The sequence below is a fragment of the Ursus maritimus genome, unplaced genomic scaffold (assembly GCF_017311325.1).
Source record: "Ursus maritimus isolate PB19 unplaced genomic scaffold, ASM1731132v1 scaffold_12, whole genome shotgun sequence".
In the NCBI taxonomy this organism is placed as follows: domain Eukaryota; kingdom Metazoa; phylum Chordata; class Mammalia; order Carnivora; family Ursidae; genus Ursus; species Ursus maritimus.
The window spans coordinates 93,260-165,087 of NW_024423564.1; the positions used below are offsets into that span (position 1 = coordinate 93,260).

A 71,828-nucleotide genomic window follows, 5' to 3' on the forward strand; every position below is an offset into this window, starting at 1 on the left:
GGGTCAGGCAAGGAAAGGTGGGAGGTGTGTAATTTGACTTTAGGGTAAGGCAGCCACAGCTCACCTCCAGGAAAACAGTGTCATTGATGAGGTATGGGGAAGGCCAGGTTGCAGAGATGACAGCTGTCACTTTTTTCTTCCTAGGGGCAGCAGCAGTATGCTGGATGGGCTCACAAGAGTGGATTGTTGGAGAACCAGGACCTTTGTTAAATCACCAGTGGCTGAAAATCAGCCATGGTGGAAGTTTTACACAACAGAAATCAGTAAAGGCTATAAATTGGGCTTCCTGCCCTTCCCCCTTTCTGATGAGAGCTGGTTTATCAGCATGCTCCTGGCAAAGACTGTCTTTTTTGTAACTCAGTGCTTAGAATTTAATAGCTAATCAGTGTTTGCTGAGTAAAGGCATGAGTGATTGAATGAATGAGTGAATGAATAAATGAAACAATCCCAGATTGTCTGTCTGTCATGCTGATCTCCATCTCCCCTCATTGTCCTCTAGCTTCCTTGTGGGGCAGGATGGTGTCATTTATGAAGGAGTGGGCTGGAATGTCCAAGGCTCCCGTGTTCCTGGCTACAATGACATTGCCCTGGGCATTGCCTTTATGGGCACCTTCTTAGGTAAGTGGATGCTTTGGGCAGTAGCAGTCATTGTATGGTGTTTGAGGGAGAGTGTCTCAAATGGAAGACAAGAGCATCAAACTCAGGGATCACTTCAGTGCCTGCATATGCTGGACTTACCCAGCTTCAGATTTGTCATTTGACTAAGCTGAGTGTGACCAGGAGTGACTCCCCCCACCCAGACAGAATGCCCACCCTGAATCTATCTCCTTTGCACCCAACCAAATGTCTCTCTCTTCTGACATCCAAAACACATATCAGACAAGGGGAAAAATCTTTGTGCATATGCTTTGCTAAGTTTTTACCATGGTAATAATGTGGGGACCCTTACCTTATTTGCCACAGCCCTGGATTAGCCCTTGTCTCTGCATCCAGAGTGTACACTGAGAATTGTCAGTACTCAGACCTCTTGACTAGAGTTTGTTTAGACTCAGGGAACTTTTGCTGCTCCTCTGGACAGAGAAGCCCATGTCATTGGGTCTGGTTCAAGGTGATACTAAAACGGATGTTGGGTGCCTAGGGGATGGGGCTGGACATGAGAAAGTACAGAGAGCACACCTTGTGGCCAAAGCAAGGTTTCTCAGACTCAACACTATTGACATCCTGGATCAAGTAACTCTTTGTAGAGGAGCTGACCTGTGCATTGTAGGACCCTTAGCTGCATCCCTGTCTTCTGCCACTGGTTGCCTGTAACACACTTTGCCTAGCTGTGACAAACAAAAATGTCTCCAGCCAGTGCCCAATATCCCCTTGGAGGCTACATTCCCCCAGTTGGGAACTACCAGATTAAATATTTGCAATGGAACAAACTGAGGGCTTCAGAGGGGAGGAGGGTGGGGGAATGGGATAGGCTGGTGATGGGTAGTAAGGAGGGCATGTATTGCATGGTGCACTGGGTGTTATATGCAACTAATGAATCATCGAACTTTACGTCAAAAACCAGGGATGTACTGTACGGTGACTAACATAATATAATAAAAAATATTATAATAATAAAAAATAATAATAAAAAAAATAAATAAATCAATCAATATTTGCAATAGATAAAGGCTCTGTGCATCCCCCAAACAATTGTATGTTTTATCCCAGGCTCTGCTCTTTTCATTCAGGAAGAACTTTAATGCTGAGGAATCTGAGTCCTGACTTGGTTTTCTGTCTATAGGGTGGCTGGTAGTAGCAGAATATATTAGCATGGTGGTAGGGGTGGGTTAGAGAGGATTCAGGAGTGGATCCTGCTCTAGGCAGGGTGCCCTGGAAACCTGTAGCAGACAAAATAACTGTTTTGCAGGTACTCCGCCCAATGCTGCAGCCTTGGAGGCAGCCCAGAACCTGATCCAGTGTGCAGAGGACAAGGGATATTTAATTCCCAACTACCTGCTGGTGGGGCACAGTGACATTGTCAACACCCTGTCTCCTGGGCAAGCTTTGTACAACATCATTAAGGCTTGGCCTCATTTCAAACACTGAGGGAGCCCCTGTTCCTTCTGAAACGATTCCATGTGCCTGCCTAGCTGCCGGGCTTCCTGTCCCCACCCTCCATCCTGACTCAACACTTGGTGTGTCCTCCCCGTGAGCCCTGTCCTGTCCGTCCTCTCTCAGGTTAGGGTGATCCTCTACTGCTAGCACCATCCTCCAAGCAGCTCCGAGACCCCAGAGCTGCACATTCCTGGCCCTCTGAGGAGGCCCCACCTTCCTCTCTCCTCATCTTCCCCTCCCCTGGGCACCCAGCTCCTAAACCAGGTGGGAAGATGGGCTGATGCTTGTTTGACTTCTCTTTCCCTTTCTGGCTGCCCCTCTGCCCCATGTACCTTAGCCCTGCCATCTGCCCGGCAGCCCCCAAAACTCACGCAGGACCCAGGTTCAAGGCCTGAAGGCCTGAAGCCCTCTCTGCTCACACATGTAGATGTGGTCCTTATTTCAGGGCTCCATCACTTATAGGTGTGCTTCTCCTCTCCACTGGATTGTGAGGGTTTCCAGTTTTATTTGTCCCCATGTCCTCAGTTCCTCAGCAGCGTCTGGAGTCTAGTAGGTGTTACAGAAGTTTGTTGGAGAGGTGGATGAATAAAAGAATGAGTGGATCGAGTTCCTGCTCCCCTTTTCAGTCTGCTCCACCACCCCTTCTCTGGGGATGCCTTCTGGGGCAGTCCTCCATCCTGCCAGCTTTCTCTCTGTTCCTGCCCTTCCCAGTCTGAGGCTCAAAGCCAGCTCTGGTGGATTATGTGTAATGGTTACTGTGCCTCTGGGGTCCTGTGTCCTGTCCTTCCAGAGTTCCCTAAGGACAGAGACTGGGCTGTGTCCACACAAGCTGCCTGTGCCTGCAGCCCTAAAGAGATGCTTATGGATGAAAACTGTAAACTGATATCTCAAACCATGCTGAAAATATCAAGAAAATGATGATGTAAGATATGGAAGGACAATTAATTAGAAGTATGAAGGTATAAATCAAGTACTAGAACTCAGGAGAGAATAAGAACTACAATAAACCACTGTTTCAGAATGACCAGTTAAATGGCAAATGCTAAGGTGTATTAAAGTAATGGATTTTAAGGGGAAAATTTCCTTTGGGCATTCAGGAAAAAATAAAAGAACAAAAGAAGACACTAATAAGAGAAAGAAATGTGCCATCAGACTTTTGGACAACACTTTAGGCTAGAAGGTAATGGAATAACATTTTAAATATTAGGGGGAAGATGTGATCATATGATTGAAGAATTTTCTGTTCAACCAAACTGACTTTCAAGTATGAAGGTCACAGACAAACTCATCAATGTGTAAGAAATCTGGTGATTTGTCCCATGAGCCCATCCTTAGAAATTTGCAAGAGAATGCTAACTAACCAAAATAATATATTGGCGTAATGGCCAGAGCTGAGCATTTAATGTGTATTTATTTGTAAGTGGAGGACTAAATGCGGATTATTAGAGTGAGGAGAGTACATAATGGGTATGAGCTGCCATGGAAGTATGACAGAAGTGAAAGAAGTGGGGGAGAGAATGAGGAGATCATTTGTAAATTGGTGTCTAAGCTCCTTTAGAGATTACATCATTGGTGCTAATATTAGTATTATTGTAAGAAAGTTTACTGTGAGGACACCTGGGTGGCTCAGTTGGTTGGGCAACTGTCTTTGGCCCAGGTCATGATCCCAGGGTCCTGGGATTGAGTCCCACATCAGCCTCCCCCTGCTCTACAGGGAGCCCGCTTCTCCCTCTCCCTGCCACTCCCCCTGCTTGTGCTCTCTCTCTCTGCCAAATAAATAAATAAAATCTTAAAAGAAAAAAGAAAGTTTACTGTGAGATGTGGGATCATCATTACTTTTTACTCATCATCATAATTTTGATGAGTAATTATGTGATCTTATAATTCCATGACCCCCAATGTTTTGAAAGCAGGATATCAAGGTGGGGAAAGGAGGCACAGATTAACACAGAACAGGTTAAGTAATATACCATAGCCCCGGATTTGATTTGAAAACATCAGGGTGAACTCATGACATACTAATGAGCTCATGAGATGTTTCATCTTAATTTTTTTTACCATTGCCCACTGAAGAATCCTAGAAACTTTGATTAAGTAGCAGTATGTTAGCACCCAGACTATGAGCTTAAGATACAATTTTCCAATAAAATAAATCAAAGGTTCTTGGAGAAATGACTGGCTCCAGGTCTGGGATAGGAAATATACAAGAATAGTATGACATATTTTCTCATATCAGGTAGTGATGAAGCAATAAAATATTTCTCAGGTTGGGTCAAAAGATCTTGGGAGAATTCCAATATCTAATATCTACTCAATGGAACGTTTTGAAAATTGATAGCAAAAATGACTGCAAAAAGCCTAGACTTATGAAATTTAAATCCATAAATTTATTATGATACAAAAAGCGATAAATCAATAAATTCATTATGATATAGACAGGTGACAAAAGGTCACCTTCGAAAAATCCTAGAAGACCACATGAATTCACTTTTTCCTTTAACATTCCTTTAAGTGTGGTTGACATGAAATATCATATTAGTTTCAGTATTTAATATGTCAGTCAGTTAATTCTGTGTTATGCTGTGCTCATCTATCACTATACAGTGTTATTACAGTATCACTAACTATATTCCCTGTGCTGTACTTTGTGTCCGATGATTCATTTATTTTTTATTTATTTTTTAATTTTATTTATTTATTATTTATTTATTAAAATATTTATTTTTTATTTTTATTTTTTATAATAATATTTTTTATTATACTATGTTAGTCACCACACAGTACATCCATAGTTGTTGTTGTTGTTTTCCTAGTAATTCTTCAGATTTATTCTGGGGTTTAGTGCCACTCTTCTTCTTTTTTTTTAAATAATAATATTTTTTTTATTCTATTATGTTAGTCACCATACAGTACATCCCTGGTTTTTGATGTAAAGTTCCATTATTCATTAGTTGCATATAACACCCACTGCACCATGCAATACGTGCCCTCCTTAGTACCTATCACCAGCCTATCCCATTCTCCCACCCCCCTCCCCTCTGAAGCCCTCAGTTTGTTTCTCAGAGTCCATAGTCTCTCATGCTTCATTCCCCCTTCTGATTACCGCCCCTTTCTTTATCCCTTTCTTCCCCTACCGATCTTCCTAGTTCTTATGTTCCATAGATGATAAAGCAGGAAAAAAACATCCAGTGGAAAAAAGTCTCTTCAATAACTGGTGCTGGGAAAATTGGACAGCTACACGCAAAAGAATGAAACTTGACCACTCTCTCACACCATACACAAAGATAAACTCCAAATGGATGAAAGACCTCGACGTGAGACAGGAATCCATCAAAATCCTAGAGGAGAGCATAAGCAGCAACCTCTACGACATCGGCCACAGCAACCTTTTTCATGACACATCTCCAAAGGCAAGAGAAACAAAAGATAAAATGAACTTGTGGGACTTCATCAAGATAAAAAGCTTCTGTACAGCCAAGAAACAGTCAAAAATATAAAAGCCACTGGATAGGGAGAAGATATTTGCAAATGACACTACGATAAAAGACTGGTCTCTGAAGGCTTTTAGCACCAATGTGAGGGAGATGAAAATGGCAGCTCCCCTATCTGTACCTCTGGAGCTGAAAGTCTGCACCCACCCACCCCCAGTCTTCAGTGAGCTCTCATAGAAAAGCAGTCAATCACTCTTGTCTCCCTGGTTTCTGACCAAACTCTGTGTTCACCCAGCCTGTGACCAAGCGTTTTTATCTCAGGCATGTGACACAGATTTGAGTCACCAAATTTTATGGACCCCTGTGGCACGGACCCACACCCTTCCTCTTGGGGAAAGAGTGGGGGGGGGGGCTCTCACCTTTTGCTAGGCTCCTGCCCAGAGAGTGGTCGTGTGGCTGTGCAGTGGTTCAAGGTTTATGACAACATCGGGCAGAAAGCCGGAGCCTAAACTCGCTGTTTTCAGCCAGCTTCACTGCTCTGATGCCTGGAAACTCTGCCACACTCAGGTACCCCCATTCTTCTTGTGACCCTGGGGATCCTGAGGCCACACTCTCCCACCTGGGATTGTGCCCCGCTTTGCCACCTGAGCACCTTTAAGCCAGGGATGTCCCCCACTGTAGCAGACTTCTAAATGTTCTGATTTTGAACTCTGCTGTTTATAATACTTTGCAGTAGCCTCCTTAAGCAAGCTCCCTGCCCTCTGCAGTTTATCTTCTGATATATCATCCTGGATTCACATCTCCACACCTCCTACCTTCCAAAAAGTGGTTGCTTTTCTATTTGCAGAATTGCAGCAATACTTTTCTCAGCTCTCCCATTGAGTTTGCAGGTGTTCAGAATGATTTGATAACTATCCAGCTGAATTCCAGGGACCGGATGAAATTAGGGTCCCCTACTCCTCTGCGTCTTAACTCCTCCTTCTCATTGTAATTTTAACTTACATTTTTCTGATGAAAAATAAAGTTAAGCATATTTATATATATTTATTAGATATCTAAGCACCCTCTTTTGTGATTTGTTTCTTCTTCACTTTTGCTCATTCCATTGTTGAGTGGTCTTTTTCTTATTGATTTGTCAGAATTTTTCAACTTAATTTAACATAAAAAAGCAATGTTATTTTTTTTATTCCATGTCTGACAATTCTAATTGGTTTTTTTCCCATCTATTCTGATACTCTATGTCTTTTATTGGAGCATTTAGCGTTAGTACTCATTCAGAGTTTTCTTGAGAGATTTGAATTTAATGCCATTTCATTACCTGTAAAGTCACTGTTCTTGTAGATTGTCTCTGTTCCTCCTAGTCTTGCTTTTGGACTCTCTTTCTTGCTCAAATGTCCCCTTTAATATTTCTTGTGGAGGTATTTAGTGTTCACAAATTCCTCTAGTTTTTGGTTGTCCTGGAAACTGTATCTCTCCTTCTTTTCTAAATGCCAGCCTTGCTGGATAAAGTATTCTTGGCTGCAAATTTTTCCCATTCAGCACTTTGAATATATGATGCCAGTCCTTTCTGGCCTGACTAGCTTCTGTGGACAGGTCTGCTGCTAACCTTATATGTCTACCCTTGTAGGTTAAGGACCTTTTGTCCCTAGCTGCTTTCAGACTTCTCTTTTATCTTCGTTTTTTGGAAGTTTTAATATAATATCTGGAGGTGTTCACCTGTTTTTGTTGACTTTGAGGGGAGGTCTCTGTGTCTCTTGGACTTGAATGTCTGTTTCCTTCCCCATGTTAGGGAATTTCTCCAGCTATAATTTGTTCAAATAAATATTCTGCTCCTCTTTCCCACTCTTCTTCTTCTGTGACTCCTGTGATACAGATATTATTGTGCTTTGTGGAATCTATGAGTTCCCTAAGTCTGTATTCATATATAATAGTTTTCTTTCCATCTTCTTTTCACTTCGTTATTTTCCATAATTTTATCTTCTATATCATCTGTTCAATCCTCTGCTTCTTCCAACCTCATTGCGATTACATCCAGTCTGTTTTGCCTCTCAGTTATAACATTTTTTTAAAGTTTCAGCTTGACTAGTTTTTAGGTCTTTTATCTCTGCAGCCAGGATATCTCCATGTCTTCTATGCTTCTTACAAGCCCAGCTCATATTCTTACAACTGTTGTTCTAATTTCCTTTTTTTAAAAAAAGATTTTATTTATTTATTTATCAGAGAGAGAGGCCCCCAAGCAGGGGGAGCAGCAGGCAGAGGGAGAGGCAGACTCCCCGCTGAGTAAGGAACCTGATGTGGCACTTGATCCCAGGACCCTGGGATTATGACCTAAGGTGAAGCAGATGCTTAACTGACTGAGCCTCCCAGGCGTCCCTTTTGTTCTAATTTCGTATTCAAATATAATGCAAATCCCTGAATGATTTCTTCTTGATCTTTCTTTTGGTGAGAATGTCTCCATCTTGTCATTATGTCTAGGTTTCTGTCTTTTGCATATTATGAAAGCCTTTTATGATTCCTGCTTTTGAGAGTAATACTTTATTAAGAAGGGGTCTTACACTGTCCAGGGCCTGGTACTTCATTAAGTGTTTCTGGTGTATGCTGTGTGTACTCTGTTGTTGTGTTTTGGGTGGTCTTTCCCATAGGTCAGACCTCTGTACAGTTCCCCTTTGCTTGCTTGCTGTGATGAGTGTTTGGATCTTTAACTAGGTGTGCTTTGTGTGTTTTGATTTGTTTGTTAAGGTAAGCCTGATAGGAGAAGAAGAAGAAGAAGAAGAAGAAGAAGAAGAAGAAGAAGAAGAAGAAAAAGAAAAAGAAAAAGAAAAAAAGTTTGATCCAAGAAAAGAGAATAGGAAAAAGAACAAAAAAAGCAAAGAGAGAAACAATAACTATAAGTCTGATTCCAAAGGAAAAGAATGAAGAAAAAAAGAAATGGGGGGGGGGGAGAAGCCTGATCCAAAAAACAAGAAAAGGAAACAAACAAATCAAGAAATGAACAAAAACTATAAGCCAGATTCCAAAGAAAAAAGAAAAATTAAGAAAAAAAAAAAAAAAGCCTGGTCCTATTTTCACCAAAACTGAAGCTGAAGCCCTATGATCAGTAGACTTGGTACATGAAGGGGGCCTGTTTGGTCTTCTGAGGCAGAGGCCTGCTGGACTGGATCAGAGTCAGACCTGCCCTAGAAAAGATGCCCCTGTGGGGTGCAGGGGGGCAGGGTTTGGTGTAAGTGATTCCACCCTCCACTGGAGGTGCTATGTTTCTTTCTGAAGTCTGACTATACTAGTGGGTGGGGGGTTGAAGTTGGGAGCTGGGGGGTTGGGGGGTCTGGGAGGTAGGGGGTGGTGTGTGTGGAAGATGACGTTACCCACCTTCTCAACCCCCAGGAGGGGAATTCATGACCACTGCTGTTGAGGAGGCCTTTGTGGAAAACCAAACAGTCTCCCCTCCTGTGTCCCAGGCCTCCAAAATATCCCCACACTCAACATGTCTGTGCCCAGGCCACTGGCAGACCTGGTGTCACAGTTCTGTGTTTTATATCTGGCAGGTGGCTGGGATTCAAAACTCCAAATCCTAAAGGACCCAGCAAGGCATGGGCTGACTCCCCTTTCCTGGAGAAGAACCTCACAGTGCTGCACCTGACTCTGTTCAGTCTCAGAAAAGCAGTCGCATAGCTTCCCAGGTACCTGGAGTCTGTGGCAAGGCACAGCAAAAAACTGACCAGGTTATTTGCCTTCTGCACATCCCCTGCTATTGAATGAAGGCCTTTTGTCTTTAGAGAGGCAATATACTGTCTTCCAAATGTACTCCAGAAAGAGGAGTGTTCTTTCCCAGTGTGACCCAGGGGATCCCCAGACCTTGGGATCTTGTGCAAACCCTATGTGCTGTTTTCCCTCCAGCTCTTTCCCTGATTTTTCTCTGCAAAAAGGGCTCCCTCTCCTCTGCAGCACCGTGGCTTTTCTGTCGCCCAATTCACATCTCAGAACCTCGCATCTACCTTGCTCTCTCCCTCCAACTGTGCAGGTTTTTTTCTTAATCCTCAGATCTATTTCCTAGTTGTTCAAAATGATTTGATTTTGACCTAGTTGTGTTCAAGGGTTGAGGCAAGCTCAGAGTCTGCCTACTACTCCACCATCTTAACTTCTCCCCTAGTTTTCTTTTTCTTTTTTTTTTTAAAGTAAACTCTACCCCCAATTTGGAGCTCAAGCTCACAACCCCAAGTTCAAGAGTCACATCCTCTATCAACTGAGCCAGTCAGCCAGTCAAAACCAATAAGGTGTTTTTGATTTGAAGGTATGATATAGCCAGAATATGCTAATGCTGCAAATATGTATAGAACACTTAAAGTTCTCAAAAGATACATTTTTTCTAGAGAATTCTGTGATGATTTCTCTGAAACCTTTAATCTTGGCAATCATAAGGAAGCTGAAATCTCTTTTGATGTCCCTAATATTTTTTATATTGCTTCAGAATGTAACAGCTACCTTTCATTTTTTTTTAGATTTTATTTATTTATTTGACAGAGATAGAGACAGCCAGCGTGAGAGGGAACACAAGCAAGGGGAGTGGGAGAGGAAGAAGCAGGCTCCTAGCGGAGGAGCCTGATGTGGGGCTTGATCCCCGAACGCTGGGATCACGCCCTGAGCTGAAGGCAGACGCTTAACGACTGAGCCACCCAGGCGCCCCGCTACCTTTCATTTTGTACAAGTCCTTAGAGTTCCCTTCCTCTTGCTAGATGGGATATTGCCTGGTTCATGAAACATTTAACAAAGCCAGTTATATCTTCAAATTTACTCAGTTGAATTTTGTTTTTTTAACAGGACCCATCAGTGTGTAGAACACAGCAGCTATTCAAGTAGCATTTCAAGTGGGCAGTCTTTTTTTCAGGACCTCTGGTCTGAGTTCTCCCATTTCAGGGGCTGCAACAACCTAGGTACTCTTGGCAGAGCATGTCTGGAAAGTCTTACATATAGACCTCCTCAGAGAAGGTACAGGGATTCTGCGAGACCAGAACTGAAGACCGAGGTCACTGTCCAGAGTGAGTGAGCTTTGGTTTATAGAATACTTCCTTTTTTTTTTTTTTTAAGATTTTATTTATTTATTTGACAGAGGGAGAGAGCCAGCCAGCGAGAGAGGGAACACAAGCAGGGGGAGTGGAAGGAGGAAGCAGGAGGAAGAAGCAGGCTCCCAGCAGAGGAGCCCGACATGAGGCTCAATCCCAGAACCCTGGGATCATGCCCTGAGCCGAGGGCAAACGCTTAACGACTAAGCCACCCAGGCGCCCCTAGAATACTTCTTATGACATTTGTTTCAAACAGTTTAATGCTGAAGTAGGGTGGTTGATGTATTTGCCAGTGGTCACAAGGTCAGATAAGGACTAGTGATGACGACATATTGTGTGCTGCCTCCTGGAATGTACGTTTCTATTTATTTGCCCCCATCCTACCTCTGCTAGTTGATGTGTGAAACAAAGGCAGAAGAAAAATTACTAAATTTCCTTACTACCTATGGCCCATTGACAAGCCCTTGAAACGAGCAGAGTGACATTCCTCTAGGGACTCAACTGCCTCCATGTTGACACTTTGCTAAGAGCAAAAGGCAATCCTAGCCAGAACCACCCCCTGCCCCCAGGATCCTATAAGTCTACTTTAACATATAAATGCTCCTTTAGAAATTTCTTTTGTCTCTAACCCCCCCAAGATATGTGTTGGTAATCACCCCCCAAGAATATGTCCCACCAATATACATCTGAAGGGTCTCATGACTAAGGTTTTATTAGATGGTAATAAATGACTTTTTCCCAACAATAGCTAGCCCCCTCAAGGTCCTGGAAACTTTAATTCCAAAACGCCTTAGAGACTTATGCTATCTCTAACCCCCTCCCAAGCTGAAAGTATATAATGGGCCACTCCTCACGATCCCAGGACAGCTCTTTCTACCCACTGGTCCTGTCTCCATGCTTTAATAAAACCACTTTTTGCACCAAAGACATCTCAAGAATTCTTTCTTGGCCATCGACTTTGAACCATAATGTTCTTTCCTACATCACTGGTGACCCAGGTGTTCCAGGTGGAATGAGGTGGGGTGTTGATGAGTGACATCCATCCATAGCCTTGACACTCCTGGAGCAGATTTGCCTCCAAGGCCACGAAGTTCCTAGGTGTTGGGTTGGCCAGGCTTCCCAAGGACTGGGGATGAGGAAGCAGCTCAGGGAGCCTTGGGCAATCACACCATTTGCCAGGGAGGAGGTACCTGGGCTTATTCACAGGGTGAGGCCTTGTTCTCAGCTTGAGTCTGGTCTCCGTCAGTTCCTCTGGGTGCTCTGGATGGAGCCTACAGGAGCCTCAGAACTCTGCCCCCTCTCCACCTTCTCTTAGGGATCCACGTATTCCTCTTCTCTCTGGAAAGCCAGAGCCCAAGTGCTCCCTTCCCAGGGAAGGAGTGCCCTGTGGTGAGAGGGAGCCTGAAGACCTGGGAGGTGGCAGCTGGAGAAGGAGGGCAGGGCCAGAGGCCAAGTCTGAAGGGAGGAACTGCCAGCCAATGAAGGGAGAGCCACCTGCACCCTGACCAGTGGGGCTGGAACAGCGTGAGACTCACAGGTATTTCTGAGCATGGGTGTGAGTGTGTTTCTTGTTGAAGAGCCCCCTCCCTTGGAAGGGACTGGACTCTCTATCTGGTTAAAATATTCATATGGTAGAGAAAGTTTCCTTGATGTCCCCTCTTGAATTCTTTCTCCAAATAAGAAAACTTTCTCTATTCTGAATTCTACTAAATGAGTTTGGTTCTACCATGCCTGGATCTTTCTTGCCAAGGCTATGGGTCCTGGGGTTACTGCTACCCAATTTCTTTCCTTTCTGTCTAGCTCTGAATCCCTATTGCTTATGTCTCACTTGTCCCCTGTTCTGATAGTTCATCTTTATTTTAAGCATACAGAATGCATAACAATGTAAGCCAAGGCAGATGAACCCTGGTCATTCCACCAATTCAGTGTTTGTGATTGGAGGTGGGAGTGGGGGTTTCCATCAGTTCCTGACCTGGTATGATGAGGGGCTAAGCTCAATCCTTGCAATTTCAGCTGTGTGTTATGACAAGCTTGGGACAGCATTTGCCACCTTAACACTTCTGGTTGGGGAAGCACCATGAGCAAGTGACCAGGATCCAACCTTCCTATTGACCAGAATTGATTCCTGGTTTCAAACTAGGTTTGCAAAAATCCCTCATTTTCTGGGAGGCCAGCCTCCATGTTGGGCAAGTTAATCCTTGCCTCTCATTTGGCCAATGAGGAAGGCTGAAGACTTTTCCACATGTTTATTAAGTGCCTGCTCTCATCTGCGATGGGCTCATTTCGTCTTCAGCAACAGTTTTCCCAAGTGAATGGAACTGGGCGTTATGCACTAAGAGATTGTCCTGATCCAGAAATTTCCTATACGCTCAGATCTTAAAGTGTGGTTCTAAACATTTTCCAGCTGGGGGCGCCTTGGTGTCTCAGTCGGTTAAGCATCTACTTTAGGCTCAGGTCATGACCTCAGGGTTCTGGGATTGAACCCCATTTAGGGCTCCCTGCTCAGCGCAAGTTCTGCTTCTCCCTCTTCCCCTGCCCCTACCCCCAGTTCATGCATGAGCATTCTCTCTCTCTTTCTCGCTCTCTCTCTCAAATAAAATCTTTAAACATTTTCCATCTGGGGACTACTGATTATAATATAAAAACTCTGGAGAGCAATGATAGACCTCATTTTATCTGAAACCTCCTTCTATCATTTCTCAGTAGGATAACTGGGAGAAAAGTTGATGTTTTGGTAGACATCTTGGGGAGCTGATATTTCATTGTGCTTGAGCACAAACAAGCAATTCATTTCTGCCTGAGAGAACCAATAAGATTCCTGCAGTCAGAAAGGACTACAGAGATCTTGGGGTTTAACCTCTTGCAACAACATTGAGAATATCCAGCAACAGAAACTTGGACAAACTGTGGAGAAGTTCCAGGCAGAGGCTGTGGAGTCAGACAGACTTGGGTATGAATCCTGATCTGCCCCTATTGATTGGATAACTTTGGGCAAGAGCTGTTAGCACCCTCACCTTTATTGAGCACCTGCTAAAAGTCAGGCCTTGTGCTGGGGACCCAGAGAGGCCTAGCCAGGTGCTGGCTGTTAGTTTGGTGGGAGGCAGGCAGGGGTGCAGTGCAGTGAAGTGGGTGCCCCACTTGAGGAATGATCACATTTGGGTTAACTGTCAGCATCTCTTCCAGGGGCAACGTCCACACAATCCTTGTTGATGTCCTGGAATCACATGAGGATGCTGCTGTGGCTTCTAGTCTTCTGCTCTCTGGGTCTCAGGGTCTGGGGTGAGTTTTCTTTCATTGGGTCAGAAGTGCTTTTGGTGCTATTTGTAAGACATCATCTTCCTTGCTGATAGATTGCTCCTTCCGGCCAATCCTTGTTCCCCATCAAAGCCCAGCTCAGGTGTCCCTTCCCCTGCTGAGAGTGGTTCCAGTCCTCAGCAGTGTTCCCAGGCTTCACAGCATACCTTGGCCTCAGTGTTATGGTCATAACTTTACTCCTGATGATTTGACAGAAGGACAGAATCTCAGAAACATGGTGGAGACCCTCAGTGACCTTGACTTATAGACAAAGATACAGGCTGGACTCCACTGTGGAAGTGACTTGCCCAAGGTCATCCGACAGCTTTGGGGAGGCCACAGAGTGTAGTGGCACAGAACACAGTTTGGTCAGACATCCGACAGCTTTGGGGAGGCCATAGAGTGTAGTGGCACAGAACACAGTTTGGTCAGACAGCCTAGGTTGGAATCCAAATCCATGGCTTAAACCCATATCATGTTAGACAAGTAACTTAACCTCTCTGAGCCTCAGTTTCTTCTCTGTGTTGAAGGAGTGGTTAATTTTCTCTGCTTATCACGTAAGCTTGTTTTAAGCCACAAATCTGATAATGCTCTTGAAAGTGCTTTGCAAACTACAGAGCTGGCCTGTGGGAGGTGATGTTGGTGACACTGCTAGTTCTAGTGAGTTTTGCTCCCATGTCTTCTGGTACTGAACTGTTTGTGAGGGTAGTCAACAACAATCTGCAAATTTCTGTATTTCAAGAACCTTGTCTGGATCAATACATGCTTGATACATGTGTACATGTTAGCCCAAAATAATGGTGACCATCTTGGTATGTGACCCTCTGATCTGGACATAGGTATGCAGGTGAGCCAGGAAAGCTAGAGCTGCTCAGATGAGGGGGCAGGATAGATGGCAGTGTCCTTGGAATGGAGGGGACTTGGGGGAGCATGAAGGCCTCATTGGGGCAGATGTGAGAGGCAGAGGTGGGGTGAGGCCAGAAACAACACTCCTTTGTGTTGTTTCCTAGAGGATGTCAGGGGACTTGGGGGCTGAGAGGCTGTGAACTTCGGGGTGGGGATGTTAAGTCCATGCCTTTTCACTGGTCCGGGTGTTCTCGAAGGACCAGCACCAAGTGCAATGTTCCTTTGCAGGGGATTCCCCATTGTTCTCCTGGAATAAAACCCAAGTCAGAGGATTGTCAGAGGGGCTTCTGGACCTGTTTGTTGGCATCTCTCAGCTCATTCATAAGGGTCGAAATGGTGAGGCAGTTTGATTGGGGCTCCTCAGGTGGCCATAAGTGTTTCTTAGGACTTCATTTTGGCTGGGCTGGGTTGGTGGGTGGGGTAGAATCCCATAAAGGTCATCTGTCATTGACTGGCATGGATTATCCTGAGTCCTCAGGCAAAGGTGGGGTCCAGGAAGGAGGGAAAACCCAGGGAGCAAGAACAAGGCCTCCAGTCCCCAGCTATCAGTAGGAGGGTGGAGACACCCATCCTTTAGAGAGTTCTTGGGAACTCCCAAGATAACGATAATAAGGGAGTGGAGCCCTGGGGTCCTGTGTAGGGCTCTCAGCCCTGCCCAAAGTGCATTTTCACATGGAAGCGAGACACATACCAATGCTCAGGGAACTATCCTGTGGGCTCCAGTCCAAGGAGAGGGGCAGAGCTTTCCTCAGAGAGTCACCATTCTGAGGGGAGACCCAGATAAAAGACACCTCAGAGACCCAAGGCAAATGTGAAGACAAGGCATTCCAAGGCATCCATGCTAAGGTGCTTCAAGAGAAGGCAGCTCAGAGTCCCATGGCTGGTTGGGTTGTCACAGGGGCTGCATTTTGGAAGCAGACCAGAGAGGGGCTGATGGGGGGTTGTCCTCTAGGATATACAAGGAAGGAGTGTTTGAAGAACAAGACGGTTTCACTTCTGAGTCTGACGTAGTCTGCATAGAGAGAGCCAGAATGGACTATGGAGATGGAAAGGAAAGGCTGTGGGTGGTGAAGGCCTCCAGACCTCTCTCTGGCCTGCGGAAGAAATAATAGGGCCTGCTGTGTGCCATCCTGTGGTCCCCTTGCAGAAGTTACCACCATTGTCTCCCGCACGGAGTGGGGGGCGAGGTCACTGGCCTGCAGGGACCAGCTGAACCCACCTGTGGCCTATGTCATCATGGACCAGCTCAGAGGGATGGAGTGCCAGGAACAGAATATTTGCAGCCAGAGGCTTCGGAGCCTTCAGTCCCATTCTGTCTACACCAAAGGCTGGTGCGATGTGGCCTACAAGTAAGAGAATGGGTGGGTCCTGGAGCCACATTCAAGTCTGTCCCTGAGGAGGCCATCTACTTCCCCTTGTTTAGTTTTTGCATCTTTCCACTTATGTTGCTTTTATAGTGAATGAAAAATGTTCAAACAAACAAATAAAATGCAGAATCCTCAGAGGTGTTTAGGAGGAACAGCTCTGAGCCATTTATTCAGAGGTGGTCTTGGACACTGAGCCTCCTGGAACAAGCAAGGGAAGTCGTGTAATAACTACAGTCGCCCCTAGAGCCTGCAGAACATTATGTTTACAAGGATCTTCATGAGCATTACCCAGGTAGCTCCCCGTCTCCAGCCGCTCTGAGGAATGGGTAGGAGAAATATTACCACCCCCTGTGTCACAGGCGAGGATGCCATGGTCTGAGGAAGGCAGAGAATTTGCTCAGTCACATGGTTAGGGAGTGTGGACCCAGAGCTGCTCCCATATTGCCTGTTGCTCCAGCACCCAGTCCGCATCCACATACAGACAGTGAAGGGCATTGTCCCAGTGGGTCACCTGAAGGGCCACCCACACTAAGGCCTGATCTCACAGGAGGAGTGGTGGTAGGGATGAGTGAAGAGAGCCCATGTTAAAACAAGTGTGAGGCATGGAGATCCTTAGTCTGTTCATGGAGTGTTCACGCTGAGGATTATTGGTGGAGGCCCAGAACCTCTTCTTTCCCCCTTAAGAATGAGGATATACATGTACATACATACATATAGATAGATATAGATACGTAGATATAGATATATATAAATGTATGTGTAGCTATATATACGCACACACATACACGTGCTCAAAGTCCAGGCAGCAAAGCCAAGTATGTGGTGGGCATAGTGAGGTTCCATCTAGTCCCCAGGCTACATCACTGCAAGGCGGGAGGTAGACCCCCTCCATTCAGGGTCTTCAGGCAACCTCAGGAAAGTGTTCTTTCTGTGCTTAGTCTGCTGTAGAAACTCACAGTTTATTAAAAGCAGAATGTGGCAAGACCTGTGAAAACATCATTTCTGATGAGTGTGGTGGGAAAGTGGAGGACAAGAAAATTGTAGAGACAGAAAGGAGGGAGGAGGTGGGACAAAAGAATAGATATATTGTTTTTAAAAGAAAGTGAAAAAAAGAATGTTCTAAACAAATTTCTGTGGCAAAGAGCTTGCAAAAAAATATTCATGTGCTTGCTCCTATAATTTAAAATGGGATGGATGAATTCTCATTGCCCTGGAAAAATAAATGTTGAACTAATGTCCTCAGGTGTTTGAGAGTCATACGTTCGAATTCCACTTTGAACCGACTGTTTTTAAAGTGAGGTTCTGGGAAACACATGTAAGCTAAGTCACAGCATAATTCAAAGTGTATTCCCACATCTCTTGGAGATCTAAATGAGTTATCTATGTCCCACTGTTAGGTCATTAAAGCACAGCACTTGGGGCACATGGGTGATTCAGTTGGTTAAGCGTCTGACTTCCGCTCAGATCACGATGTCAGGGCCCTGAGATTGAACCCGTGTCAGGCTCCCTGCTCCGCAGAGAATCTGCTTGTCCCTCTCCCTCTCCCTCTGACACTCGCCCTGCTCCTATTCTGTCTCTTTCTAAATAAAGAAATAAAATCTTAAAAAAAAAAAAAGCATAGTACTTATTGATGAGCCTCTGGAAGGATTTTCCCCTCTGAGGATGGGTGAGAAGTCACTTGGTATAGGGATTTGTCATTAAATTCATGTTTCCTTTCCTGGCAGCTTCCTGATAGGGGACGACGGCAGGGTGTATGAAGGCGTTGGCTGGAATGTCCAAGGTGTGCACACCCAGGGCTACAACAACATCTCCCTGGGAATCGCCTTCTTTGGCAATAAGATAGGTAATGGTTGTCCCCTCAGACTCTCTGCCAGAAAGTTTTCCACAATCTCTTCCTCCACTCCCCTGTCTCAACACTGTTGTCTTTCCAGCTTATACCATACTGGTCTTCACCACACTCTTGAGTTCTTTTCTTCCTTGGATTCTATGACATGGCTTTTATTTTTGTCCTTTTCCTCCTCTCTGGTGTGCACTCCTGTGAGATAGTTCCAGTTCTTACCATCACTTCTGGAGTCTGAGGTTGTGTGACACTGAGGCTGTGGATGGCAGAGGCAGAAAAGCATAGTTTGCAGGTTTCTAGCTCCCTGCAAAACAGAGGAGAACTCAGAAAGGAATGGAGTTAAGAGCTAGTAGATGAATAACTGGCACCTGCCAGGATCCTAATCTGCCAACTGGGGCTAGGAATAGCATTCATCTGGAAAGTTTTCAGTGAGAATTACAAGTTAATGAGTGTAAAAAGCACTCACCACATGCCTGATTGTGGGATAAAGTAAATTCTGGCACCTTTTCCTGCATGCTAGGGCATACCTAACTTGATCAGGTGGACCCGCCTTGGCATGCACCTTTCACTGCTGCCCAGCTCTTTCACCTAGAGATGGAGTGGATAAAGTCCTACTGTGGCACTTGGGAGAGGTCACCAATTTGGCTTCCAAGACCTCTGGCCAAATAACTCCTTGTCTCTTAAGCCCCCAATTTGGCTACCAGACCAATTTCCTCTCTTTCCATCTATCGGCTGTTCAGCCTTAGGTGGGTATTTTATCCTCCCTCCATGTGTAGGCCAGATTGGAGTATCTTGCTGACAGTTCTATGTTCCACGTTATCCTCTTTCAGGGGGCAGTCCCAGCCCTGTTGCCTTATCAGCTGCGGAGAACCTGATCTCCTATGCCATCCAAAAGGGTCATTTGTCACCCAGGTATATTCAGCCACTCCTCTTGAAAGAAGATGGCTGCCTGGCCTCTCGGCAGCCAGTGATGTCCAGGAAAGGTAAGACCCTCGAACTTGCCTCACCTTCCTCCCAGTTACCACTCAGCCACAACGGGGAACACTCTGTCCTGTTGGTGTTCATTGGCTTCTTGGATCAAGAACACTTCATGCTGAGATCTGACAAATTCTGACAGGCCACCTTCCTGGCCTCCTCTTCTTCCCACTGGAATGATATAGCCATGGGACCATTCTTGACATAAACATATATGTGCACACATTTTCCCTCAAGCAACAAATGTTTGCCAAATATGAGGCACTATTGTAGGGACTGAGAATACAGCTGTGAACAAATATACAAATCTGCACATTTCAGTGAAGGAAGACAGAAAATGAAGGACTCAACTAATATAATATATAATGATGTCAGGTTGCATAAAGGCTATAGAAAGAAAGAAAGCATGGGAATGAGGTGGGGTAAATATTTATACATGTTTGTGTATACCAGATGAGTACATATAGACACACACACACACACACACACACACACACACACACACACACAGCTTTTTAAGTGCGAAACCCAGCCATCCTGCACATGACTATAGCAGTGAGAAAAACTCTAGTTCACAGGTGACACTGACATCAGAGTGAATATTCCAGGAAGTTGAGTAATGAAAATCATGTGCTATTTTGGAGTGAACAAGCAGTGACCTAAAACCGGTATAATTAATCTATCTCTCTGCTAGAGTGGACCTTTCCTTGGACTCAAGGATGTTTTTTATTAGGCTTTTTTAAAAACTGTAAATCTCTAAATAAAGTGTTACTGGCTTTCAGATGGATGCTATCTTCAATAATGATATTTTTAGCATTTGTGTAGTTCTTCATGTATTTTGAATTATTTCCATATACACATGATCAGGTAGAGAGACAGCTGATTTCTGCATACTGTCCTGTTACATAGGTACACACACCTGCATACATTTGCAATACATAATCAAGCAGGTAGGCATACTTTGTCTTTTGAATAAAATGGCCATGCCTCTGTACAATCAACAGTCTTTTCCTTTCTGTTCATATAATGATTTCCACAATTGTTATCAGAAACCATAGATTTTTTTGCCTGTGTCTTGGCTCCAGCATGTGACCCAGTCAGTCCCTATCTGGACTTTCCTGGAATTCCACAGCTAGGCTCACATCAGGTTGTGTCAATGAGTGCCAGAGGTTGGGGAGACTGAAGAATAACCCAGCCTGCCGTTGTGAGTTTGTCCACAGGTGGGCCCAGGTGTGTTCACATGTCCTTGATTTTTTTACCTTACCACAGCTTGCCCCAACATCATTTCGCGGTCAGTTTGGGAAGCCAGAGAGACACACTGCCCTGAAATGAACCTCCCAGCCAAATATGTCATCATCATCCACACGGCTGACAGAACCTGTAATGTATCCGTGGACTGCCATATTCACATCCGAGATATACAGTCCTTCCACATGGACACACAGCACTTCTGTGACATTGGATATCAGTGAGTGGGTTGTTCTCTTCAGTGCTGTAGGAAGGCAGGCTGGGGAAGGGATTGATATTTCCTGAGCCCTTCCTTGGGGGCAGGTGCTTCACAGAAAACATTATATTTTATTCATGCAAGTCTCTGGACTATCAGTCAGAGCATAGTTAAGGGTTAGTTAACTCTCCTGGGCATACTCTCCATGAGTGGCTGGGAAGACTCTGAAAAGACATTAGCAATAATAATGATAAAGCAAGGCCATGAGATCCTTATGGAAGGTCATCAAAGGATTATGCCTTTTTATGCAATCCCTTCCAACCATTCAGGGATACAGGCCCTGCTCACCCCCTACCTTGGCCTGACCCAACCCCAAACTTGTGCCCTCTGATGTTAGAATCCTGCAATACCTCTGGTATTATTTACTCCATTTTATAGATACATGAACTTTTCACCTTTTGGGCCTCTTTTGCCTCATATCTGCAATACGGACAAAATACCTTAACTATTTGAAGATATAGAGTGAAACAAAAATGTTCTATTTTGGTTCCTTTAATGCCAGGTCTATAATAAAGAAACACATTAAGCTAGTGGAATAGCAAAAGCCACTTGGAAGGTGTCTTGGAATTTTCATAGAAGGAATTTAGGTTTAGCATATGATAAATTTCACCTACTCATCTCTGACTTAATCACAACAAAACCAGTATCAGGTGGATTGCTTTTGCATATGTGTTGTTCTGGGCTGGCTGGCTCTCTCCCTTTAATGCCCTTTTCTTTGTGTGTGAAATTTTTTAAATAATATTTTTTATTATATTGTGTTAGTCACCATACAGTACACACCTAGTTTTTTATGTAAGTTCCATGATTCATTACTTGCGTATAACACCCAGCGCACCATGCAGTACGTGCCCTCCTTACTACCCATCACCAGCCTATCCCATTCCCCCACCCCCCTCCCCTCTGAAGCCCTCAGTTTGTTTCCCAGAGTCCATAGTCTCTCATAGTTCATTCCCCCTTCTGTTTACCCCCTCTTTCTTCTTCCCTTTCTTCTCCTACCGATCTTCCTACTTCTTATGTTCCATAAATGAGTGAAACCATATGATAATTGTCCTTCTTTGCTTGACTTATTTCGCTTAGCATTATCTCCTCCAGTTCCGTCCATGTTGCAGCAAATGTTGAGAAATCATTCTTTTTGATGGCCGAGTAATATTCCATTGTATATATGGACCATATCTTCTTAATCCAGATATCTGGTGAAGGGCATCTCGGCTCCTTCCACGATTTAGCTATTGTGGACAATGCTGCTATGAACATTGGGGTGTATATGGCCCTTCTCTTCACTACATCTGTATCTTTGGGGTAAATACACAGTAGTGCAATTGCTGGATCATAGGGTAGCTCAATTTTTAACTTTTTAAGGGACATCCACACTGTTTTCCAGAGTGGCTGTACCAACTTGCATTCCCACCAACAGTGTAAGAGGGATCCCTTTTCTCCACATCCTCTCCAACATTTGTTGTTTCCTGGCTTGTCAATTTTTGCCATTCTAACTGGTGTAAGGTGGCATCTCAATGTGGTTTTGATTTGAATTTCCCTGATGGCTAATGATTTTGAACATTTTTTTTCATGTGTCTGTTAGCCATTTGTATGTCTTCATTGGAAAAGTGTCTGTTCATATCTTCTGCCCATTTTTTTATTTGATTATTTGTTTCTCGTGTATTGAGTTTGAGAATTAATGCCCATTTTTAAAAGCACACTTTGCCATCTGGGTGTCTTCTTTAGAAAATGTCTGTTCATATCTCCTGCCCATTTTTAATTGGATTACTTGTGGTTTTTTGGTGTTGAATTGTTAAATTTTTTATATATTTTGGATACTAACCCTTTATTGGATATGTCATTTGCAAATATTTTCTCCCATTCAGCAGGTTGTCTTTTAGTTTTGTTGACTGTTTCCTTCTCTGTGCAGAAGCTTTTTATTTTGATGTAGTCCCAATAGTTTATTTTTGCTTTTGTTTCCCTTGCCTTAGGAGACATATCTAGAAAGATGTTGCTAGGCTGATGGCAGAGAAATTACTGCCTGTACTCTCTTCTAGGATTTTTATGGTTTCACATCTCACATTTAGGTCCTTAATTCATTGTGAGTGGAATTTAAGAAACAAAACACACAAATAAAGGAAAAAGAAAAGAGAGAGAGACAAACCAAGAAACAGACTCTTAGCTATAGAGAACAAACTGATGGTTACCAGAAGGGAGGTTGGTGGTGGGATGGATAAAATAGGTGATGGAGATTAAAAAGTATACTTATGATGAGCATTGAGTAATGTATAAAATTGTTGAATCACTATATTGTACACCTGAAACTAATATAACACTATATGTTAAGTATACTGAAATTAAAATAAAAAATGTAATGAAAAAATAAGCAGCCTTTACAAACAGGAAGAAATGGTTGCTGCATTTTCCAAGATTGCCCTCACTTTTCCCTTGTCTTGCTATGATTATTTAGTACAGACAAGAGAGAGTTGTCCATAAATTTGGAAATTCCGAATGGAAAATGCCAGATGCCAAGGGAATGTTTTCCTTTTTCCTTTAGTCTTCAGGGACTCTGACTTCATTCCTTGATTTTATGGTACTTGCTTCTGCCTCAATCTCATGGTGCATTATCTTTAACTCTGACTGGGCTGCAGTTAGGACAAAGCACCTTCTTGAACACTGTTTCCTAACATTTTAACTAATATTTATTGGGTGTCCACCATGTGCCTGGTGATTGGCAGAATAGATATCACATCTTCCCTTGTGGAGTAGTAGAGAGAAGACAGTGAGCAGTAATGACAATTTTTTGTGTTAAACATAAACACTGTGACAGATGAGGAACAGGATATGCAGAGAATGAGCTTCTAACAAGATGTAGGGGGAGTGAGCAGTACCAGGAAAGGGCTTCTGGAGGGAGTGGTATCCAGGCTCTGAGGTGGGTAAGGATTGGGGATTAGTGAGGCAAAGAAGGATAAAGAATGCTCCAGGTAAGGGGAGCAGCATATGCAAAGACCTGGGGTCCTGAGAGGGTATATCTTTGATGAACTGAAAGGAGCTTAATTCATACCTAGAGATAGATTTCAGTGAGGGGATTGGTGAGAGGTAAGGCTGGAGAAGCTGACAGGGTCCCTCAGAAGTCCATCAGAGGACCTTGGAGTTGGTCCTGTCAGACTGACTCTATTCGAAAGACAACTGGAAGTCATGCCCCATGATAGGACTTGTATTTTAGCAAAAGCACTTGGGGTGCTGTTGCAGGAATGGATTAGGAGGAGGTGAACCTTTGGGGAAGGAGCTATTGCAGTAATCAAGAGAGCAGGTGATGGCTATTTGGAGCAGCGTGGTGGTAGTTGGCACAGATAGAAGTGGAGGAATTAAGCTGGGAAATATAGCCATATGTCATGTCTAATGGTTGGAAGGGGCTGGGAGAGGGAGGGGGAGGCATTCAGGTGATGCCCACTTTTCTGGCTGAGGAGATTGCAGAAGAAGAAGGGTTCCTTTGGACATGTTGGTTTTTATAGATAGCAATTGAAGCCGTGGGTCTGGGCGAATCTCCTGTCCTGGGAGAATATGCTGAGTGACAAGAGAGAAGGGGGAAGGCCAGACTCTTGAGGAACACTATGTTTGAGGAAAGGGAGGTGAGTGGTAGAGGGCCCTGGGGGAAGCAGCAGAGTTGAGGAAAATAGGAGAGAACATTTCAAAAAGAGAGTGGTCAAGATGGACAGTGTAACTAGAACAAAAACTAGTTGTTTTTGTACTAATGTCAAGGCAGTCACTGGTCACCTTGGCAGGGTCAGACTCAGTGGAGCTGTGGGAACAAAGACCATGTTGGAGTGCATTGAAGTTGCTGTTATCACTGCTTGTCATTGTCTGTCTTTACTTCTTGGGTTCAGGGATGTGGGTTTTTTTTTTTTGTTTTGTTTTTTGTTTTTTTGTCTCTGTGCACATTGGCATGTAAAAGATGTTCACTAGATACCTGATAAACGGAAGAAAGAATGAATTAATGATTCAAGGAGTGAATTAAACCAATTCTCCTTCCTTGAGTGACTTTCTCTATTTTCCTTTGCCCAATCCAAGCTTCCTGGTGGGCCAGGATGGTGGCGTATATGAAGGAGTTGGCTGGCATATCCAAGGCTCTCACACCTATGGATACAACGATATTGCCCTAGGAATTGCCTTCATAGGCAACTTTGTAGGTAAGGAGTAAGCATAAGGCAGTAAGGGCTCTGGGGAAGGAACTACTATGTACAATGTCTGGGAAGCATGGGGAAAAGGCAACACTGTGGTACCTGGCAGCATGGTTGGAACATTTTGGCTTTTAAAGTGAACTCTCAATACAGGATGCATGTCACCAGGAATTCCTGCCAGGCAGAACTTCTCCCCAAATCCACCTGTCCCAATACTCCACTCTATCTCTCCTTATAGCCCTACCCAAGGCAAGCAGGGAGCAAGAGAGAACAAACTCTTTTGCAAACTTTGGTGCTTTTATGGCTCAGTTGGCAAATGTATCCTTTTCCCTAGTAACCATGGTGACAATGTTGGGGACCACCCCTGCCTGCTATGGGAGAGCAGCGGACAATCCAGTGGTGCTATGTCTGTCTCATGGCGCCTACTGAGGAGTGATGCATTGTACTGCAGCTCTCTTCCGGAGCAGTTTTGAACTTTCTGGAAGGAGCTTTGCAAGGAGGAAACAGAGAACACAATGACCTTGTTTTCTCTTTGTGCTCGGCTGGGCTGCCACAATTTATATGAATTTGTTGGCTATGATGGTGGTGGTAGGGGTGGGAACAGAAGGAGACTGGAATCTAGGTGCTCGTCCTTGTCCTAAGCAAGTAAACTTGAGACCCTAATGATTGATGGGGTAAATGTGTTTTGCAGGTACTCCACCCAATGCTGCAGCCTTGGAGGCAGCCCAGAACCTGATCCAGTGTGCAGTGGACAAGGGATATTTAATTCCCAACTACCTGCTGGTGGGGCACAGTGACATTGTCAACACGCTGTCTCCTGGGCAAGCTTTGTACAACATCATTAAGGCTTGGCCTCATTTCAAACACTGAGGGAGCCCCTGTTCCTTCTGAAACGATTCCATGTGCCTGCCTAGCTGCCGGGCTTCCTGTCCCCACCCTCCATCCTGACTCAACACTTGGTGTGTCCTCCCCGTGAGCCCTGTCCTGTCCGTCCTCTCTCAGGTTAGGGTGATCCTCTACTGCTAGCACCATCCTCCAAGCAGCTCCGAGACCCCAGAGCTGCACATTCCTGGCCCTCTGAGGAGGCCCCACCTTCCTCTCTCCTCATCTTCCCCTCCCCTGGGCACCCAGCTCCTAAACCAGGTGGGAAGATGGGCTGATGCTTGTTTGACTTCTCTTTCCCTTTCTGGCTGCCCCTCTGCCCCATGTACCTTAGCCCTGCCATCTGCCCGGCAGCCCCCAAAACTCACGCAGGACCCAGGTTCAAGGCCTGAAGGCCTGAAGCCCTCTCTGCTCACACACAGACTTGTCCACATGTAGATGTGGTCCTTATTTCAGGGCTCCATCACTTATAGGTGTGCTTCTCCTCTCCACTGGATTGTGAGGGTTTCCAGTTTTATTTGTCCCCATGTCCTCAGTTCCTCAGCAGCGTCTGGAGTCTAGTAGGTGTTACAGAAGTTTGTTGGAGAGGTGGATGAATAAAAGAATGAGTGGATCGAGTTCCTGCTCCCCTTTTCAGTCTGCTCCACCACCCCTTCTCTGGGGATGCCTTCTGGGGCAGTCCTCCATCCTGCCAGCTTTCTCTCTGTTCCTGCCCTTCCCAGTCTGAGGCTCAGAGCCAGCTCTGGTGGATTATGTGTAATGGTTACTGTGCCTCTGGGGTCCTGTGTCCTGTCCTTCCTGAGCTCTGCGAGGACAGAGATTGCGTTTATCCAGGCCAGTCTGGGCTGTGTCCACACAAGTTGCCTGTGTCTATAGCCTGCCCTTGCCTAGCTGTACCCACTCGGTGTGGGGTTCAATGGAGATCCAGAGCCTGGCATTCCACAGTCCTCCAGGCCTGGGCTCATCCGGCCCAGAGGCAAGCTAAGCACTTGAAAGTATTCCGTATCAGGTAGGCAGAATTCGGCTGTTCACTGGAAGCACATGGGCTGGCTCTTATTTCTCCTGATCTGGAAACAAGAGGAGGAAGAAGAAGGGGAGGGATAAAAAGAAGTAGCCTGAAACATGGACTTTTCTCCCCTCTACACTTTTGGTATTCATAGTGTGTCTTTGCCCTTAGAGTGTTCTACATCTCTTCAACAAGGCAGGTTTTAACATCCTCTCATTTTTTACAGCTCTTTTGTGTTTCAAAGACTGTCCCTTCGATCTTACTGGATTTACTGTCCTTTTGTTATTTGCCCTCAGTCCACCTGGCATGTAAGCAGGGGAAGGAATTGTTTATCCGGAGGGTCAAGTAGGCAGGGGACCCAGTGCCACTTCCTGATTTCCTGAGCCAGCAAGATGTGGCTCCTGGAGAACCCCCTGAGGTCTCTCCACCAGAAGCGGCTGGATACAGACTTCCCGGAGGAACCTTGTGTTTCTCCATCTCTTAAAACATCAAAGATGAGTTTCCTAGCCCTTCACACAGAGGGTAGCCAACAAGGTGGATGTGAGATGCTAAGAAATAGTATCACGATAAAAACTGTGTCCTTCAAATTTCTTCACCTTTCTTACAATCTTACCTTTGATTGAGGAAGGTTCTCTTCCCTTTGATTCAAACCTGATCCCCAGGCCTTAGGGTCTTGTTGGCCTCCCCTGGCCCCAGGCCCAGGCAGGCTGTGGACAGGGCTGTAGACTCCCCCACCTCCACCAGCACTCACCGAGGCCTCCTCAAATCAACAACACTGCATAGTCTGGACTATAGTCTTCTCCAGATTATTAACTTGTATTGGTCTCACATATACAATCTAAGTAAAAGCAGAGCGCTCACCTGGAAAATGCTTTTTTTCACGGCAAATTCTGAGGCAGCTCATTCTGCGCAGTTGCCTCTTCTGAGTCCTCAGTTTGGAGAAATTCTTTCCAACTCTCCTTAATCATGTCAAGTGGGCTTCATACTACCTCTTGCCATCTCAGAAAGCTGTTGTGAGGATTAAGTGAATGAAATGTGGTAAGGTCTTAGACTCATGGTTGGCATGTGACAACGATTCTACTAAAGTTCATGGAGGTATGGCTATTCATGTTGCTCTTGCTGTGGTTTTGCTATCATAAAGGTCAAGAGCAGGCTGCCCCAAAATGTATCAGTTTGGCATACCAATGCTTTTAAATAAAAGTAACTTAAGAGACAACCTTGCTAGAAGGGCACTCAAACCCTTCTCAATCCCCCTGAAAGCAGGAAATAAATCTCCCCCTGTGAAAGGTACCTTCCCTGTAGCAGAAGGTAAAGAGACATCCTTATCACCAGAGGTGGGGAATTTAGAGCACAGAAGGCTATATAAACAACTCTTGTTACTTTTTACTAATTTACTACCCCAAGCTCCCAAAGTTTTCTTTGTTCTGTCAATGCCTAACAAATTTATTGTCTCTTTTTCTAAAAAGTATAAAAACTGCCTGCCGCTGGAAGACCTTGAGGTTAAAGAAGAACTTTCTCTTTCCTTCAGTATCTATTAGTCCTATTTGCAGCAGGAAGGACGTGCCTTCGCAGGCACCAGCCCTGGCAGCCCACAGGAGTTTGGCAATCCCTAGGACAGCAGGCTGGCCTGAAGCTTGTGGCACACAGGTCTTGGCAGGTCGGAAGGAGCCCATGGTAAAGGAGGGACACATCTCCTTCATGGCCCCTGGACTGTCAGCGTGAGAGGGGTTCTCGAGTTCATCTTGTCAGTTGTTTTCCACAACTAATAGTTGGGAGAAAGAAAAAAAAAAAGACACCAAATGAAGTTTTCTTTGACTCCAGAATAAAATACTTATCTGGCTAAAGCCCTACATTTTTTTTTTTTTAGTTTTTATTTAAATTCCAGTTAGTTAACATATAGTGTTATATTAGTTTCAGGTGTACAATATACGTCCACTTCGACACTTCCATACATCACCCGGTGCTCATCACAAGTGCCCTCCTTAATCCCCTTCACCTGTTCACCCATCCCCCCACCCACCTCTCCTCTGGTGACCATCAGTGTGTTCTATATAGTTAAGAGTCTGTTTCTTGGTTTTTCTCTCTCTCTCTTATTTTTCCCTTTGTTTTGTTTCTTAAATTCCGCATATGAGTGAAATCGTATTTATCTTTCTCTGACTGACTTATTTCACTTAGCGTAATACTCTCTAGTTTCATCCATGTCACTACAAATGGAAAGATTTTGTTCTATTTTACAGCTAAATAATATTCCATATATAATATATATATATAAATTTCCTTTATTCTCACTGCTTTCCTTCCCTATTCCATTTTTCGTTTTTTAAAAATTTTTGATAAAGCAGGAAAAAACATCCAGTGGAAAAAAGACAGTCTCTTCAATAAATGGTGCTGGGAAAATTGGTCAGCTATATGCAAAAGAATGAAACTTGACCACTCTCTCACACCATACACAAAGATAAACTCCAAATGGATGAAAGACCTTGATGTGAGATAGGAATCCATCAAAATCCTAGAGGAGAGCATAGGCAGCAACCTCTACGCCATCTGCCACAGCAAACTTTTTCATGACACATCTCCAAAGGCAAGAGAAACAAAAGAAAAAATGAACTTGTGGGACCTCATCAAGATAAAAAGCTTCTGCACAGCCCAGGAAACAGTCAAAAAAACTAAGAGGCAGCCCACAGAATGGGAGAAGATATTTGCAAATGATACTACAGATAAAAGACTGGTATCCAAGATCTACAAAGAACTTCTCAAACTCAATACACAAGAAACAAATAAACAAATCATAAAATGGGCAGAAGATATGAACAGACACTTTTCCAATGAAGACATACAAATGGCTAACAGACACATGAAAAAATGTTCAAAATCATTAGCCATCAGGGAAATTCAAATCAAAACCACACTAAGATACCACCTTACGCCAGTTAGAATGGCAAAAATTGACAAGGCAAGAAATAAGAATTGCTGGAGAGGATGTGGAGAAAGGGGATCCCTCCTCCATTGTTGGTGGGAATGCAAGTTGGTACAGCCACTCTGGAAAACAGTGTGGAGGTCCCTTAAAAAGTTAAAAATTGAGCTACCCTATGACCCAGCCATTGCACTACTGGGTATTTACCCCAAAGATACAGACGTAGTGAAGAGAAGGGCCATATGCACCCCAATGTTCATAGCAGCATTGTCCACAATAGCTAAAGCCCTACATTTTGTAGAAAATTGAACCCAAAGGGGTCAGATGACCTGTTCAAGTTCACTCAGTGAGTTAAAGAAAGGAAGGGACACTCAGATTCTGAGCATGACACCATTCTTCTCACACATCTGGTCAAAATCATTTTGTGGTCACTCCTTTCTGACAGAGTAAAGTAAACAACTCAGCATGGAAGTTAGGGCTTTCCACAATGTCAGTCCAAGTTACCTTTACTCACAGAATGAGCCCAGGTGGGCAAGGTATGGGCTTACCTTCTGGGCTTATCTGTCTTGGAGTCTTTGCCCACACTGTCCCTGCCCCACTCCTGACCACTGCAATTACACCAGGTTTTAAGACACTTATCCAGGCTAGGTCTTCCAAAAGGCTTCTTGTTTCTCCAGACCAGAAATGACATCTTCCTCTGCCAGGTGCCCATGGACTTCACTTGAGCCTCTTGGTGGCTCTTCACTGCCTCCCCCCCCCACTGACTTCTCCCTCCCGACCCAGACTCCCCAGGCTGCACCACACCAGACAGGTCTCAAGATCTCCAGGGACATATGGGGGCCTTTGTGTCTGTGCAGTGGAAGGGCAGGAGCCATGCCTGGGCAGAGCTGGGTGAGTACAGGCTGCATTCCTAGGCTGGGGGGTGGCTGCTCTTCCCTCAGCTGGTCTTGAGATAATTTGTCAGAGTGGAAAATACTGTGTCTTCACACTGCCTGAAACTGCCCACTGTTGTAGCACATCAGATTTTTCACAGGTTAATTCCACCTTCATTCCAGGCCAACCATTATTCCCACCTTCTGGTACACTCCCTCTCTCATCAATGAGATTTGGGGAAAAACATGTTCCACCACCAAAGTTCCCCCACCATCCTTGGATGCTTCTGAGACCTTCTCACTGTGAAGGTCACAGCCAGGGGTGGGGTGGGGCAGGGACTATGTCCCAACCCCACCTGCCCAGCCACCTCCTATACTCCCAGGCTCTTCCTCTGTCCCTTTGGCTTCTTTCTTCCCCACTTCAGTTGTTTCTTTCTCTCTCTCTTTCTCTTTCTCTCTCTTCTTTAGTATCTTTTTGTCTCTGTCTCCCTCTCACGTCTGCCTATCTCTCTTTTTTTCTTTCTTTCTCTCACATCGCCTCCCTCTGCCCCTCAGTGCTTCTCATTTTCTGTCTCTATCCACCCTTCTGCTTCTCTGTCTGCCCTGACTTTGTCCTTCTGCTTTTGCTCTCCCCAGCATCTAGAATATGGCAGCAAGGAAGAAACAGCAGGAAAGGGGCCTGTGCCTAGCACTGTCGATCCCCACCAATGTGCCCCACCCTGCTCTAGGGCTGCCAGGGTGCCAGGGAGTGGGAGGAGGAGCGGGAGGACAAGGGTGGGGTGGCTCTGGGTAAGGCACACAATTTCCCGAATTTAATGCCACACAGAAGCAGAAGCAGGATAGGTGTGTTTCTGGCCCAGCAGGTTTTGCCTGGCAGGCTGACTGAGGGCAAGGCCTTAATTAGAAATGCTGGCTGGGAGAGAAGGAAAGGTGTTATTATCTGGGAAGAGTGGTAGGATTGGTAGGAGGTCCTGGGAGGTGTGGTAGGGACTTGGGGACTTTCTGTAGAGGCTGGAGTAAAATGTGACTTCCCACGGTAGGGAGCCTTTTGGTACCCAAGAATGATGCAGCTGTCTGTGTGGAAGGGGAGGTGGGGAATTTCTTAATTCATCCTCTAGGCTCAGCTCGTATGTTCCTTCTTTTAAGAGTCCATCTCTTGAAGCCACCAAATTAGGATTCTTCTATTTGGTTCTTCTTTGGCATTCTGTTCATTTGTAATTATTTTTTTTACATGTTTCTCTGTATGGGTGTGATTATGTGTGTACATGTTTTATATTGTCTGACTGACCCACTAGATTATAAGTGCCATGAGAGTGGAAACCATGTTTACCCTATTCATGTCCGTATCTTCTCCTGGTGCATAGTCAGTACTCAGCAAACATTTTAGACATGCAGAATTCAGAGGGAAACTGGTGTTGTGATTGTCTATTGACTTGTCTTGGAGCAGGTGGCAAGTGTAATTTATTTGTCTGGTCTGTCCTGGATAGGGTTCCTCCCACTGGCTCATCATTTGGGGGTTAGGGGAGGGAGAAGAATCCCAGGGTGTGAGGATGGGGGGATTGGGAGGAAACTGACCTGGGGTCAAACCAGATCACAGCAGACCCACAGAGTGGACACCCATACATGAATAATTAAGATACTGAGTACTTAATAATATTCAGTGGTCTTTTCTTCCTGCAGGGAATCATTATATATGATTTCATTTAATCTTTAAGACAGCTCTTTAGGGCTCTTTGACAGCTGAGGAAACTGAGGCTGGGCTTGGAGAGATTATGTCACCTTCTTAAGGTCACATCGCTAGTGTATGCCAGCACTGAACTGAGTTTCTGGTTGTTCAAATTCCTTTTACAATGGGTGGCCAGAACTGGACAAAAAACCCAGGGTCCCTTGTCTCAGACAAAGTTCACAGGAGTAATTACTTCCCTGATCCAACAATATTCTTTAATTTATAAGGTGATACTTGCAAAACCCTATGTAAATTGCGTAGTTCTGAATTCATGTTGTAATAATAATGATAGCAATGACAAAGAAACAAAAAACAAAACAGACTCTTATATACCCAGAACAAACTGGTGATTGCCAGAGGGGAGGGATGGGTGAAATAAATAAAAAGAATTAAGAAGTATAAACTTCCAGTCACAAAATAAAAGTCGTGAAGATGAGAAGTACAACATAGAGAATATGGTGAGTTATACTGTAATAACATATGGTGACAGATAGTGACTACACTTAACTGTGGTGAGCACTGAGTAACGTATAGAATGGTTGAATCATTATATTGTATACATGAAACTAATATAACATGGTATGCCAATTATACTTCAATACAAAAATAATAAAGCAATGCATTCCAAGACTGTCTTTTGGTCACACTGCTCAGTGGATCTTTCCATCACAACTGCTATTACCCCACCTCTTACCCCATCATGTCCTCACCAGACCTGTTTTTCAACCTAAGTGTAGGACTCCAGTTTGTCTTGATTTAATGTCATATTATAGCAGTATTTCCTCATAGTTAAAGTCTGCTGAAATCTTTTGGATTTTGATTTCATCATCATCTATGAGCCATAGCTCCTTCTTCATCTTCTATATTTTATTCAAATCCTTCACAGTTACCTCCCAAACATCCACAGGCATCGGGCAACAAACACCAGGCACTCCTACATACATTTCCCCATTAGACCTTCTCAAGAAGCTGCAAGGAGGGCACTGTGCTCTCATTTCCTTCATAAATAACTGAGGAGATGTGGTCAAGAACTTAGATTGAGGCCCCTTTCCCTGCATCACCATTGTCCTGTACAATTTTTCCAGAAATCTCCCTCCAGCATGATAGTCATCCGCAGGTCACAAATCTATGCTCTTTGATGTAGAAACCACAAATGCTATAGCACATGCTATCAATCATTCACTCCCTGAAATTCTGTGAGTGCTAGAAGGAGAAAGAAATGGTGGCTGAAGTGTGTATTTATGTTTGTGTGGGGTGTGTGTGTAGTGTATGCGTGGTATGTGTGTATGTGTGTGTGGTGTGTGTGTGTGGTGTGTGTGTGTATGGTGTATATGTGTGTATGTGTGTGTGGTGTGTGTGTATATGGTGTATATGTGTGTATGTGTGTGTGGTGTGTGTGTGGTGTGTGGGTTTGTGTATGGTGTATATGTGTGTGTGTGGTGTGTGGGTGGTGTGTGGGTGTGTGTATGGTGTATATGTGTGTGTGTGGTGTGTGTGTGGTGTGTGAGTGTGTATATGGTGTATATGTGTGTATGTGTGTGTGGTGTGTGTGTGGTGTGTGGGTGTGTGTATGGTGTATATGTGTGTATGTGTGTGGGGTGTGTGTGGGGTGTGGGTGTGTATATGGTGTATATGTGAGTATGTGTGTGTGGTGTGTGTGGTGTGTGGGTGTGTGTATGGGGTATATGTGTGTATGTGTGTGGGGTGTGTGTGGGGTGTGGGTGTGTATATGGTGTATATGTGAGTATGTGTGTGTGGTGTGTGTGGTGTGTGGGTGTGTGTATGGGGTATATGTGTGTATGTGTGTGGGGTGTGTGTGGGGTGTGGGTGTGTATATGGTGTATATGTGAGTATGTGTGTGTGGTGTGTGTGGTGTGTGGGTGTGTGTATGGGGTATATGTGTGTATGTGTGTGGGGTGTGTGTGGGGTGTGGGTGTGTATATGGTGTATATGTGAGTATGTGTGTGTGGTGTGTGTGGTGTGTGGGTGTGTGTATGGGGTATATGTGTGTATGTGTGTGGGGTGTGTGTGGGGTGTGGGTGTGTATATGGTGTATATGTGAGTATGTGTGTGTGGTGTGTGTGGTGTGTGGGTGTGTGTATGGGGTATATGTGTGTATGTGTGTGGGGTGTGTGTGGGGTGTGGGTGTGTATATGGTGTATATGTGAGTATGTGTGTGTGGTGTGTGTGGTGTGTGGGTGTGTGTATGGGGTATATGTGTGTATGTGTGTGGGGTGTGTGTGGGGTGTGGGTGTGTATATGGTGTATATGTGAGTATGTGTGTGTGGTGTGTGTGGTGTGTGGGTGTGTGTATGGGGTATATGTGTGTATGTGTGTGGGGTGTGTGTGGGGTGTGGGTGTGTATATGGTGTATATGTGAGTATGTGTGTGTGGTGTGTGTGGTGTGTGGGTGTGTGTATGGGGTATATGTGTGTATGTGTGTGGGGTGTGTGTGGGGTGTGGGTGTGTGTATGGTGTATATGTGTGTATGTGTGTGTGGTGTGTGTGGTGTGTGGGTGTGTGTATGGTGTATATGTGTGTATGTGTGTGTGGTGTGTGTGTGGTGTGTGGGTGTGTGTATGGTGTATATGTGTGTGTGTGGTGTGTGTGTGGTGTGTGGGTGTGTGTATGGTGTATATGTGTGTATGTGTGTGTGGTGTGTGTGTATGTGTGGTGTGATGCCACTGTTCATTGTCATCAATTAGTCCATTTTCATTATGGAGAACCCACAGTCATCATTTCATTTATTATCAGTATTCTTATGTACCCAAATATGGAAGTTTTATTCTTGTTTTTTTACTAAATTTAACTCAATTCTTAATTATTCTCCCTTCTTATTCTTTTTTTAAAATATTTATTTATTGATGGGTATTAAGGAGGGCACGTGTTGCATGGTGCACTGGGTGTTATACGCAATTAATGAATCATGGAACTTTACATCAAAAACCAGGGATGTACTGTATGGTGACTAACATAATGTAATAAAAAACATTAATAAAAGATTTATTTATTTGAGAGAGAAAAAGGGAGAGGACAGGGGTAGAGAGAGAGAGAATCTTAAGCAGACTTTGCACTGAGCACAAGTCCAACATGGGGCTCAATCTCATGAACCAGAGATCATGGACCTGATCCGCAACTGAGTCTGACACTTTAATCGACTGTACCACCCAGGTGCCCCCTCCCTTCTTGTTCTTTTTACACACTTGTCATGAAGTTCACATTTCAGGTATGCATCTTCTGGTCTAGTGGTCACTGATCTGGATGTGGCCCCTTAGCTATTCAAGATATCTTTGGGCATATTAGCCTGTTACTGACCCAGGCACATAAGAAATAGTATTGTATGTATATAGCAAGCCAGATATGACAGATAGAAGGACTTTTCTGAGTGATGTGTGGCTTGTGGAGGATGGAGAGAACTTCATGACCTGTAGACTTCTGGTGTGTGAGGAAATTAAACATGGTACTGCTACTTAAAATCACAGAGATTCTTTTAAAAAAAAGTAATCATAGAGAATCTTGGTTTGGATTCTAGCTCAGTGAAGCTAAGGATGCTTGCTCAATCCTTTTGGTATGCTCTTCTGCCAAGTTTAGGTAATAATGAAATTCTCTGGGTTGGTATTTAAAAGGAAAAGAGAGGGAGAACTTGCAATGTTACAAATAAGCTGAAGTATAAAAAAAATACCATATGTTCTTACACTTGAATAAACTAAAGGCAACCAATATCTACTTCCTGCAGGGAGGTTTTCATCTGCAGGTAAGTGGAAATAAGGGAGGAGCGGGGATGCACCAAAGAGGAGACATGAATCAAGACAGGATCATGGACTATGGACCTCAGCACCTTCTCTGTCTGGAATGTTGTCCCAAATCTCCTCCATTTCTTTGCCTGATCAACTTCTATTCATTCTTCTGTTCCGGGTCTAAATGTGATGTCTTCATTCACTTCTATGTGGAATTTAAGAAACAAAACAGATGAACGTAGGGGAAGGGAATGAAAAATAAAATAAGATGAAAATAGAGAGGGTGGTTAGCCATAAGAGATGCTGAACTCTAGGAAGCAAACTAGGGTTGCTGGAGGAGAGTTGGGTAGGGGAAAGGGTAATTGGGTGATGGGCATTAAGGAGGGCACTTGATGTAATGAGCACTGGGTGTTAAATGCAACTGATAAACCGCTAAATTCTACCCCTGAAACGTACAATACACTATGTATTAATTAAATTGAATTTAAATAAATAATTTAATAAAAATAAAATAAAATAAATGTCATTTCTTCAGAGAAGAACTCTCCCCCACCATCCATCAGCCATGTACTCATTCAGAAACTTTCCCCTTTCCAACAGTGCATGATTTGGAACCATATCTTTAATTCTGCTGTTATTCATTTTTTATCTGTCTTCCTCACTAGATGTTAGCTATATGAGGGCAGGGACCTCCCCAGTGTATCCCTAACTCCCGAGATGGTGCCAGGTATAGCAGCACATAATGGCAGACCAACCCATATTTGTGGAGTGAACAAATATCCTTGGTGTCTTCTCTGCAGCAGCGAGGTTGAATCAGGTGACCTGGGCATTTTCCAGGTATAGGGGTCACACTGTGGGCTGACTCCTACAGTGGTTGAGGTGGAAGGTAGGTGAGGGAACAATGGCAGAAGGGAGCTAGAGTCTTGATGTAGTTTGGCCAGGAGGTGGTGCAGGCAGTCTGGTTCCCTGGCCAGGGCAAGGGCTGGGCAAGTCGTGGTGGGCGTGGAGTTGGAACACTTCCAGGCCAGCAGCAATCCCAGCAGGTGCAGGCACAGGGGAGAATGGCTGGAGATGCATGGAGACCTGCTGGGACACTTGCTGCAGGGATGTGTTGGGTGTTGGCATTCTGTACTTGTGGCCACCAAACTGTTCTTGGCACATCAGGATGACGAGTGGCAAGGTGGCCTGTCCTGAGACTGAGGTCAAAGAAGCAACCCACCCACCATCCTGATGGTTCCCAGTGCTGTCCTGGGACAAGTCTCCTGCTTGCTTGGTCAGCTCCTGTTCCCTGGGCCCTCAAAACAACCCCATGTTCCACTTCCTTCCCCAGGCTTCCCCTCCCACCCTCTTACTCTCATCCTTGCTGAGACCTTATAAATGTGCCTGCAACCCCATTCCCAAAGTTCTTTTTCCATCAGCCTCTGGGGTGATGAGTCCACTCTTCCATTGAGGTCCAACTTTCTACTCCTTCCTTTGATCCCTTACTGAGCTCTTTTGGGATCCCCTTTTTTAATCCATCACTTTACCTCTTGGATTTATATTTATAGCCAAAACTTCTTTTTTGAACATGAGATTCCAATTCAAACTCTGTGCTTTACTCAACTTAAATATCTAGTGGCATCTTTGGGTCTCAATTTTTATAGTTGGTCTCCATATGCATGTAATTAAATGTGCTGCTATTGTTGTTGTTTTTCTCCTGTTAATTATCTCATGTCAATTTAAGTCTTAATCAGCTGCAAGAATCCTGAAGGGTGAGAAAAAAATTTTTTTTCCTCTGTAAGAAGGCCTACACACATTACTGAGGGTCATCTCCTATACCTATGGCAGATGATGGCCATAATACAAAATGCCTTTACAGCAACAGGGATTAGTGTTTCATTAAATAAGTGAGTACTATAGCCTGGCCAAGTAAATACATCAAACTAATTGTCCAAAGGGCTACTTTGTCAGTGTAAGGGTGAATGACAAATACCCCATCCTGCAGAAAAGGATAAAATTGTTTATTGAAAATTAGTAGCAGGTATCAAGAAAAAAATCCTTTCAGAATTTGTAAGTACCAGCTAGAATGCATGTGAGTTTTATTTTATTCTATTTTATTTTATTTATTTATTTTTAAAGATTTTATTTATTTATTTGACAGAGAGAGAGAGACATCCAGAGAGAGAGGCAACACAAGCAGGGGTAGTGGGAGAGGAAGAAGGAGGTTCCCAGTAGAGGAGCCTGATGTGGGGCTTGATCCCAGAACGTGGGATCACACCCTGAGCCGAAGGCAGACACTTATCGACTGAGCCACCAGGCGCCCCTGCACATGTTTTAGATCTGAATGCATGCTATCAATGTGATTGAAAAATTGAAAGTGATTACATGTTAGTAGTATGCCCAGGGGACTGGAAAGACTATGTATACATTTTCTCTAGAGGAGCTGACTTTAACCTAGGTCTCAAAACATTCCCACATTGTGATGCTCCTAGTAAATTGAGCATGACACAGTAAAAAACACAAGACACAGAAAAATACAAGATAAAATGAGTAAGAGTCAGCAGAAACCAGAGACAGAAGAATTAGTTCCATAAAGATATGGGACATTAAAATTGTCAGACATGGGATAAAAAAATAACATTGCTTTTTTATGTTAAATTAAGTTGAAAAATTCTGACAAATCAATAAGAAAAAGACCACTCAACAATGGAATGAGCAAAAGTGAAGAAGAAACAAATCACAAAAGAGGGTGCTTAGATATCTAATAAATATATATAAATATGCTTAACTTTATTTTTCATCAGAAAAATGTAAGTTAAAATTACAATGAGAAGGAGGAGTTAAGACACAGAGGAGTAGGGGACCCTAATTTCATCCGGTCCCTGGAATTCAGCTAGATAGTTATCAAATCATTCTGAACACCTGCAAACTCAATGGGAGAGCTGAGAAAAGTATTGCTGCAATTCTGCAAATAGAAAAGCAACCACTTTTTGGAAGGTAGGAGGTGTGGAGATGTGAATCCAGGATGATATATCAGAAGATAAACTGCAGAGGGCAGGGAGCTTGCTTAAGGAGGCTACTGCAAAGTATTATAAACAGCAGAGTTCAAAATCAGAACATTTAGAAGTCTGCTACAGTGGGGGACATCCCTGGCTTAAAGGTGCTCAGGTGGCAAAGCGGGGCACAATCCCAGGTGGGAGAGTGTGGCCTCAGGATCCCCAGGGTCACAAGAAGAATGGGGGTACCTGAGTGTGGCAGAGTTTCCAGGCATCAGAGCAGTGAAGCTGGCTGAAAACAGCGAGTTTAGGCTCCGGCTTTCTGCCCGATGTTGTCATAAACCTTGAACCACTGCACAGCCACACGACCACTCTCTGGGCGGAGCCTAGCAAAAGGTGAGAGCCCCCCCCCCTCTTTCCCCAAGAGGAAGGGTGTGGGTCCGTGCCACAGGGGTCCATAAAGTTTGGTGACTCAAATCTGTGTCACATGCCTGAGATAAAAACGCTTGGTCACAGGCTGGGTGAACACAGAGTTTGGTCAGAAACCAGGGAGACAAGAGTGATTGACTGTTTTTCTATGAGAGCTCACTGAAGACTGGGGGTGGGTGGGTGCAGACTTTCAGCTCCAGAGGTACAGATAGGGGAGCTGCCATTTTCATCTCCCTCACATTGGTGCTAAAAGCCTTCAGGGATACCAGTCTTTTATCTGTAGTGTCATTTGCAAATATCTTTTCCCATTCCGTGGGCTGCCTCTTAGTTTTTTTGACTGTTTCCTTGGCTGTACAGAAGCTTTTTATCTTGATGAAGTCCCACAAGTTCATTTTATCTTTTGTTTCTCTTGCCTTTGGAGATGTGTCATGAAAAAGGTTGCTGTGGCCGATGTCGTAGAGGTTGCTGCCTATGCTCTCCTCTAGGATTTTGATGGATTCCTGTCTCATGTCGAGGTCTTTCATCCATTTGGAGTTTATCTTTGTGTATAGTGTGAGAGAGTGGTCAAGTTTCATTCTTTTGCGTGTAGCTGTCCAATTTTCCCAGCACCAGTTATTGAAGAGACTGTCTTTTTTCCACTGGATGTTTTTTCCTGCTTTATCATCTATGGAACATAAGAACTAGGAAGATCGGTAGGAGAAGAAAGGGATAAAGAAAGGGGGGTAATCAGAAGGGGGAATGAAGCATGAGAGACTATAGACTCTGAGAAACAAACTGAGGGCTTCAGAGGGGAGGGGGGTGGGAGAATGGGATAGGCTGGTGATAGGTACTAAGGAGGGCACGTATTGCATGGTGCACTGGGTGTTATACGCAACTAATGAATCATGGAACTTTACATCAAAAACCAAGGATGTACTGTATGGTGACTAACATAATATAATAAAAAAATATTATAAAAAAAAAGATACTTCAATTTACAATAGGTTTACTGTAATGTAACTCCATCATAAGATCTATATTTATTAGAAATAAAAAGAGAACATTAAAAAAAATAAATAAAAGCCTTCAGAGAGCAAAATAGCACCACATAGTGCGCTCTGGAGCCACTTACACTGAGCCCGGCCCCCCGGTAAGGGAGGTGCAATTCCACCAGGGTAAAGGACACCTGAGAATCAGTGGAACAGGCGCCTACCTCAGAAGACCAGCAGGAGCAACTCGCTAGCACCAAGTTTACGGATCATAGGGTAACTTCAGCTCTTGGGAAAAACAGTATATAGCATTCACGTTCTTTTATTTTTTTTAATACTTTAGTCTTAATTTTTCTTTTTTTCATCTATTTTCTTGTATTTTTGTTCTTTTTTTATTCTTTTTTAATTTTTATTTTTATATATACATTATATAATTATATTTTTTAGTTTTGGTTTCCATTCATTGTATTTTATTGCATTTTTATGTATATATACATATATATGTATACACATATGTATACATATATATATATTGCATTTGTGTGTGTGTGTGTGTGTGTGTGTGTGTGTGTGTATATATATATATATAATTTCTTTCCTATTTTGGGATCTAGTTTCTTTTAACAAACAAACCAAAATACAAAATACACCCAGGATCTAGTTTATTATTTTGTTCTGTTTTACCTCTTGTTTGGTTTGTTCTTATTTTGTTTTGTTTCTGTTTTCTTCTGGTTTGTTTTGTTTGTATTATTCTGGTGTTGTTGTTGTTATTTTTGTCTTTCCTCTCTTTCTTCTATTCTTTTCTGGACATAATGATGAGATGGAGAAACTCACCCCAAAAGAAAGAACGGGAGGAAGTACTCACTGCCAGGGATTTAATCAATATTGAAATGCGTAAGGTGTCAGAGCTCGAATTCAAAACAATGATTATAAAGATACTAGCTGGGCTTGAAAAAAGCATAGAAGACACTAGAGAACCCCTTACTCTAGAAATAAAAGAACTAAAATTTAATCACCCAAATTATAAACACTATTACTGAGATGCTGTCCAAAATGGAAGCTCTACCAGCAAGGACAAACAAGGCAGAAGACAGTCAAGGATATAGAAGACAAAATGATGGAAAAGAAAGAAACTGAGAAAAAGAGACAAAAACAACTACTGGAATACAAAGGGAGAATTTGAGAAATCAGTGATACCATAAAGCGAAATAATATTTGAATAATAGAGGAGGGGTCCAGGAAGATGAAGGGGGGGGGTCAGAAGGTTCATTTGAACAAATTATAGCTGAGAATGTCCCTAATCTGGGGAAGGAAACAGGCATTCAAGTCCAGGAGGCACAGGGACACCCCCCCCACATCAATAAAAATAGGCTAACCCCTCAACATATTATAGTGAAGCTTGCAGATTTCAGAGATAAAGAGAAAATCCTGAAAAGCAGCTCTGGACAGGAGGTCCTTAACCTATAAGGATAGTAGACACATAAGGCTGGCAGCAGACCTGTCCACAGAGACCCAGCAGGCCAGGAAAGACTGGCATGATATATTCAATGTGCTAAATAGGAAAAATATTCATCCAAGAATACTTTATCCAGCAAGGCTGCCATTCAGAATAGAAGGAGAGAGAAAGAGCTTCCAGAACAAACAAAAACTAAAGGAATTTGTGAACACTCAACCAGCTGCTGCAAGAAATATTAAAGGGGCTCCTTTGAATAAACAGAGAGCCCAAAGGTAACAAAGAAAAGAGAGGACCAGAGACAATTTACAGAAACAGCAACTTTACAGGTAATACAGTGGCATTAAATTTATATCTTTCAATAATTACTCTAAATGTAAATGGGCTATGTGTTCCAATCAAAAGACACAGGGTATCAAATAGGATTAAAAAAAAACAAACAAGATCAATTGATGTGCTGTCTACAAGAGATTCATTTTAGATTCAAAGACACCTCGAGATTGAAAGCGAGGGGGTGGAGAACATTTATCATGCTAACGGACATCAAAAGAAAGCTGGAGTAGTAATCCTTATATCAGACAAACTAGATTTTATTTTTTTATTTTTATTTTTTACTTTATTATGTTGTTAGTCCCCATACAGTATATCATTAGTAGACAAACTACTTTTTAAAGTAGTTTTTAAAGATTTTAAACCAAAGACTGTAATAAGAGATGAAGAAGGACACTACATCCTAATAGAAGGGTCTATCCAACAAGAAGATCTAGCAATTGTAAATATTTATGCCCCTAACTTGGGAGCAGCCAACTATATAAACCAATTAATAACAAAATTAAAGAAACACATTGGTAATAGTACAATGATAGTAGCGGACTTTAATAACCCACTCATAACAATGGACAGATCATCTAAGCAGAAGATCAACAAGGAAACAAGAGCTTTGAATGACACACTGGACCAGATAGACTTCACAGATATACTCAGAGCATTTCATCCTAAAGCAACAGAATACACATTCCTCTCTGGTGCACATGGAACATTCTCCAGAAAGGTTCACATACTGGGTCACAAATCAGGTCTCAAATGGTACAAAAAGATTGACATTATACCATGTGTACTTCAGACCACAATGCTTTAAAACTTGAACTCAATCACAAGAGACAACTTAGAAGGAACACAAATATATGGAGGTTAAAGAGCATCCTACCAAAGAATGAATGGGTCAATCAGGAAATTAAAGAAGAATTAAACAAATACATGGAAACAAATGAAAATGAAAACATGACAGTTTAGAACTTTTGGGATGCAGGCAAGGTGGTCCTAAAAGGGAAGTATATACCAATATGGGCCTTTCTCAAGAAACAAGAGAAGTCCCAAATATGCAACCTAAACTCCCACCTCAAGGAGCTGGAAAAAGAACAGCAAATAAAGCCTAAATCCAGCAGGAGAAGAGAAATAATAAAGATTAGAGCACAAATGGGGTGTGAGGGTGGCTCAGTCAGTTAAGCATCTGCTTTCAGCTCAGGTCATGATCTCAGGGTCCTGGAATCAAGCCCTACATCAGGCTCCCCGCTCAGCAGGGAGTATGCTTCTCTCTCTCCCTCTGCCCCTCCCCTGCCACTTGTGTTCTCTCTCTCTCTCTCAAATGAATAAATAAATAAAATCTTTTTAAAAAATATTAGAGCAGAAATCAATGATATAGAAATTAAAAACAACAACAATAGTGCAACAGATCGATGAAACGAAGAGCTAGTTCTTTGAAAGAATCAATAAGATAGATAAACCACTAGCCAGACTTATCAAAAAGAAAAGAGAAAGGACCCAAATTAATAAAATCATGAATGAAAGACGAGAAATTACAACCAACACTGAAGAAATACAAACAATTATAAGAGAATATTATGAGCAATTATATGCCAACAAATGAGGCAAACTGGAAGAAATGGATGCATTCCTAGAAATATATAAACTACCAAAACTGAAACAGGAAGAAATAGAAAACCTGAACAGACCCATAACCAGCAAGGAAATTGAAGCAGCAATCAAAAATCTCCCAACAAACAAGAGTCCAGGGCCAGATGGCCTCCCAGGGGAAGTCTACCAAACATTTAAAGAAGAACTAATACCTATTCTTCTGAAGCTGTTCCAAAAACTAGAGAAGGAAGGAAAACTTCCAAACTCATTCTGTGAGGCCAGCATTACCTTGATTCCAAAACCCAAAGACCCCACCAAAAAGGAGAATTACAGACCAATATCCCCGATGAACACGGATGCAGAAATTCTCACCAAGAAACTAGCCAATAAGATCCAACAGTACATTGAAAGGATATTTCACCGCAACCAAATGGGATTTATCCCTGGGTTGCAAGGGTGGTTCAACATTTGCAAATCAATCAACGTGATAGATCACAGTAATAAAAGAAAGGACAAGGACCTCATGATCCTCTCAAAAGGTACAGAAAAAACATTTGACAAAATACAGCATCATTTCTTGATTAAAACTCTCTGCCGTGTTGCAACAGAGGGAACATACCTCAGTATCATAAAATCCATCTACAAAAAACCCACAGCGAATATCATTCACAATGGTAAAACCTGAGAGCTTTTCCCCTACGGTCAGGAGCAAGACAGGGATGTACACTCTCACCACTGTTGTTCAACATAGTACTGGAAGTCCTGGTCTGAGCAATCAGACAACAGGAAGAAATAAAAGGCATCCAAATTGGCAAAAAGGAAGTCAAACTCTGACCCTTTGCAGATGACACGATATTTTATGTGGAAAGCCCAAAGACTCCACCCCAAAACTGCTAGAATTCATACAGTGATTTGGCAAAGTGGCAAGATATATAATAAATGTATGGAAGTCAGTTCCATTTATCCACACTAACAACAAAGCAGAAGAACAAGAAATAAAGGAATTGATCCCATTTACAATTGTACCAAAACCACAGGATACGTAGGAATAGACCTAACCAAAGTAGTAAAGGGTCTGTACTCTGAAAACCATAGAACGTTTATGAAAGAGATTGAAGAAGATACGAAGAAATGGAAAAACATTCCATACTCATGGACTGGAAGAACAAATATTGTTAAAATGACTATGCTACCCAAAGCAATCTACACACTCAATGCAATCCCTCTCAAAATATCATTGACATTTTTCACAGACCTGGAACAAACAATTCTAAAATTTGTATGGGACCAGAAAAGACCCCAAATAGCCAAAGGAATGTTGAAAAAGAAAACCAAACCTGGTGGCATCACGATGCCAAACTTCAAGCTGTATTACAAAGCTGCAATCATCAAGACAGTATGGTACTGGCACAAAAACAGACACAGAGATCAATGGAACAGAGCAGAGAACCCAGAAATGGACCCTCAACTGTATGGTCAACTAATCTTTGACAAAGCAGGAAGAATATCCAATAGAAAAAGACAGTCTCTTCAACAAATGGTGTTGGGAAAATTGGACAGCCACATGCAGAAGAATGAAACCGGGCCACTTTCTTACACCATACACAGAAATAAACTCAAAATGGTTGAAAGACCTAACTATGAGCAGGAATCCGTCAAAATCCTAGAGGAGAGCACAGGCAGCAGCCACTTTGTCCTTGGCCACAGCAACTTCTTGCTAGACACGTCTTCAAAGGCAAGGGAAACAAAAGCAAAAGTGAACTATTGGGACTTCAACAAGATAAAAAGCTTCTGCACAGCAAAAGAAATGGTTGACAAAACTAAAAGACAACCTTTATAATAGGAGAAGACATCTGCAAATGTCTTATCAGATAAAGGGCTAGTATCCAAGATCTAGAAAGAACTTACCAAACTCAACACCCAAAAGACAAAAAATCCAGTCAAGAAATGGGCAACAAAGAAGACATACAAATGGCCAACAGACACATGAAGAAATGTTTAACATCACTTGGCATGAGAGAAATACAAATCAAAACCATACATCAAACCAGTTGGAATGGCTAAAATGGCAGGAAACGACAGATGTTGGCGAGGACGAGGAGAAAGGGGAATCCTCTTAGCCTGTTGGTGGGAACGCAAACTAGTCTAGCCACTCTGGAAAACAGCATGGGTGTTCCTCAAGAAGTTAAAAATAGAGCTCCCCTACAACCCAGCAATTGTGCTATGAGGTGTTTTTCCAAAGGATACAAACATAGTGATTCAAAGGGGTCACCTGCACCCCAATGTCCACAATGGCCAAAATATGGAGAGAGCCCAGATGTCCATCCACAGATGAATGGATAAAGAAAATGTGGTGTATATATACAAGAGGATGTTACTCAGCCATCAAAAACCGTGAAATCTTGCCTTTTGCAATGACGTGGATGGAATTAGAGGGTATTATGCCAAGTGAAATAAATCAGTCAGAGAAAGACAAATACCATATGATTTCATTCATATGTCGAATTTATGAAAGAAAAGAGATGAACACAGGAGAAGGGATGGAAAAATAACATAAGATGGAAGCAGAGAGGGAGACAAATTATGAAAGACTCTTAACTCTTAAAACAAACTGAGGGTTGCTGGATGGAGGTGGGTGGGTGGGATGGGGAAACTGTTGATGGGCATTAAGGAGGTATGTAATGAAATGAGCACTGGCTGTTATATGTAACTGATGAATCACTAAATTCTACCTCTGAAACTAATAATGCACTATATCTTAATTAAATTGAGTTTAAGTAAAAAATTAAAAATTGCCATGAGATATTGTACACAAGTTGCACTTATTAATTTGAATTGTAGAGAACATATGCTTTCATCGTAATAGAAAATTGTCATAAAAACTTATGTAAAATAAAATAAGTCAAATATTTAACAAGAGGCAGAACAGTATTTGCCCTTCTCTAAAGTTATGATATACATTTCCTTTCATTTTGGGAAAAATTATTTAGATACTATAAGAATTGCCAAATGATGTGGTTCTTATAAGTTGAATAAACATAACACGAATGTTCTTTGTTTCCAAAAATGTGGGTTTTTAAAAAGATTTTATTTATTTATTTGAGAGAGAGAGAGAGAGAGAGTGAGAGAGAGAGAGCACAAGCAGAGAGAGGGGCAGAGGGAGAAGGAGAAGCAGACTCCCCACTGAGCTGGGAGCCCAATGGGGGTTTTAATCCCAGGACCCCAAGATCATGACCTGAGCCAAAGGTAGACCCTTAACTTACTGAGCCACCCAGGTGCCCCAAAAAACATGTTTTAAATAAACAAAACAAAACGTCGTTTTCCATGGAAAATATTCTAAGAAAAATGTAAATATTCAAAACAGAATTAAGAAGAGTAGAACATGTGAATGGTTATACAACTATGAAAAAATTAAAATCTTCTCAATAAACAAAACATCCAGCTGCAAGTTCTACAGGTGTTCCAGATAATAGATTTTCCTACCTGTGTAGAAACTCTTACGAAGTAAAAAGCGAAAAGCTCATATGCCAACACATTTTGAAAAGCCAGGTTTTCCTTGACACCAAGACCAGAGATGAGCAGTAAAATAAGGGAAAATTTGCAAACCAAACTCTCCTATGTATATGGATGAAAAATTCTAAACACAATTAGTAAACTAAATCCAGAAATGCATAAAAACAATATGCCATAACTCAAACCATTACTCCAAGAATGCAAAGTTGGTTCAATATGAATAAATTTATTAATATAATTAATTCCATTAATAAGTTAAGGAAGAAAGAAAATCCATGGAATTCACCTCAGTTTTCAACAAGTATGTAAGAACTCCCAACAACCTAAAAAGAAGGGAATTTTAAAATACAAAATTAGTATGTATGAAAAATCCAGAGCAACCATTATATTCAATGATGTAGTGTTGAATGTATTCTTTTAAAAATAAGAAATGAGCCAGAAATAACCACTATTACTGTATATTCAACCAGTGCAGTAAGACAAGAAAAAGAAATAAAAATCATAATGGTTGGAAAGGAATAAAAAAAATGCCACAAATCACAGAAAATATGTGTCCACACAAAAAAACCCCAAAGAGTCTTATGACCTTTTAGAATTTCTAAGAGATTTTAGAAAACATGTTAGACTTAAAGGTGGAAACTGTGAATGGGTCCAGGTGGCACACTCACCATCCTCTGTCCCAGTCTGAGGAGTCTGAGCATTTGAAAGAGAAAGGGGCTCCTTTGTGTTTTCCTGACTGAGTCATATTCACTTTCAGCAAACCTAGACTCTTATGAATTCAAACAATGAGGAATACCGTTAAGCTAGAAAAGATAGGTCAGAGATAAAGAGATGTTTGCAATACATATAACTGGCAAAGGATTACTATCCATGATATATTGAGAACTCTTATGATTCAACTAGAAAAAGACAGTCAACCTAATAGAAAAATGAGCAAAATATTGAATAGACATTTTGTAATAGAGAAAACATAATTGTTCAATAAATATATGAAATATGCTTAGTCTCATTAGAGATCATGATGATAAGTGAGCTAATCATATAATTTGATAATCTAAAAAAGAACAGCAGAATGCACCTGAAGTTCAAGTTAATCATAATAAGATATCCACAAGTTAGTAAAATTAAAATGTCTGGCAACACCAAGTACTGGTAAGGATGTGGAAGAAGAGGAACTCTTATATACTCTTAGCAGAGATGCAAATTTTAACAGCCATTTTGAAAAACAGATGGCATTGGTAACTTAGTAAAGTTGAAGACGTGCATAGCCTAGAACCTGATAATTGTGATAATCCCATAGAAATTCTTGCACATGTACACAAAGAAATATGTTCAAAAAAGTTCATGGTTTGATAAGTTCTTTCTAGATCTTGGATACTAGCCCTTTATCTGATAAGACATTTGCAGATGTCTTCTCCTATTATAAAGGTTGTCTTTTAGTTTTGTCAACCATTTCTTTTGCTGTGCAGAAGCTTTTTATCTTGTTGAAGTCCCAATAGTTCACTTTTGCTTTTGTTTCCCTTGCCTTTGAAGACGTGTCTAGCAAGAAGTTGCTGTGGCCAAGGACAAAGTGGCTGCTGCCTGTGCTCTCCTCTAGGATTTTGACGGATTCCTGCTCATAGTTAGGTCTTTCAACCATTTTGAGTTTATTTCTGTGTATGGTGTAAGAAAGTGGCCCGGTTTCATTCTTCTGCATGTGGCTGTCCAATTTTCCCAACACCATTTGTTGAAGAGACTGTCTTTTTCTATTGGATATTCTTCCTGCTTTGTCAAAGATTAGTTGACCATACAGTTGAGGGTCCATTTCTGGGTTCTCTGCTCTGTTCCATTGATCTCTGTGTCTGTTTTTGTGCCAGTACCATACTGTCTTGATGATTGCAGCTTTGTAATACAGCTTGAAGTTTGGCATCGTGATGCCACCAGGTTTGGTTTTCTTTTTCAACATTCCTTTGGCTATTTGGGGTCTTTTCTGGTCCCATACAAATTTTAGAATTGTTTGTTCCAGGTCTGTGAAAAATGTCAATGATATTTTGAGAGGGATTGCATTGAGTGTGTAGATTGCTTTGGGTAGCATAGTCATTTTAACAATATTTGTTCTTCCAGTCCATGAGTATGGAATGTTTTTCCATTTCTTCGTATCTTCTTCAATCTCTTTCATAAACGTTCTATGGTTTTCAGAGTACAGACCCTTTACTACTTTGGTTAGGTCTATTCCTACGTATCCTGTGGTTTTGGTACAATTGTAAATGGGATCAATTCCTTTATTTCTTGTTCTTCTGCTTTGTTGTTAGTGTGGATAAATGGAACTGACTTCCATACATTTATTATATATCTTGCCACTTTGCCAAATCACTGTATGAATTCTAGCAGTTTTGGGGTGGAGTGTTTTGGCTTTTCCACAGAAAGTATCATGTCATCTGTGAAGAGTGAGACTTTGACTTGGTAACATTGTAAAACAATGAATAAATATACTGTACTATAGTCACATGTAGAATACTATATATTAGTGCAAATTAATGAAAAATAGGTTTATGCTTCAAAATTGATGAATCTCAAGAATTTAATGTTTAGTGAAATAAGCATATCATAGAAGATAACTCAAAGTATTTGAGTTTATATCCACTTATATAAACATAAAACTGTGGTCAAAATTAAATAATATATGATTTCGGCCTAAATACATATATTGTAAAACTTAAGGCAGTGATTTTCACAAATTCAGGGTTAGGTGGAATTGGAGGTTGTGACTGGGAGGAAGCACCCAATACACTTCTAAACTACTGGTAATTATCTACTTCTTAAAATATGTGTTGGATACATATAAGCATTGAGGTATTCATTTTATTATTAATTTTTAGACTATAACTGTGTAATATACACTCTGACTATATGAGATATTTAACAATCTTTCTTTTTTTTTCTTTTTTTTTTTTTTAAGATTTTATTTATTTGACAGAGATAGAGACAGCCAGCGAGAGAGGAAACACAAGCAGGGGGAGTGGGAGAGGAAGAAGCAGGCTCATAGCAGAAGAGCCTGATGTGGGGCTCGATCCCAGATCGCCAGGATCACGCCCTGAGCCGAAGGCAGACGCTTAACCGCTATGCCACCCAGGCGCCCCTAACAATCTTTAAAAAGAAAACAAAGCAATGGATATGTTTTCGGCATAAAAAGGAAATATAATGCAAGATAAAGACCTCCATAGGATTAAGGTGACCTGCTAATAATGCAATTGCCTGTCAGAACAAAAAACAATAGTTTAACAGTTTTCTACAGGAAGAAAGTAGAACCAAAAGGCTCAACATTACTAGGTTACAAAAAAAAAAAAAAAAAAAGGAGATCAAGAGATGACCAGATGGTACAGTTAGCAGATTTTCAAACAGTTAATAAGATGGTAAAGAATTGATAGGAAAAAATTGTCAGAATAAGTAATCAGATGTGAAATCTCAGTAGTGAAATGGACATCGTACAAAAGAAACTAATGGACAATCTATAAATAAAAAGTACAATAAAGTACAATATTTGAAATGAAAATTTTACTGCATCAGCTTCACAGAAGGCTGAGTTCAGCAGAAGAATCAGGGAACTTGAATAAAAGTAAATAGAAACTATTCAAATTGAAATAGGAGAGGAAAATAGAATGAAGAAAACAGAACTGTATTTAAGACATGTCAGGCAATATCAAATTAGGTAACAGATATGTAGAATCCCAGAAAAGAAAAGAAAAGAAAAGAGAACAGAAGAGGCAGGTAAGAAAGAGAATAAATCTTTGAGGAAATAATGTTAAATATTTTTTTTAAATAACGAAACACATCAAACCACAGATAAAAGAAACTCAGACAATGCCAATCAGGGCAGATAAAAAAGGAGGCCTTACTTCAGCTTATTTTAGTCAAACTACTGAAAATCAAAGATGAAGAGAAAAATTAAAGAAATCAGTCAAAGAAAAGAAACACATTACCCTTAGAGGAACAATCATAGACAAAGAATCTCAGACTGGATTAAAATATCATGACCCTGGGCGCACCTGGAGAGGGCATAGAAGCTCCACGCCCTTCTTCCGTGTTTGGTCCAGTGCGTCTCTTCCGTCTGGCTGTTGATGAGTTCTTTCCTTGTATAATAAACTGGTGATCTAATACAACCAAGTCATACAGAGCCATTTTCAGAGGCCTTTGGATGTTATAAGAAGCACCATCAAAGATTGTGGACCTACTGGGAAACCTCTAGTTTTCCAGATTTTATTTATGGGAGTTAAGATGGCGGAGGAGTAGGAGACACCGTTTTCAGCCGGTCCTCCGAGTCGAGCTGGATAGGTACCAGACCAGCCTAAACAACCACGGAACCAGCCTGAGACGCAGGAAGACGCATCTGGATCTCTACAAATGAACATCTCCAGCGCTGAGTATTGAGGTACGAAGCGGGGAGCCATGAAACTGTGCACAGATATTGGAAGATAAACGGAAGGGGGAGGGAGCCGCAGTGTTCGGGCGCCGCGCGCGGGAAGCGGTAGCCACTTGCACGGGAGAGCGGGCGGGGCTCGCGGACGGCACCCGCAAAACAGCAGACTGAGACCGTGAGCCGGGTGCGCGCGCCACCAGGCATCTCGCGGAACACCGGAATCCCGGTGCGCTCACTGGATCCAGACTGAGACCGGGAGATCCGGGAGCGCGCGCGGGGCGGCTGGCGGCTGGCGGCTGGCGGCATTAGAAACACAAAGGACAGAGACGCGCCGGCCCTGGAAGTGAGGGCTGGGACGCCAGGTGTGGGGCGCACATCCCGGACGCTGCAGGGTTGAGCAGCACCAACAGAAACAGAGTTAAAGTGGCCAGAACATTAGTAGAGAACAGGCCGCAATCCTTCTGTTCCGTGACAGAGGCTGAAATTTGGCCGCTGCTGCTCTGACCCTCAGAAGAGGCACAGCAAACCGCCAGGGAAAGCCGCCAGAGAACAAAAGCCTGGAAATACCGGCTCAGGGAGTGCCCATCCCCATCCCCCCTCGCAGGGGACGCCGAGACTCTACCCAAACATGGCTGCCTGAGTATCGGCGCGGCAGGCCCCTCCCCCAGAACACAGAAGGCAGGCTGAAAAATCAAGAAGCCCACAACCCGGGCGCCTGGGTGGCGCAGTCATTGAGCGCCTGCCTTCGGCTTAGGGCGTGATCCCGGCGTTCCGGAAAGGAGTCCCTCATCGGGCTCCTCCGCTGGGAGCCTGCTTCTTCCTCTCCCACTCCCCTGCTTCTGTTCCCTCTCTCGCTGGTTGGCTGCCACATAAATAAATAAATAAAATCTTTAAAGAAGAAGCCCACATCCCTAAGATCCCTATAAAACAAGGGGCACGGCCTGGGACCCAGTCAATAATTTGGGCTCTGGAAACCCCGCAACCTCTCTTCATCAGAATGACAAGAAGGAGAAGCCCCCCCCAGCAAAGAAAAGACAGTGATTCTGTGGCCTCTGCCACAGAAATAATGGATATGGATGTAACCAAATTATCAGAAATGGAATTCAGAGTAACGATGGTCAAAATGATGAGTAGAATTGAAAAAACTATTAACGAAAAGGTTACTGAGAATATAGAATCCCTAAGGACAGAAATGAGAGCGAATCTGACAGAAATTAAAAATTCTATGAGCCAAATGCAGGCAAAACTAGAGGCTCTGACGGCCAGGGTCGCAGAAGCAGAGGAACGGGTTAGTGAATTGGAGGATGGGTTAATAGAGGAAAAAATGAAAATAGAAGATGGTCTTAAAAAAATCCACGCCCACGAATGTAGGTTACGGGAGATTACTGACTCAATGAAACGATCCAATGTTAGAATCATCGGCATCCCCGAGGGGGTGGAGAAAAACAGAGGTCTAGAAGAGATATTTGAACAAATTGTAGCTGAAAACTTCCCTAATCTAGCAAGGGAAACAAACATTCGTGTCCAAGAGGCAGAGAGGACCCCTCCCAAGCTCAACCACGACAAACCTACGCCACGTCACGTCATAGTGCAATTCGCAAATATTAGATGCAAGGATACAGTATTGAAAGCGGCCAGGGCAAAGAAATTTCTCACGTACCAAGGCAAAAGCATCAGAATTACGTCAGACCTGTCTACACAGACCTGGAATGAGAGAAAGGGTTGGGGGAGCATATTTAAAGCTCTTTCAGAGAAAAACATGCAGCCAAGGATCCTTTATCCAGCAAGGCTGTCATTCAGAATTGATGGAGAAATAAAGACATTTCAGAATCGCCAGTCACTAACCAATTTTGTAACCACGAAACCAGCCCTACAGGAGATATTACGGGGGGTTCTATAAAAGTAAAAAGGCCCCAAGAGTGATACAGAACAGAAAGTCACAGCCAATACAAACAAAGACTTTACTGGCAACATGGCAACATTAAAATCATATCTCTCAGTAATCAGTCTTAATGTAAATGGTTTGAACCATCCCATAAAACGCCACAGGGTTGCAGATTGGATAAAAAGAAATGACCCATCCATTTGCTGTCTACAAGAGACTCATTTCGAACCCAAAGATGCATTCAGACTGAGAGTAAGGGGATGGAGTACCATCTTTCACGCAAATGGACCTCAAAAGAAAGCTGGGGTAGCAATTCTCATATCAGATAAATTGGATTTTAAACTACAGACTATAGTTAGAGATGCAGAAGGGCACTATATTATTCTTAAGGGAAGTATTCAACAAGTGGATATGACAATTATAAATATATATGCCCCCAACAGGGGAGCAGCAAGATACACAAGCCAACTCTTAACCAGAATAAAGAGACATATAAATAAAAATACATTAATAGTAGGGGACCTCAACACTCCACTCTCAGAAATAGACAGAACACCCTGGCAAAAACTAAGCAAAGAATCAAAGGCTTTGAATGCCATACTCGACGAGTTGGACCTCATAGATATATATAGAACACTACACCCCAGAACCAAAGAATACTCATTCTATTCTAATGCCCATGGAACATTCTCAAGAATAGACCATGTTCTGGGACACAAAACAGGTCTCAACCGATACCAAAAGATTGAAATTATCCCCTGCATATTCTCAGACCACAACGCTCTGAAATTGGAACTCAACCACAAGGAAAAATTTGGAAGAAACTCAAACACTTGGAGACTAAGAACCATCCTGCTCAGGAATGACTCGATAAACCAGGAAATCAAAAATCAAATTAAACAATTTATGGAGACCAATGAGAATGAAAATACAACAGTCCAAAACCTATGGGATACTGCAAAGGCAGTCCTAAGGGGGAAATACATAGCCATCCAAGCCTCACTCAAAAGAATAGAAAAATCTAAAATGCAGTTTTTATATTCTCACCTCAAGAAGCTGGAACAGCAACAGAGGGACAGGCCTAATCCACGCACGAGGAAGCAGTTGACCAAAATTAGAGCTGAAATCAATCAAGCAGAAACCAGAAGTACAGTAGAGCAGATCAACAGGACTAGAAGCTGGTTCTTTGAGAGAATCAATAAAATTGACAGACCACTGGCAAGACTTATCCAAAAGAAAAGAGAAAGGACCCAGATTATTAAAATTATGAATGAAAAAGGAGAGGTCACGACGAACACCATTGAAATTGGAAGGATTATTAGAAATTTTTATCAACAGCTATATGCCAATAAACTAAGCAATCTGGAAGAGATGGAATCCTTCCTGGAAACCTATAAACTACCAAGATTGAAACCGGAAGAAATTGATTCCTTAAACAGGCCAATTAATTATGAAGAAATTGAGTCAGTGATAAACAACCTTCCAAATAACAAAACTCCAGGCCCGGACGGTTTTCCTGGGGAATTCTACCAAACATTCAAAGAAGAAATAATACCTATTCTCCTAAAGCTATTTCAAAAAATAGAAACAGAAGGAAAGCTACCAAACTCATTCTATGAGGCCAATATTACCTTGATCCCCAAACCAGGCAAAGACCCCCTCAAAAAGGAGAATTACAGACCGATTTCCCTAATGAATATGGACGCCAAAATCCTCAACAAGATACTTGCTAATAGAATCCAACAGTACATTAAAAGGATTATCCATCACGATCAAGTGGGATTCATACCTGGGATGCAAGCGTGGTTCAATATTCGCAAATCAATCAGCGTGATACATCATATCAACAAGAAAAGACTCAGGAACCATATGATCCTCTCAATCGATGCCGAAAAAGCATTTGACAAAATACAGCATCCTTTCCTGATTAAAACCCTTCAGAGTGTAGGAATAGAAGGTACATTTCTCAATCTCATAAAAGCCATCTATGAAAAGCCTACTGCAAATATTATTCTCAATGGGGAAAAGCTGGAAGCCTTTCCCTTAAGATCAGGAACTCGACAAGGATGCCCACTCTCGCCACTATTATTCAACATAGTACTAGAAGTCCTTGCAACAGCAATCAGACGACAAAAAGGGATCAAAGGTATTCAAATTGGCAAAGAAGAAGTCAAAATGTCTCTCTTTGCAGATGACATGATACTCTATATGGAAAACCCAAAAGAAGCCACTCCCAAACTATTAGAAGTTATAGAGCAATTCAGTAACGTGGCGGGATACAAAATCAATGCTCAGAAATCAGTTGCATTTCTATACACGAATAACGAGACCGAAGAAAGAGAAATTAGGGAATCCATCCCATTTACAATAGCACCAAAAACCATACGTTACCTTGGAATTAACTTAACCAGAGACGTAAAGGACCTATATTCTAGAAACTATAAATCACTCTTGAAAGACATTGAGGAAGACATAAAAAGATGGAAAGATATTCCATGCTCATGGATTGGAAGAATTAACATAGTTAAAATGTCCATGCTACCCAGAGCAATCTACACTTTCAATGCTATCCCGATCAAAATACCGAGGACATTTTTCAAAGAACTGGAACAAATAGTCCTTAAATTTGTATGGAAACAGAAAAGGCCCCGAATCTCCAAGGAACTGTTGAAAAGGAAAAACAAAGCTGGGGGCATCACAATGCCGGATTTCGAGCTGTACTACAAAGCTGTGATCACAAAGACAGCATGGTACTGGCACAAAAACAGACACATAGACCAATGGAACAGAATAGAGAGCCCAGAAATGGACCCTCGGCTCTTTGGGCAACTAATATTTGATAAAGCAGGAAAAAACATCCGGTGGGAAAAAGACAGTCTCTTCAATAAATGGTGCTGGGAAAATTGGACAGCTACATGCAAAAGAATGAAACTTGACCACTCTCTCACACCATACACAAAAATAAACTCCAAATGGATGAAAGACCTCGATGTGAGACAGGAATCCATCAAAATTCTAGAGGAGAACATAGGCAGCAACCTCTACGACATCGGCCAAAGCAACCTTTTTCATGACACATCCCCAAAGGCAAGAGAAACAAAAGATAAAATGAATTTATGGGACTTCATCAAGATTAAAAGTTTCTGCACAGCCAAGGAAACAGTCAGAAAAACTAAGAGGCAGCCCACGGAATGGGAGAATATATTTGCAAATGACACTACAGATAAAGGACTGGTATCCAAGATCTACAAAGAACTTCTCAAACTCAATACACGAGAAACAAATAAACAAATCAAAAAATGGGCAGAAGATATGAACAGACACTTTTCCAATGAAGACATACAAATGGCTAACAGACACATGAAAAAATGTTCAAAATCATTAGCCATCAAGGAAATTCAAATCAAAACCACACTGAGATACCACCTTACGCCAGTTAGAATGGCAAAAATAGACAAGGCAAGAAACAACAATTGTTGGAGAGGATGTGGAGAAAGGGGATCCCTCCTACATTGTTGGTGGGAATGCAAGTTGGTACAGCCACTCTGGAAAACAGTGTGGAGGTCCCTTAAAAAGTTAAAAATTGAGCTACCCTATGATCCAGCCATTGCACTACTGGGTATTTACCCCAAAGATACAGACGTAGTGAAGAGAAGGGCCATATGCACCCCAATGTTCATAGCAGCAATGTCCACAATAGCTAAATTGTGGAAGGAGCCGAGATGCCCTTCAACAGATGACTGGATTAAGAAGTTGTGGTCCATATATACAATGGAATATTACTCAGCTATCAGAAAGAACGAGTTCTCAACATTTGCTACAACATGGACAGCACTGGAGGAGATAATGCTAAGTGAAATAAGTCAAGCAGAGAAAGACAACTATCATATGATTTCTCTCATCTATGGAACATAAGAACTAGGATGAGCGGTAGGGGAAGAAAGGGATAAAGAAAGGGGGGATAATCAGAAGGGGGAATGAAACATGAGAGACTATGGACTATGAGAAACAAACTGAGGACTTCAGAGGGGAGGAGGGTGGGGGAATGGGATAGACCGGTGATGGGTAGTAAGGAGGGCACGTATTGCATGGTGCACTGGGAGACTCTCAAGCAGACTCCCCACTGAGGGTGAAGCCCAACACGGGGATTGACATAATAACCCCAAAATCAATAACTAAACCAAAATCAAGAATAGGACGCCTAACCGACTGAGCCACCCAGGTGTCCCCTCTTACATGTGTTTATTTTGAAAGGGGATGTATAGATAGATTGATGTAACGGATACAATCAGGACACAGAACTGTTTCATTGCCACAAAGAACTCCTTTACAGTCAAACCCTATCCCTAGCCCTCGGAAGCCACTGATCTTTTCTCATCACTAAAATTTTGTCATTTCAAGATTATGATATAAAAGGAATCTTTTGAGATTGGCTCCGCATAATACCCTCGTAACAGGAGGGAAAAAAGGAATTCAAGTCATTATACACATCCAGGGCATATTCCTTCTTCTGACTGAGTAGTATTCCATTGAATGGATGTACCACAGTTTATCTCTTTGCCAATTAAAGGACATTTGGCTTGTTTAGAGCTCTTGGTAATTACAAGTAAATCTATGAATGTTACCTGTAAAAAAAAAAAATATCATGACCCTAACATGTTATTTACAAAAGATAAATTTTATTTATTTATTTATTCATTTATTTATTTATCTATTTATTTATTTAGAGTGACTATATTGCTATCACATAAAGTTGACTTCAAAATAAGAGACTAAGATAGGTAAAGGGAAACATTTCATAATGCTTCATCTGAAAGATATAACTGCATATATAAATGCATTTGTATCTAAAAAAAATCACAATTGGTGGCTTTAAGACCCTTCCCTCAGTAACTGATAGAACTAGTAGACAAAAATCAGTCAAGATTTAGGAATATTGAACAAATGCTATTAACCAATAGCCAAATGGATTTAAACATCCAAGAACTACAAATTCTTTTAAAAAGATGTTTTTGGGGTGCCTGAGTTGCTCAGTCTGTGAAGCGTCTGCCTTCGGCTCAGGGCATGATCCTGGGGTCTTGGAGTTAAGTCCCACATCAGGCTCACTCCTCAACTTCTCTCCTCTCTCTCTGCCCCAGCTTGTGCTCTCTCTCACACAAATAAATAAACAAATAAATAATCTAAAATAAATAAATAAATAATAAATAAATAAATAAATAAATAAATAAATAAAATGTTTTAAATACACATGAAACATTCTTCCAAATAGATCATACGCTGGGGACATAAGATATCTCTATATAGTTCAAAGAACTGAAGTCATACAGAGTATGTTTTCTGACTACAATGAAATTTAATTAGAAATTAGTGACATTAAGATATCCAGAAAGTCCCCAAGATTTAGAAATTAGGTAACGTGCTCCTAATAACTCATGGGCTAAGGAAAAGAAATAAAAAAGGATATTAAAATATTTTGTAATAAGTGGTAAAGAAAACACAGCATATTAAGATTTGGTTTGTGGAAAACTGAATATAGATCACTGACTCTGAGCATCTTAAGTCTACAACAAAATGAAACAAAACCATTTATACTGACAGTAGAAAATACAAACTATGATATATTTATACACTAAACCAAATGGTAATCAAAAATAAGAAGCTACTGCTCAAAATAATGTAGGAAATGTTGAGGTTTGGACCCGACAGCCAAGAAAGAATTGAGATGTCTTCAGTGCAAAAATGTGGTTTTATTAAAGCACGGGGACAGGACCCGGGGGTAGAAAGAGCTGCACTGGGGTTGTGATGGGTGACTGATTATATACTTTCAAGCTGGGAGGGGGTTAGGGGTAACATAAGTCTCTAAGGAATTTTGGAAGCAAGGTTTCCAGGACCTTGAGGGGGCTAGCTATTGTTAGGAAAATGTCATTCACTACTGCCTAATAAAACCCTAATCCTGAGACCCTTCAGATGTATATCAGTGGGCCATATGATTGGAGGATGATTGTTAACGTGTATTTAGGGGAGTAGAGATAAAGGAAGTTTCCAAACGAATTTTTATATGTTAAAGAAGACTTACAGGATCATGTGGGAGTTAGGATAATGTTAAGTGAAGATTGCCTTTTGCCCTTAGCAAAGTATTTTTTTTTTTTTAAGATTTTATTTATTTATTTGACAGAGATAGAGACAGCCAGCGAGAGAGGGGACACAAGCAGGGGGAGCGGGAGAGGAAGAAGCAGGCTCATAGCGGAGGAGCCTGATGTGGGGCTCGATCCCATAACGCCGGGATCACACCCTGAGCTGAAGGCAGACGCCTAACCGCTGTGCCACCCAGGCGCCCCGCCCTTAGCAAAGTATTAATTTAGAGGCAGCTGAGTTCTGAGAGGAAGGTCACTCTGCCTGTTTCAAGGACTTGTCAATGGGCTGTAAGTAGTAAGGAAATTTAATTTTTCTTTTGTCTTTTTTCCTATGTCAAAAATAAGCACATGAATGAATTTCCCAAATGTAATATTGAGCAAAAAAAGCAAGACACAAAAGATACATACTATAGGATTATATTTATATAATTTATAGGTTATATTTATATAACCTTCAAAAATAAGCAAAACTGATCTACAGTAATAGAAGTCAGAATAATAATAGTGTAGTTAATGACTGGGAGGGGGATAAGGAAGGCTTCTGAGGTTTAGTTATTGGGGTGAGTTCACTTGGTAAAAATTAATTAATCTGTCATTTATATTTTGTGCATCGGTATGCAGATGTTCCCCAACTTATAGCTGGGTTGAAATAGTCTCTGTGCACCTGGAAACCCCCTGCTGCCTGCTGGCCCTACCCTTTTCTTACAGAGCTGAAACAAGCAAGCTCCAAGCTAAGGAGCAAGCTCAGACTGGTCCAAACCAGTCTGCACCAAGATGGACCCCAGTGCTGAACTTTCACTGACATTCTCTTCATTATAATCCTAAGAGTCATGCCCAGGTGTGGAAATTTAATATGTCAATTTGACATGAAACTCATGAAGAAACATGACCTTTAAGTGCCCAGGCGCTAATAAATCTCCTCTACATGCTTAGATGGCACCCTCTTCCCACCTAAGTTTCTTTAATAAACTCTCCCCAACCTCTCCCCAGTGAGTCGGCCTGAGGATTCTTTCCTTTGTGCTTCTCCCTTGTGCTCTAGCATAAGCCCCAATAAGGCCTTGCTTGTGCTTTTAAATTTGGGGTCCAGCCTTGTTTCTACCATTGCTGGGACCAAGGACTCAAGTCCAGTAACAAGGTTATGTCCCAAGCAATGCATTGTAAATTGAAAATATCTTAAGTTGAAATCCATTTAGTGCACCTTAACCTACCAAACACTGTGGCTTAGCCTGGCCTACCTTAAATGCACTCAGAACACTTGCATTTGTCTACAACTGGGCAATATAATCTAACACAAAGCCTATTTTATAATAAAGGGTTGCATATCTCATGTAATTTATTGAATACTGTGCTGAAAGTAAGAAATTGAATGGTTGTATGGGTACAGAATGGTTGTAAGTGTGTCAGTCATTTACCCTCATGACTGTGTGGCTGACTGGAAGCTGCCCAGCATCACAAGAGAGTATCATACCACATATCGCTAGTCCAGGAAAAGACCAAAATTCAAAATTTGAAGTAGGGTTTCTACTGAATGAGTATTGCTTTCACACCATTATAAAATAATTTTGGGTTTTTGTTTTTGTTTTTTTTTTAATTGATTTTTTCTTTTTTATTAAATTCAATTTAGTTAACATATAGTGTATTATTAGTTTCAGGAGTATAATTTAGTGATTCATCATCAGTTGCATCCAGTGCTCGTTACATCAAGTGTCCTCCTTAATGCCCATCACCCAAATACCCCATCCCCCCCAGCAACCCTCACTTTGTTTCCTAGAGTTGAATCTTTTATGATTTGCCTCCCTCTCTGTTTTTATCTTATTTTATTTTTCTTTCCCTTCCTCTATGTTCATCTATTTTGTTTCTTAAATTCCACATGAATGAAATCATATAGCATTTGCTTTTCTCTGATTTATTTCACTTAGCATAATACCCTCTAGTTCCATCCACGTCATTGCAAATGGCAAGATTTCAGTCTTTTTGATGGCTGAGTAATATTCCAACACACACACACACACACACACACACACACACACACACACACACACACATATTACATCTTCTTTATCCATTCATCTGTGGATGAACATCTGGGCTCTTTCCACATAAAATCAAAAAATTTTAAGTCAAACCATCATAAATTGAGGATTGCCTGAATACGTATGCCATTCTACGATTTGCAAATATTTTTGACTATATCTCTTTGTATATATATTTTTTAATTTTAGTGGCTGCTGTGGATATTATGTTATGTATAGACATAACTCATCACAGTCTATTGGTATTAACATTTTACCTCTTTGATTGAAATGTAGACCTTACCCCCATTTGGTCCTTCACTCTCCCCAGTTACAATACAATTGCCTTATTTATTTCCTCTACTTACATTGAGGACTACATCAGTGTTTTGGTTGTTGGTTCAACTGTCAATATAATTTAAACAAACTTGAGAGAAGAAAGATACTGTCCTATATTTACTTGTACTTTTACACTTTGCATTGTTCTTTATTCCTGATATTCCATGTTGCCTTCTTTGATTATTTCCTTTTTGTTTGATGAACTTCTATTAGCCGTTCTTTAGGAGGAGGTCTGCTGGAAACAATTTTTTTCTTTCTTTCATCTAAGACTATATTTCACCTTCATTCCTGAAGAATGTTTTCACTATATATAATTCTGGGTTGGCAGTTCTTTTCTTTTAGCACTTGAAAAATGTGCCACTTCTTTCTGGCCTTCATGGTTTCTTTCTTTCTTTCTCTTTCTTTCTGTCTGTCGGTCTGTCTTTTCTTTCTCTCTCTGTTTCTCTCTCTTTTTGCTTTTAAATGTACAACTCTTATAAACATTTTTATTGTATGTTTTTTCCAGCTTTATTGAGATATAATTGATACATAACATTGTGTAAGTTTAAGATGCACAACATGTTGATTTGATACATTTAAAGTTGCAAAATGATTGCCACCATAATATTAGCTACCACTTCCATCTTGCCACATACTTTTTTTCATGATAAAAAGATTTAACATCTATTCTCTTAGCAACGTTGAAGTATATGATACAGTATTATTAGCTATAATCACCTGCTTTACATTAGATTGTCAAACTTGTTAATCTTATAACTAGAACTTTTGCCCTTTGACCAGTATCTCCTCATTTTTTCCACCCCCCCCAACTCCTGGTAACCCCTAGGCTACTCTCTGTTTCTCAGAGTTTGTCTCTCTTAGATTTCAGATGTAAGTAATATTATACAGCATTTGTCTTTCCCTGTCTGACATATTTCACTTATCATAATGCCCTCAAGGCCCATCCAAGTTGTCGCAAATGGCAGGAATTCCTTCTTTCTCATGGCTGAATAATACTCATATGGTCTTCTTCATCCATTCATCCATTGATGGACACTTAGGAATTGTGAGTAATGCTGCAATGTACATGAATGTGGAGATATCTCTGCAGGATCCTGATTTCAATTGTTTTGGATATATACCCAGAAATATGCTGTATCATATGGTAGTCCTATTTTTAATTTTTTGAAGAACCTCCATACTGCTTTCCATAGTGGCTGTATCAATTTGTATTCCCACCAAGAGTGCACTAGGGTTTTTTTTCTTCCTGTACATTTTTGCCAATATTGTTATCTCTTCTCTTCTTGATTACAGCCATCCTGACTGGTGTGAGGTGGTATCTCATTGCTTTTCCCTGATGATGAGTGATGTTGAGCACCTCTTCATGTGCCTGTTGGCATCTGTGTGTCTGGACATCTGTATATTCTAGCTTCTCTGTCAATGTTTAAATTAAGTTGTTATGTTTTTGCTGTTGAGTTGTAAGTTCTTTTTCTAAATTTTAGATACAGAGACATAAAAAAAGAGACAGATAAAAAAATAAATTTTAGGGGCGCCTGGGTGGCACAGCGGTTAAGCGTCTGCCTTCGGCTCAGGGCGTGATCCCGGCGTTATGGGATCGAGCCCCACATCAGGCTCCTCTGCTATGAGCCTGCTTCTTCCTCTCCCACTCCCCCTGCTTGTGTTCCCTCTCTCGCTGGCTGTCTCTATCTCTGTCAAATAAATAAATAAAATCTTTAAAAAAAAAATAAATTTTAGATATTAACCCCTTATCAGTAATATGATTTGCAAATATTTTTTCCCATACCGTAGGGTACCTTTTCATTTTGTTAATTGTTTTTTTGCTGTGAGAAGCTCTTTAGTTTGATGTAGTCCCATTTATTTATTTTTGCTTTTGTTGCTTGTGCTTTGTTGTCACATCCAGAAAATTGCTGCTGAGACCAATGTCAAGGAACTTTATCCCTATGCTTTCCTAGGAGTTTTACAGTTTCAGGTCCTAAATTTTAGTCTTTAATTTATTTTAAATTCATTTTTGTGGAGTGATGTATTGGTGTAGTTTTCTTTGGGTTTATCCTGTTTAAGGCTGACTCATCTTCTTAAATCCATAGATTTATGCCTTTCACCAAATTTAGGTAATTTTGATCTATTATTTCTTCTAATACTTTTTAGTCCCACACTCTCTTCTTTTGGGACTCTGGTTACACAAATGAAAGCTCTTTGTAGTCCCACATGTTCTTAAAGCACTCTCTCTTTTTTCCCTTCTTTTTCAGCCGATTTTCTCTGTCACTGAGATTGGATAATTTCTATTGATCTATTTTTGAGTTCACTGATTCTTTATTCCATCATTTCCATTCTGCTATTGAACCTGCCCAGTGAATTTTATATTTTTCAATTCTAAAATTTAATTCTATGACTGTTTATTACATTCTTAGTTCAAAAATTTCCACTTAATTCTTCTTTATATCTTCTATTTCTTTGCCAAGACTTTCTATTTTTTCAAGTGCGTTTGTAATTTCTTGTTGAATCATTTTTATAATGTTCTTATTTTTAATTTTTATTTTTTTAAGATTTTATTTATTTATTTGACAGAGAGAGACAGCCAGTGAGAGAGGGAATGCAAGCAGGGGGAGTGGGAGAGGAAGAAGCAGGCTCCCAGTGGAGAAACCTGATGTGGGGCTTGATCCCAGAACGCCGGGATCATGCCCTGAGCCGAAGGCAGACACTTAACAACTGAGGCACCCAGGCACCCCTTTTTATAATGTTTTTAAAGTCTCTGTCAGAAAATCCCAAAATCTGTATCAGTTCAGTGTTAGTATTGTGTCTTTTTTCATTCAAGCTGAGATTTTCCTGGTTCTTGGTATGATGAGTAATTTTTGATTGTGTGCTAGACATTTGCAGCATTGTGTTATGAGACTCTGGATCTTATTCAAATCTTCTATTATAGTGGGTCTCTGCTAATACTACACCAGTGAAATAAGTGTGTGTTTAGGGGGTGTTATCTCCTCACCACTAGGTCCAGGTAGAAGTCCAATCTGCCAATTTCTTTTTCCAAGATGGTTGGCTAAAGTAGGGTGGATATTGTCAAAGAATATTTTTGCCTTGCTAGGTCATCTCTTAATCTCTTTCTTGTTCCTTTGGATAAAGAAAGCAGATTTTGAGGGAGCTATTTTTTTTTTTTTTTGCCTGCACCTGTTGGCATTTCTTGGTTGCAGACTTTCCAGTGCCCAATCTGAGATAAATAGAAGGCAAAAAGAAAACCCAAGGAACTTACCACAGTGTCAGTCCTTAAGTTTTGAGGACTGTAGCTACTCTGCCTTCTTCTCTCCACTTCTTAGAGTTTAAAAATATATATATAATAAGTGAAAATAATGCAATGGTTGGACTATTGGGTCTTTAAAGCTGCTACCTGTTTTGATTCTGTAAATGGGAGAGCCAGGGAGGAATAATTTGTCTTTTTGTCTCTGACAATGACTGGGTAGGAAGAGTACTTTTGTTTTTTGATTTAGCAGGTGTTTTGCTCTGAGTAAATAATAAGTTAACATTTACCTAGAGCTAGTAGAATTAGGATATGAAACAGGGGCTGGAGAGTTCCTGACCAGGCTAATGTTCTACATCTCTTTTGAAAGCTATGCAATTAACAGAACAACTGTAGTTTCTTCCTTGTTAATTGGTATGCTTCCTGTATTTCCCCATGACCTCTCTGGTACTGGGGTTTGTTGCATATACTTTTGTTGTATATTCCTAATTTGGGTGAAGCTCCTTTAAGAGAGCAGGAAACAGCTCCTCTACATCCTTTCTTTAGAGGTGCCTCCTGAACAGTCTTACAAACTGTAGAGGGTCACAAATATCTGATACAATTATTCTTTCTCCTGTGAATCTGGGTAGCATAAGCTAGTCCTCCTTACGTGCAGCCACCCTGCTTTCAAAACCTTGAAAAGTACCCATGGACTATGAGAGATAGCATCTTCTCAGGGCAGATCTGTCTTTAAAAAGCACTGAGCTCAAGGAGAAGACTCACAGTGGCTGCTACCCCCCCCTCCCCAGCTGTTTATGGAAATCTCTTCCCAGGATCTTTGTGTTTGGGGCTCACCTCACCATCTTAAGCCATAAATCAGAGAGTTCACATCTTTATTTATTGGTTGCCAGCCATTCCTCTATGACTTTTCATCTATCCACCCACCCTCCCCCCAATAAATATATTTGCTGAATGAGTGTACCTGTGAATGAGTGAATGTAGGAAAGATGAATGAAATAGAATGAATGAACTTGGAAGCTACAAAGGTGCCTGGAAACTTACAAATTCTCATGAATTGCAAATTTATTGACTGAGGATGTACCGGGGTTGGGAGGTAGTTGTACAGAAACCAAAGAGGAAAAACTGCAGAATAAGATGCAGCCCCAGAGCTCCGTGGCTCGGGTACTAACACCTGAAGAATTTGGGAATCTCAGGGCAATATCATGAGAGCGCTAAGCCTACTGGCGCCCACGGAGAACACCTCCATCTCTTTTTTCTCCGCGGCGTCTAACGGGCCTTATTTGCTTGGCCAGGTAGGCGCCTGCTTCTGCTGGGTCTGGTGGCAGATGGGGACGCCCTTGCCATCCCCGGAGGAAGTGCCGCCGCCACCACTGGAGAAGCAGCCCCCGTCGCCCCCGGAGGAGCCGCCGCCGCCGCCGCCGCCGCCGCCGCCGCCGCCGCCGCCGCAGCTGGAGAAGCAGCCCCCGCCGCCGCTGCCTGCGGAGGATTCCCCTCCGTAGCTCTGCTGGGGCAGGCACGAGGTCTGGGTGGCCTGCTGAGACGAGTAGCCGGAGCCGCCGCCGGAGGAGCCCCCGCCGCAGCCGGAGCTTCCACCGGAGGAGCCGCCGCAGCCGGAGCCGCCGCCGCCCCCGGAGGAGCCGCCGCAGCCGGAGCCGCCGCTAGAGACGCCTCCGTAGCTCTGGCACTGGACCTGCTGGCCGGAGCCGCCGCCGCCGCCGCCGCCGGAGTAGCAGCCACTGCTGCCGCCGGAGGAGCCGCCGCCGCCACCAGAGTAGCCTCCGCAGCCGGAGCCGCCCCCGGAATAGCCGCCCCCGCAGCCGGAGCCGCCGCCACCTCCGGAGTTGCCACCACCCCCACAGTACTTGACACTTCCACCGGAACCTCCTCCTCCGCAGCCGGAGCCGGAGCCGCCGCCGCCGCCGCCGGAGTAGCCTCCGCAGCCGGAGCCGCCGCCGCCGCCGCCGGAGTAGCCTCCGCAGCCGGAGCCGCCGCCGCCGCCGCCGCCGGAGTACTTGACGCTCCCGCCGGAGCCACCGCCGCCCCCGGAGTAGCCGCCCCCGCAGCCCGAGCCGGAGCCGCCCCCGGAATAGCCGCCCCCGCAACCGGAGTCGCCGCTATAGAACCCACAGCGGCCGCCGCCGCCGCCGCCGCCGCCGCCCCCCCCGCCGCCGCCGCCGCCGCCGCCGCCGCCGCCCGAGGTCTTCCCGCAGCCCACTGGCGGCATGGGCGTTGGCTGCTTCTTCTGGTGAGACATCTAGTCTAAGGAGGAACGGAACCCTGGAAGGAGAGCAGAGAGCATCATCACTGGACAGGCGGTAAGAGGATGGCGCAGAGGAGGCAGTTAGGGCCATGGCAACGCCCGTCAGCCGCAGAGCAGCACGGCCCGGGCCGGGCATGATGCCCTCTGTTGAGATCCGGGCGAGCTCTCGGATGGGACTCCTAAGATTAGTGCTTTCGAGAGAGTTGTGCTCCTCCTCAGAAAGTCTTTACCAAACTTTATATAGCCCAGTAGTGTTGCCCATCTCTCTCTCCCAACTCCGCCTCTGGCATCTGCTGTGTGATTGGGCAGCAGGTGACCCACACTCCCTCCTCTATCCTCGACTTCCTGTAAAATGAGAGGGTTAGAGCACTTCATCACTCAGGTCTCCAATCCCAACACGGGTTCTCGGAATGCAAATAGAAATTAGCACAAACCTCCACTAAGGTGGGGGATTGTACCCATCCCTGGCACAACAGAAGGAGGTTTGTCTGAATGTCAAGAGGTTGTTGCTCCCCACCCCGCATTCTCTGCAAAAGTTCAGGGGTGCCTGGGTGGGTGGCTCAGACAGTTAACTGTTAGACTCTTGATTTCAGCTCAGGTCATGACTCAGGTTTGTTAGAAGATGGAGCCCAGAGGCAGGCTCCTCCTTCAGCAGTGAGTCTGCTTAAGATTCTCTTTCTCTCGCCCCTACCCCCTAAAATAAATAAATCTTTAAGGGGGGGAAAAAGTGTTTAGTTCAGATTCTTGGTCTGAGTTTAGCCATGATGCCAAGGCTAATTATCAGAAAAGGCTCCCTGTCCCCCCAGTCCTGTCTGGACTTAGGGGAAAGGACCCAGTGGTCCTTTGGGCCAGCATCTCTGACCAGAAGATGTAGGCTTTGCTTATATCCAAGCTTGGTTGAGGGGACCATTACTCTAAGTAGGAAGTTGTATCCCAGCATCTCACACCATTTCTCTCTTAGAACATCTCTGAAAAACTGGCACCTGGTTGCTGTGGTTCCCCAAATCTCCCCCATCTACAGCATTCCCTGAATTACTCTCCCTATTCTCTCTTACTCTCTGGAAGTAAGACTCAGCCTCTCCTCCTGACAGGTACAAGAGGTCCATCCTGCCCACTCACAGGGGCAGTCTGCAGAATGTCCCTCTGTGCCCATCACCGGCCTGCCCCTACTGGGATGCCAGAGAGACGAGAGGTAGTCTTGCCTTTGTGGACTTCCCATTCTGGCCAGAATACCAGAGACACCATCTGCACAGCAGCAGCTCAGCCTCCAACTTCCAACCTGAATTCCCTCTAAACATGAATGCAGTTGAAAGGCAGAGGTCCTGTAGTTTCCAAAGAAGAGAGAGACCTTGCAGTTTTGTCCCCTGGTCCACCTAGCTAAGCAGGGCTGGGGAAGACTAGCTGGGAAGACAAGAGCCAGAAGAACTCACACTTACCTGAAGCACCAGGGGCTGAGTGAGGAGAGGAGATGCTGGCTTATGTGAGGAGCTCTGGAGCTCCCAAGGTTTTATACACTGAGCCCTGACTCATCTACTGATCTGGATCCGCCTCTCATGTTTGGACTCAGTTATGTGACCCATGGCTGTTACCCCACCTGTTGATTACAGGCACAGGGTGGCCCATTCATGAGGATTTTGGCATACTTAAGATGGGCAGCCTAGTGTGCATCTCTGATGCAACTGTGTGGCAGCAGGGGTGGCCAGCCAGAGTGGATGGCAGACATTGTTTCTGAAACCTCTGGCAAAGGGCACATGCCACAAGACCTAGGTCTCTGACCCTTGAGGTGGCCCAAGAGAGTCACACTGGAAATCTTAGTCCTTAGTCCGAGGAGTTAGGACCTCCTATTTGGCTTCTGATCCCATTGCTTGGAACCCTCAGAACTTTAGAGAGAACCTATCCCTCTTTTGCTAAAAGTTTCTCCCCCAGGGTTTCATGTGTGCTCCACTGAAGTGTTCTTGTCTTGAAACTGGCTTGAGAAAATGCATGAGCCCAGTTCTGGGCTGCACACCGTGGACAGTGCTGTAACTAATGGGACATGTGGGTCTACTTTGATTTATTCCTGGAGATTTATTCCTCTGAAAAAAGTGATTGTCGATACTCACTTTCCATGCAGAGGAACGAGCTAAAGAGCTCGATCACGTGGTCCTTCTTACCTTCGCCCTTAGGCTCTGGCGTCCTGTGGTCTTGTGTGGCAACAGTGACCTCAGCCTAAGAGGCAGCTGTGGAATCAAAGGGACTTGAAGTTAGGTGACTGGATTTCGGTGCTCCCTATGCTCCTTACCAGCTGGGTCACCTTGGACTAAGTCACAGCACCTTAGCTGGTGTCTGACGGGAGGCACTCAATAAGTATTTGTTGACTGTTGAATGAATAGGCTTCTGATGACCAGTTACCTTATCTATCAGATAGGAATAGTAATATCTGTTTCATAGACTGAGGAAGAGAGAATAGTTATAATAAACTGTAGAAGGTGATGCTGTTCTTTTTATTGTTTTCTCCTGTTACAGCACAGTCTTACCTCCAACTTGGTCTACCTTTGGACAGCAAGGCTGGAAGGGAGTCTATGGATAGCTAGAGGAAAGTTCTTCAGTAAGAAAATACTTAAAAATTCTTCATTGATCCTGGACCAGTAACATCACTTCTCTGTATGAATAGCATGCTCCTCACCTCTTTCATCACTGGAACTCAATTGCTATTGTTTAAGATATGGCATTTGAACTTTTGTCCGCCCACCTGTGTGTTGAAATGACAGCTCCAATCATAAATTGACTGTTAATTATGGTGGCTTAATGATCAAGTGATCCTGATTAGACTGTGGTCTTCAGAAACTTGTGGTGCTAGTTCTAGTTTGGATGGTATGAACCCAGGCAAACCCACATGCTTCCCTCCTGAGAGAATAGCCAGAAGGGAAGAGCCAGGATTTGTTGGAGAAAGCAGGTTTCTCAGCTTGAAGGGGAGGCGCCAGGGAGATTTTGAAGAGAAACAGGCTCTAACTAGATGATTGCCACGGTATAACAAAGAATGGTTTTGTTTAGTTGGACAGCACTAGAGAAGAGGAGAAAGTGTAGACCATGTGCAGTTCCAGCACTGATCTGTGGACCCATGTTGATCCGAACCGCATGTTCTCCAGTCTTGAGGAAAATGTAAGTCAAAAGATGTCAGCAGTGCATTCTTGAGAAGAAAAGTCTTTAATTTTGAAATCATGGCATTCCTACTTTTGTGTGTGTTAAAAGTGATGGAAGCTCCAGGAAGTTGTAGGTGTTTCTTTCAAGTCCTTAATTGACAAAAAAAAAAAAAAAAAAAAAAAAAAAAAAAAAAAGGCTATAATAGAACAGTTAACATATTGTTTTGAGGGAGATGTTACAACTCTATGAAATTCTGAAGTTTGGGAACCTCAAGTGCAGGCGGCCCCAAAGAGCTAATAATCTTCAAATTGCCTGTGTCAATTTGGAGGGTTCATGTTCTTGAAAGAAATACATGATATTTTCTTTCTTTCTATAAGATTTGAGATGCTAGGGCTTTATAGCACGCCTGAGTTCTGCAGCCTCGGAGATTAGATCTTGGTTCCTGCCTATACCTGTATCCTTAGAGGGGATGGGTTGTAAAGCAAATACATCAGTGCCTAACATGGTGTTAAGTGTTAATAGCTGCTTAGTAAATCCTAGTGGAAATGAAAGGAATTCTTAATGCTTGTTGGCTAATAGTCTGGTGCAAGGGGGGTCATGATCCCTGTCCCAGGCAATCCTCAGTCTGAGGGAGAGATCACAGCTCTTGAGTTTGGGGAACCCCAGTCTGAAAGAAGCCTGCTCATCACAACGTGTAAGTTCCTAAAGCTACACACATGCATTCTCATGACTGAGTGCTAACAACCTACCTGAGGGTTAAAGGGCAACACGTGGTTTGTAAAGAATAAAATGGACACAGGGCAAGGGCTCAGGAGCATTGGCAGGGCATTCCCTTTCCAAATCCTTAAGGAACAACTGTACTAGTTACAGCCTGTTAATGACATATCCAGTAGCCTTGTCTCCTTTTTCAGGTTGTAACTGTTCTTGACAGGCCCCCATTAGTTCTTTATTCTATACCCTAAGATTTAAAGAGTGTTCATAGCATCCTGGGGCTTTATCTGGACATGTTTACTCTTGAATGACTCTTTTGGGTGCTCTTGGAGCTCATCCTTGCAGGGAGAAGGAAGCTCACAGCTGAGTTCTAACACTCCTGAAGAGCTTGTAGATGCATGCAAGATGAGCAGTGTGCCCAGGGACCTCACTTACTTGGCTTAGACACTTTCTGTGTGGACAGACTCTGATGTTTATGGACTGCTGCCACATATGTGTTTTGTCCATTCCTCACAAGGGTCCTGGGTGGGGCGCCTGGGTGGTTCAGTTGGTGAAGTGTCTGCCTTTGGCTCGGGTCTTGATCCTGAGGTCCTGGGATCCAGCCCCACATCAGGCTCCCTGCTCACGGGGAGCCTGCTTCTCCCTCCACTTGTGCTCTCTCTCACTCTCTCTCTCAAATAAATAAAATCTTAAAACAACAACAACAACAACAACAACAACAA

General features: G+C 42.7%; 3 protein-coding genes across 3 annotated transcripts in view; 2 read left to right on the forward strand and 1 right to left on the reverse strand.

Annotated features, from left to right (window-relative positions):
- LOC103667479 (peptidoglycan recognition protein 4) overlaps positions 1–2,499 on the forward strand; it is an 11,805-nt gene extending 9,306 nt beyond the window's left edge. The window contains exons 7-8 of the mRNA XM_008695624.2: positions 500–618; positions 1,907–2,499. Coding sequence (XP_008693846.1) covers positions 500–618; positions 1,907–2,085 — 298 coding nt within the window. The 3' untranslated portion in view covers positions 2,086–2,499. The remainder of the gene's footprint in view (positions 1–499; positions 619–1,906) is intronic.
- An 11,313-nt stretch (positions 2,500–13,812) lies between these two features.
- PGLYRP3 (peptidoglycan recognition protein 3) lies at positions 13,813–26,284 on the forward strand. Its single transcript, XM_008695623.2, has 8 exons — positions 13,813–13,861; positions 15,011–15,118; positions 15,930–16,131; positions 17,874–17,992; positions 18,820–18,972; positions 20,234–20,432; positions 24,516–24,634; positions 25,317–26,284. Exons 1-8 carry the CDS (start codon positions 13,813–13,815, stop codon positions 25,493–25,495), a joined length of 1,128 nt encoding a protein of 375 aa, XP_008693845.1. The 3' UTR covers positions 25,496–26,284.
- Positions 26,285–66,120: 39,836 nt separating this feature from the next.
- Positions 66,121–67,266, reverse strand: LORICRIN (loricrin cornified envelope precursor protein). The gene is made up of 2 exons (XM_040626612.1): positions 67,047–67,266; positions 66,121–66,983 (listed from the first exon to the last, which is right to left on the reverse strand). Exons 1-2 carry the CDS (start codon positions 67,264–67,266, stop codon positions 66,289–66,291), a joined length of 915 nt encoding a protein of 304 aa, XP_040482546.1. The 3' UTR covers positions 66,121–66,288.
- Between the last annotated feature and the right edge of the window lie 4,562 nt (positions 67,267–71,828).

What these genes read in the sequence shown, in the direction of transcription:
- PGLYRP3 (XM_008695623.2), top strand. Translation starts at nt 13,813, where the DNA reads ATGCTGCTGTGGCTTCTAGTCTTCTGCTCTCTGGGTCTCAGGGTCTGG. An exon ending in TCTGGGTCTCAGGGTCTGGG is followed by an intron (nt 13,862 to 15,010) that starts GTGAGTTTTCTT and finishes GTTCCTTTGCAG; the next exon opens with GGGATTCCCCATTGTTCTCC. An exon ending in CTTCATAGGCAACTTTGTAG is followed by an intron (nt 24,635 to 25,316) that starts GTAAGGAGTAAG and finishes TGTGTTTTGCAG; the next exon opens with GTACTCCACCCAATGCTGCA.
- LORICRIN (XM_040626612.1), bottom strand. Translation starts at nt 67,266, where the DNA reads ATGTCTCACCAGAAGAAGCAGCCAACGCCCATGCCGCCAGTGGGCTGC. An exon ending in CGGCTACTCCGGGGGCGGCG is followed by an intron (nt 66,984 to 67,046) that starts GTGGCTCCGGCG and finishes CCGGCTGCGGAG; the next exon opens with GCTACTCCGGCGGCGGCGGC.